This window comes from Silene latifolia, chromosome 6 (assembly GCF_048544455.1).
Source record: "Silene latifolia isolate original U9 population chromosome 6, ASM4854445v1, whole genome shotgun sequence".
Classification (NCBI taxonomy): Eukaryota; Viridiplantae; Streptophyta; class Magnoliopsida; order Caryophyllales; family Caryophyllaceae; genus Silene; species Silene latifolia.
This window is the reverse complement of record NC_133531.1, coordinates 121,585,962-121,658,050: the sequence shown is the minus strand read 5'-3', so window position 1 is coordinate 121,658,050 and position 72,089 is coordinate 121,585,962. Positions and strand designations below refer to the sequence as shown.

The 72,089-nt window shown below is 39.7% G+C and overlaps 3 protein-coding genes and 1 non-coding gene across 6 annotated transcripts; 3 read left to right on the top strand and 1 right to left on the bottom strand.

Moving 5' to 3' along the window:
* The first annotated feature begins 40,850 nt into the window (after positions 1–40,850).
* Positions 40,851–40,957, top strand: LOC141589380 (small nucleolar RNA R71). Its single transcript, XR_012520321.1, has one exon. It is a non-coding gene; the product is annotated as a small nucleolar RNA R71 (small nucleolar RNA).
* A 9,458-nt stretch (positions 40,958–50,415) lies between these two features.
* On the top strand, positions 50,416–55,473 carry LOC141587190 (uncharacterized). The gene is made up of 3 exons (XM_074408636.1): positions 50,416–50,685; positions 52,603–53,159; positions 55,024–55,473. Exons 1-3 carry the CDS (start codon positions 50,505–50,507, stop codon positions 55,285–55,287), a joined length of 1,002 nt encoding a protein of 333 aa, XP_074264737.1. The 5' UTR covers positions 50,416–50,504; the 3' UTR covers positions 55,288–55,473.
* A 4,206-nt stretch (positions 55,474–59,679) lies between these two features.
* LOC141587189 (casein kinase II subunit beta-2-like) lies at positions 59,680–65,507 on the top strand. Of its 2 annotated transcripts, XM_074408634.1 has the most exons (6): positions 59,680–60,012; positions 61,358–61,555; positions 63,641–63,856; positions 64,409–64,518; positions 64,601–64,766; positions 65,063–65,507. In XM_074408634.1, the coding sequence occupies exons 1-6, from the start codon at positions 59,814–59,816 to the stop codon at positions 65,191–65,193; spliced, it is 1,020 nt and encodes a 339-aa protein (XP_074264735.1). In that variant the 5' UTR covers positions 59,680–59,813; the 3' UTR covers positions 65,194–65,507. The 2 variants fall into 2 exon arrangements, with proteins under 2 accessions (XP_074264735.1, XP_074264736.1); XM_074408635.1 differs by lacking the exon at positions 61,358–61,555 and having other exon boundaries at positions 59,708–60,012.
* A 436-nt stretch (positions 65,508–65,943) lies between these two features.
* LOC141587188 (SNF2 domain-containing protein CLASSY 4-like) lies at positions 65,944–70,907 on the bottom strand. Of its 2 annotated transcripts, none has more exons than XM_074408632.1 (4): positions 70,724–70,907; positions 68,687–70,420; positions 68,270–68,428; positions 65,944–68,102 (listed from the first exon to the last, which is right to left on the bottom strand). In XM_074408632.1, the coding sequence occupies exons 2-4, from the start codon at positions 70,388–70,390 to the stop codon at positions 66,288–66,290; spliced, it is 3,678 nt and encodes a 1,225-aa protein (XP_074264733.1). In that variant the 5' UTR covers positions 70,391–70,420; positions 70,724–70,907; the 3' UTR covers positions 65,944–66,287. The 2 variants fall into 2 exon arrangements, with proteins under 2 accessions (XP_074264733.1, XP_074264734.1); XM_074408633.1 differs by having other exon boundaries at positions 68,687–70,412; positions 70,724–70,894.
* Between the last annotated feature and the right edge of the window lie 1,182 nt (positions 70,908–72,089).

Sequence of the window (72,089 nt, the reverse complement as noted above, 5' to 3'; positions counted from 1 at the left end):
ATTTTGAACTTGATGAAGTTCAAGAGCCACAAACCGAGGTAGAGACGCAAGAAGATGTTCCTTCGTCGTCTAGCACAGTTATCCCTCCTCCTCTTAGAAGAACGGGCCGAGTTATTCGCTATCCCGATCGATATGTGGGACTTATCGAAGAATATGGAACACTTGATGTGTTGCTTATAGATAGTGACGAGCCCGCCACCTACAAGGCCGCAATCTCTAGTCCAAATTCCTCCTTATGGCTTGAAGCCATGAAGTCCGAAATGGATTTTTAAAATCAAGAATGGCATAGAAGGACATGATGATGTCTACAAAACTAGGCTAGTGGCAAAAGGATTTACCCAAGTCCAAGGTCTCCATTATGATGAGACCTTCGCCCCCGTAGCCATGCTAAGATCCATACGGATTTTGTTAGCGATTGCCGCATTTCATGATTATGAAATATGGCAAATGGATGTCAAAACCGCTTTTCTAAATGGGCATTTACAAGAGGAGGTGTACATGATACAACCCGAAGGTTTTGTTGATTCTGAAAATCCTAACAAAGTGTGCAAGCTTAAGAGATCCATTTATGGTCTTAAGCAAGCATCTAAAAGTTGGAATCATCAATTTGATCATGTGATAAAAGAGAATGGTTTCGCTCGAAGTGTTGAGGAACCATGTTTATACATGAAATTCAGTGGGAGCAATGTTGTGTTCCTAATCTTGTATGTCGATGACATACTACTCATTGGAAATGATATTCCAATGTTGTCTTCTGTTAAGAAGTGGTTAGGTAACCACTTCCAAATGAAGGATTTAGGAGAAGCACAATGCATATTAGGTATCCGGATCCATAGAGATAGATCCAAGAGGATATTGGCACTAAGTCAAGAGTCTTATGTTGATGAGATTCTTCGACGGTTCAGAATGGACAAATCAAAAAGGGGTTTGGTACCTATGGTAACTGGGACTATATTGAGCAAGACTCAATCTCCCTCCGAACCCCATGATGTTGAACGCAAGAAGATGATCCCTTATGCTTCCACTGTTGGATCAATCATGTACGCCATGATATGCACACGTCCTGATGTCTCGTATGCCTTGAGCATGACGAGTAGATATCAAGGAAATCCAGGTGAGAGTCACTGGATAGCCGTCAAGAACATCCTTAAGTACTTGAGAAGAACTAAGGATTCTATCTTAGTGTTTGGAGGAGACACCGAGCTACGTGTTACTGGATACACGGACTCGAGTTTTCAAACTGATAGAGATGACATGAAATCACAAGCTGGTTTTATTTTCATGCTCAATGGTGGTGCCGTTAGATGGAGAAGCTTCAAGGAAGCTGTGACTGCGGATTCAACTACGGAGGCTGAGTACATTGCAGCATCAGAAGCTGCCAAGGAAGATGTGTGGATCAGGCAATTCACGAAAGGTCTAAGAGTAGTACCTACCGCCAATGATCCCATCACTCTCTATTGTGATAATAGTGGGACGATCTTCCAAGCTAAGGAGCCAAAGTCTAGTAATAGATTTAGACATGTACTTAGAAAATATCATGTAATAAGAGATTTCATTGAAAGAAAGGAAATTGCGATATGTAAGGTTGGGACGGATAACAACTTAGCCGATCCGCTCACCAAGCCTTTATCGCATGCTAAGCATGATGGACATGTTGCGTCCATGGGACTTAAACGTGTACCAAGTTTTTGTTAGATTTTGAAATGAAATAAAAGTGTTGTTTTTGTTCATGTTCATAATCACATTTGTCTTTTATTTTATTTTTATACATTGTTACATCCAAACGAGTTGTGGAGACAATTGAACCCCGTTAAAGTGAACACGGATTAACATAGTATTTGCCCATAGTCACTTGTATGAGGTGACGTCTCGAAGTGACTAGAGTGTGATGCGATTGATGGCAAGTTCAAGTGCCATAGAGTCATATGAGAATGACTAGTCGATCACATAGGCAGACTGTTAGGAACATTTTGTCGGGCCTTATGACCGCTTATAGAGTTCTGGCAAATTTATATAGCCTGGTCGTGGCGAGAGCTACTATAGTATTCTAATGAGTCGATTCTTTTGACTAAAGACTATTCACCTAAGATGGCTCAGTTTCAGATTAACTTTGATTTGTGTTACTACGACCTTCGTAAATGGGGTCAAATGGGCATATTTTGGGTTATGATGGTTGTGGCTGGTCGAAGGGAATGAGTGGTATAGGAATTGTCCACCCCTAATCAGGGTTATAACAATATCTCAGGGCCACTCGAGGAGTAATAAACTGAAAATGCGTGGCCACGCTCGGAAGATATCTATGATAGATAAATCCGGTCAATCAGTTATTCTCCAGATCGAGGAAACCACTCTCGATATGATCACTTACAAGTACGACCTGAAAGACACCTTGCATTGAGTGGGAGATAATAATAGGACAAGAGAATTGGTGACGCACACTTGTCGAGGACAAGTGGGAGATTGTTGGAATATGTGTCCTCCGACAATAATGCGATCACAACTGTTGATCATGATGATCACATGTTTAAGTCTCATTTTAAAGAATACAATTGGGAAGTAATTTTTACTGTCAACTGGTCCACACATATCGGTAATGATTGGCTGACTAGAGTTTGACATTACTGTCGTGCGACGGTGGTGACCAGTTGATCCCCTTAGGTCATACCTATAGGGTAACACTCTTAATTGATCATTTAATTGATCGTATGACGATACGGGTCAATTAAATTACTTAAAATTGACGGACGATTTTGGAAGTAATATTTACGTGTCTTATTGAAATTTGATTAAATAAGATACGGTCTAAGTAATCGAATTGTTTTATTACTTAGATGAAATTATTGTTTAAGGAAACAATTGCATTTGAATGAATAAATTATTATAAATACAAGATGTTGTGATTTATAATTGGTAAATTATTTTGGTACAAGTAATTATGAATTACTAAGTCAATTTTGTATATGACGTATTTTTATTAATGCGTTGATTTTTAATATGTTAAAAATACATAACAAATTTATGTGACATGTGACAAATTGACAAATTGATAAAAATAAAATGGAGTCCATTTTATCTATTTGGACCGAAATAATGGGGTAGTATTAGCAATATATTATGTTAATTGAGTTAGTGGAAAACATGATCATATTAGCCTAATACTAGCCATGCATACCTACTTGTTCTTGTGAAGACAACCTTGTGCATGCATTGGCCCCCTTTCCTTCCCCTTTCCACTCGGTTTTAAGAGGAGAAAAACCATGGGTTTTCCTCATCTTTTTACCATATACACTACTAATAGTTAGTGTATCTATTATTCATTCTAACTTACATCTAAAATAAGAATTTTAGAGAGATAAAAAGCTTTCCTTCTCCTCCTTCTCTCAACCGAATTAGAGAGCACAAAATAAATATTTTTGGTCAATTTTATACTAAATTAATATTGTTCTAGTAATAATAATATTAATTTGATTAAGTTGTTACTTTGGGTATAAAACCTTGGGAGGGATTCTACACTTGAATCCTTGTTCATCCAATTAAGGAAAGCTCAAGAACAAGAGAGTAGGAGAACTCTCTTGTGCCCTTTGATCCGAAATATCAATGTAAGAATGAAGATTTCTTTCTTATTTTACTTATAGTTTGCATGCATAAGACCATCTTTTAATTTTATGACTAAATTAAAATCATAACATATATGAATATATTGAGTAAAGAGATATAGATTTCCAACATAAGCTACACTCGATAAAGTACCCAAAGACATAGAAAACCGTAGTATTACAGTCTTCCTTCCTTAAAAGAAACTTCGTCCCCGAATTTCAACCCATACCTAAAAACAAACATACTAACTCGATCAAGACACAACAACGATACTAAGAACTCTTAACACCAACTCCACCAACTATTCCTACCTCCACCACATGGCTCACGATATCGTATCAACTATATTATAGTCTCTCTCGACACTAACTCAATACACTACCAACTACCATCCACGAACGCTGCTAGCTCCGTTTCACTAACATATTATCCACTAGCAAATCCAATATCAAGACACCCATAAACATCAAACGGAATGTTACATTTTGCAAATATGATTTTTGAACGAGCAAATTAGTCGTCTGATCCGTCCTATATCCGGGTTAGCCGGAGTCAGGATCGTCCTAGACCAACGCTGGAAGGGGAACAGGCCCTGCATCAGGCAGCCAGAATAGGCGCGAGCCTATTGGCGATGTAAGAGGGTCTCCCCTGGTTTTGAAAATAGGAAAAGAAGTGGCTTGTTTAGGCGCGCGTCAGTCAACTGTATATGACATGTTCTGACCATTGAAAAACGTTTATCAAACGTGTTGAAAGATGGGTATTTGAACCCGTTTTGGTTTGAAAGGACCGTTTAGGCCGTATTTGTGTTGATTTGAAGAACGAGACTTGAGTAATCGTAATTATTTTGACGACACTCGATGTCGGGTTCGACTTTGCAAGCTTGACATGAATAGTTTTAAAATGAATATGAACTAATTGTTTTAAGTTCATTTGAATATAATTAGTCGATACTCATCATCGTACTCGGGTTAAAATCCGACATGGTATGTAGAACCAAGGATGACTTTGTGTTGGTGACTAATACATTTATTTTGAAAATGTAAAGAAATGATGAAAGGCTTTAAAATACCTTCCAAAATGTAAAGAAATGAAATAAAAGGCTTTAAAATACCTTTTAAATGTAATTAACCAAATATTATCACCGAAACACGGATTAAACCGTCATGGTATTAAGGACCAAGGGTGAAAAATATTTTATAGTTAAAAACTTGTAGAAATAAAATAACGGGTTTGAAAATATTTGAAATGGTAAAAACCGATTACAAATATGGAAATGAAAATAGAGGAAAAGAAGAGACCAAAAGGCTGGGCAGGGTGCTTTAGGCGCGAGCCTATGTGATACGTAAGTAGCCTCTACCTCAACCAAAAAGTCCGGTTTTGGCTCATTCTTCCCATGTTTTGGACCATGTTATGCATGATTTAGAATGTTATAGTCATGAAACAAATAAAGACATGATAAAGAAGGATTTTTACACCCTCATACTTACATGCTTGGCTTATGGCGAGAAACCGACGTAAGTGTATCAACTCGTTTGGTCGGAAAAGACTCGGTTTAAAACCGTTTTAGTAAGTAAAAAGAGTGTTTTGTTAAGTTTAGTGATGGTGTAATGGTCGAAGTGGTCGGTCAAGTGATTTAATGCACGATGACGGTACTAAACAATGTGTAAGGCTTGTGTTTACGATTGGTAGGTCGTAAACACATGTCGGATTGTGACTTAGGAAGTCGAGTCTAGAATTTTAAGGGAGAAAAGAGGGGGCGGACACTCGCGTAAGTCTCAAATGGTTGAATTTGAGGGGTATTTATAGGAGAATGAGTGGTTGTGTGAGTATGGAGCGATGTGGCCACCTGGGCTGCTCAAAGAGGCGTGAGCCACGTCGCACGTCTTCGAGGTGTCTTGTCGCTTTCACACAAATTCAATCATGATTTATTCTATCCTAGGATTTGTATGCACATGTTTGGTACTTGACCATTCATGATCCCGGGAAATCTTAACATGGAAGCATTTGAATGGTTTTTTTGTGTTTGACTCGTTGTTGGAGTCGGGATTTGAATTTTGAGTCGGTTTTTGGTCCGGTGTCGGTTTTGATTCTAGTTAGTGTCATTGTGACCCCGTCATCATGTATTAAACACTCCAGGTACTTTTGAAAAGTTTTTAAATGTCTTATTTTTGAAATCGTTTTAAGTTTTCCGACGTAAAGTTGTACACAAACTGTCAATCAAACGCTGCGATTCCAAAGCATGCTGTAGTCCGATAATCATCAGGTGTTTGTTGGAGTCTCAGCAGATACTGGGTATCTACAGAGCCCCCACTTTGATTGAGGCTTGGACAGGACGAAAGTCAAAGTAGAGCCCCCAGGTCAATCGAAGATTACAACCTCGAGACCCAAGCGACGTTGAGGCGGCTCGAAAGGATTCGGGCAAAGGACCTGCCGTTGGGAAGGGCGACTCGAGGGTACGAGTCAAGGACCTGTCGTCGGGAACAGTTTAGAGTCTGTCGACTGTCCGTGCGGGTCATTTAAAGTCCGTTAAACTACGTACAAAGGCTCGCCAGCCATAAGAAGGAGTCATACCTGAGGCATCTTCGGATATGTCTTCGCGTGTTTGCGGACAAAGGCTCGCCAGCTTGATAAGGAGTCGCACTCGAGGCATCTTCGGGATACGTCCGTGGGTTGTATCTTGCTTGCGGACAAAGGTTGGCCAGCCGTGTTGGGGATATGAAGGGGCTCGCCTGTCGCGGTGCATTGTAAGGCTCGCCAGCCATGGCGCCTAGTAAGGCTCGCCAGCCATGGTGCATATATGAGGAGGGCTTGCCAGCCGCGGTGCGTATATGAGGAGGGCTCGCCAGCCGCGGTGTGTAGTAAGGCTCGCCAGCCATGGTGGGGTCGGTTGATCGACCGTGAGAATAGCCGCGTTGGATGGGCTTGTTTTGAAATAAGCGGGCTCTTGATGCCGCCGTGGAAATAGTGAATTTTTATTTTCACTATTATTTTTTTTTAAAGTGACGGTTTATGTTGTCGCCGTTGACATATGAAGAAATAGTGAATTTGAATTTCAGTATTTGTTTTTGATATTGAAGTGGCAGTTTTAATCGCCGTTTGTTTGAATATTGAAGGAATAGTGAATTTTGAATTTTCACTATTATTTTTGAAATGACGGTTTTAATTGCCGTCATTGAATTTTGAAGGAATAGCGAATTTTGAATTTTCACTATTATTTTTGAAATGACGGTTTTAATTGCCGTCGTTTGAATTTTGAAGAAATAGTGAATTTTGAATTTTCACTATTATTTTTGAAATGATGGTTTTAATTGCCGTCATCGAAGATTTAAGGTTTGTTATGGAAAATTGGGCCAAAGCCCAAAATTTCGCTGAATGAAGTAGCGAGCACCCTATTAAGGCGCGAGCTACTTGGCGAGGTAAAGGGGCTTCCCTATTTTTCTGTAAAAGACGCGAGAATGGCTTGCTCGTCATTCTCACTTCGTCTTCTTCATCCTCTCGACAAAACCAAACAAATCGCCATTGTTGGTCTCTTAACATGCCTGAGTCCGTGCCATCATCAACATGTCATCTCAAGGTATGTATTTCCTCTTGAATCCATTTGAATTTGTTGGTCTTTTTGATAGATTGAATTAGGGCGAAATATTCCCCCCTCCAAATCAATTTGGGTGTTTTTGATTGAGCCTATTTCGAGTGAAATTGATGATTGCATTAGGTTAGAAACCTGTTTAGGAGTATAGGGGTGCTTTTAGTTTGCATTTTGGTCCCCGTTTACGTCCTCTATGCACGAAAAACGTGAGTGAGGCGAAGAAACCGTCTCATTTCACAATGCCAAGTTTATTTGCTTGGGTAATGGGTCCCACTAGGTTGTATTGTAGTCGGGAAAGACCGTGTTTGCCATTGTGGACCTTTGTTGAGTATTGTGGGCAAAATTGGAATTTCTGCCTTTTGTGACGGTCTTATGTCTGACAAAATAAGCGTCTGTTTGGGCTTGAATTGAGTCAGTTTGCCTTGAAATGGACCTTATTGGTAGTTTAGGTCGCTTTGAGACGTGATAAAATCACGTTGCCTCGTTGTGGTCGTATCTTGAAATTTTGACCGGTTTGCGCTCAAATTGGCGTAGAAATTGCCTTTTCGAGCTGTAGAAAAATACCCTATTGCATCGGGAATGTATTTTGGTTTGTTGGCGGACCTTGTGTGGGTCTTGAGGTGCCATTTTTGTTTGTTGTTGTTGTTGTTGATTTGACTCGTCTTTTGCTTGAAAAGAAAGGCGAGTCGTTTTTTTGTGCGTTTTTTGTAGATTGTTTTGTTTGGTTGGGTTTGGGCGAGATTGCCCTTGTTCTGCTTTGCAAGTTTTTTTTAGGATTTGTCCATTTCACGTCTTCGTAATGCCGAAATTTCGGCGGACGTTCTTTGACTGTAGGAGAGTGTTCGGGACCTACTGGGTCCCTTGCTGCGGCTTTAGAGGACCTGTTTGGGACAGGACCGGTTAGTACTCCCGCCAGTGCGCCTGGGGTGGTAGTGGAGGACGCTTATGAGGAGGAGGGGCCCTCCGAGGAGGCCGTTATGGCTGAGTGAGCCGCTGAGGCTGGTACCTCTGGGAGGAGGGTTACCAGGAGGAGGAGGGCTCCTCGACCGACCGACCGGACGGACGTTACAGAACGTCGTTAGGGTCGTTGAGATGCCTCATATCTATCACGTTGAGTCTCGTGGTCAAAAGAGACGGAGGGCGGAGACGGTTGAGGACGACGTTCACGTCGCGGGTTGGGAGGCCAGACGGGTTACAGCTCCGCGGGCGGCACCTGCTTGGGTCGAAGGTTTTGATGGTAGCCAGTTGCTGCTACGACTGGACAGACACATCTCCTACCGCGCACATGAGGGCCTGGTAAGTTGTGTCACTTGATTGAACTTTCGTCGCTTTTGAAGTGTTAGACCTGAATAGGTGTTCTGACGTTGTTATTTTTTTTTTTAGGAGATCGGCACCATGAGGACTTTCTCAGATTTCACTACCTGTCTGGGCTTCTACGACGTTCTCCGAGCCGGTACGAGGGCGTTGGTAGAGAGGTCGACTTTTGGGCCGTTGGTGGCCGCTTAGCGGGACATTCACAGGTCTTCGATTAGGTCGAACCTGTGTCTGATTCGTTCCATATTGGATCGGTACTGGGATACGACGTCGTCGTTCCACATGGAGTTCGGGGTGGTCGGTGTGACCTTGGAGGATTTCGCCATGATATCCGGCCTCCCCTATGGCGAGACGTCGGTTGAGTTCACAGAGACATCGGAGAGGGTGTCTTCTTCTGCGGTTACTCGTCTGATCGGGGCTGTTTTGCCCGAGCCTTCTGACGTTACCTCGTACCTGATCGCGAGCTCGTATGTGAGAGACCACTTCAGAGGGAGAGCGGTGGGCTACGCTCCGACGCCGTTGGCGAGTCCGGAGGCTGAGGCTAGAGCTGACGCGCAGGAGGCGTGGTTGTGGTTGTGGTACTTCTTGGGTGCCACGTACTTTGGTGACAAGGGTGAGCGCTTGTTGACCAAGGTACTTCCTCTACTCGCTGACCTTGACACTTTGGGTCAGTTTGACTGGGTTACGCCGGCCTTGGCGAGTTTTACCCGGTACATGCACGCAGTGGTGCGTCCGGAGACAGTGGGGGATGCTAGTGCCCCTGCTTTGGTTGGTCCCGGCCTCATCTTGGAGGTACGAGCGTCTTTTTGTAGTTTTGATTTTGATTTTGATTTTGATTTTGATTTTGGCAATTTTTGAAAGATTGGCTGGTTTGTGTTTGCTGTGTTTGGTTACAGGCTTGGTTGTATGCTTACTTCGTCCCTCTACATCCGGGAACCACGGGTGATATCCCTTCGACTTACCCTGCCGTGAGGGCTTGGACGATGGATCGGAAGAAGTCGATTAAGTCGACTTACGAGGACTGCAGGCGTCGTGTGAACGCCTTTCGAGTTGCTGACGTAAGGTGATGTTTCTTACTCCTTCTTTGTAGAAATAGATAGAGATAGGACAACTAGGTAGCTTAAGAAGCCCCCAGTTGGTTGATTAGCTTTGCCTTGAGTGCAGTTTGTCAGGTGGCCTTGGGAGCACTACATAGAGGTGTCGGCCGTTGTCAGGGAGCGTTTGCGGCCTCGCAGCTCCCAGCGTTTGTACCTTGAGATGGCGATCGAGCCGGTTTGGTACCTGGGCGAGCGTTTAGCTCGTCAGTGCTTTAGTGGTACCGGTCGATCCGCCTAGGGTGTTGTTCCAGGAGTCGACCCCCGACGATGTTGAGGAGCACCTTCACGGTCAGGGAGGTGAGGAGTTGTTGCTGCGGGAGGTCGACTACGACACCTTCTGGTTGTCGAGACTTGCCTGGTACCCGGTCGAGATATGTTTTCCTCTGTTCTTTAATTTCATTGTCTCCTTTCATGGAAGGGTTTATTACCTTCGTTGTGGATCCAAATTGCAGGGGGTCGATGCGTTGATGAGGACTCGGCCCCCATTTTTTCCGGCGGAGACCACCTTTCAGGGGCCGGGTGGTGAGAAGCTACAGCTGCGCCTGCCAGAGCCTGCGGTCGCTGAGGTGACCGATGTTGGCATAGAGTGGAGGTTGAGTGTTCTGAGGGTGAGTTCCTGACCCGAACATTTTTTTTTCATTTATGTTTTGCCTTGCATTGTATTGAAGGACCTTATTGGCTGTAGGTGACGACCGCTAGTCATCAGGCTTTGTGGCGGATGGCTAACCGGTGGAGGGCACTTGCTGGTGACCTGGCTGCGAGGGAGGCTCGGCTTACTCAGGTACTTTTTTGTATGTTGTTTTTGTGTATTTTGTGTTGCACTTCACGTTTTTAGATCTTAATGATCTGTATTGTGTTTTGCAGGGTACTGCGGATCCAGCGGAGCTTGCTCGGGTCTGTGCTGAGCTGGACACAGCTAGGTCGACGATTAAGGCCCAGGGGTTGGGATCACCAGTCGAGACCAGGAGTTGAGGCGTCGTGAGGACGCGGTGCGGAGCCGAGATGCGGAGATTGCCTCTCTCAGGGCTCCGCTGGCTACGGCGGAGGAGCTTCGCGTCATGATGGAGCACGAGATGCTGGAGAGTTCTCCGGAGAGGGAGTCTGAGAAGATGGTGGTATCTGCCTTGGCTGCGACTCCTCGTGAGACCGAGACTGGTCCGACGGGAGGTGCTGAGTAGTTGTAGTGGCTTGTCCGTGTCTTGGACCCTTGTTTGTAAATATTTACATTTTGCGTTAGGCGGTTTGTATATATGTGTTTTTGGATTGTGGTTTATTTTGTGATTTTGGCTTTTTTGTGTTGTGTTTTGGAGAAGCATTGTCGGCTGTCAGTTCCCCTTTTGCTTCGCACCAGTTCCTGCATCGTTAGTGCAGAAAACAGGCAATAGGTAGCACATACGCATAAACGTGAACACGTAAAAAGCATTTGAAAATAAAATTAACCACGATAACTCGAAGTTAAAATTGAAATTTGAAATTTGGTATGATATTTTCAAAATTCCGCGACAAGTCGTCACGTTTGGACTTCTTAAGGAATTGATTTGAAAATTTGAGCAATTAACTCGTGTCTTGAATTAAATTGCGTCGAAATTGTTGAAATTGATTTGTGACTCGAAAAAATTCAAACTCAAACCGGCAGGGGTGAATTTAGAGTAGATTTTTGCGAGTGTAATTGATTTTATTTTTGTGAGATCAAGACTCGGATTTGTGAGTGCTTGAATTTTTGAGGAAAACTGATGTCGTGCTATCAATTTTCTATTTTTACTTTTGCTAGGAAAAGAGCGAAAAAGCGAAAAAAAAAATTCGGAATTTCGACTGACATGGAAACGATCCGTCGCGGATCGGGGCGAATAGTCCTCCCCCCTTAAAAAAAGAAAGAAAAATTCGTATGTTTAAAGCTGCGTCATGGAAACCGTGTCGGATTTCGTAAAACGCGAAAACAAGGAAATGTGAGTGTGAGAAAACACAAAATGTGCTGGACCGTCCCGAAGAGGCGCGAGCATTCCAGCGGGAGGTTTGAGGTGTCAGGAGAAAACACAACTTGAAAGGGACAATTCAAGGTGGGAATCCTGAGAACAGGCCCAAAGAGGCGCGAGCTACTTGGCGATAGGAAGCAGCTCCCCCTTTTTTCTGAAAAACGCGCTGATTGTTTTGTATAAATAGTGATGTTTGTGCTTCATTGTTTCATCATCCGAAACACGAAAAACATCACTACAAAACTTATTCTTCTTCCACAAAAATATTTCATGGATGCCTTTGAGAATGCGTTGCGACAATGGTGCCGGGATTTGTCACCTCCCGAGAAGTATCAACTCGTTTGCATGGGATTTGGTCAATTGTTGGTGCTCCGTCAAGTCAAGGTGCAATCCTCATTTCTCGAAGCATGTTCTCGGTTTTGGGATTCGAAACATCACATTTTCGTTTTCCCGAAGGGCGAAATTTGTCCTCTTGCCGAAGAAGTTGGAGCTATTGGTGGGTGGTCGGGTTGTGTTCCGATGCTTCCTCCGACTCGGTTGTGTTATAAGGAGAAATTCCATTCCATGTTGGGCTTGTCAACAAGCCAAGTCAATTTCCTCCTTGCTCCTCATGGTTTGGATATGTTGGCTCTTATCAACATCTTCTCAAACCGATTGGATGCCAATGTTTCGGAGGTGGCTAGGAGAAGGGCTCTTGCCTTTTGCCTTGTCCATGTATACTTCTTTGTTGATGCTTTGAAGAAGGAAGGGCCAAAATGCTATGGTAGCATGACCCTTGTGCATGTGGTTGAGCAAATGGAGCATGGTAGGGATCCATCATGGTTGGTACTTGGCGAAATCATCCAAGCCTTGGACAAGAAGGGCTCTTGTGGAGAAGCTCCCTCGTTTGGATCTCCAAGGATCATCTAAGTGTGGCTATTGGAGAGGCTAAGGTATGTAGAGCCTCCGGTTGATTCTTCTTCTTATTCCTTTCATCACCTTACTATAAGGAAGAAGTTGTACTCGGATAGTTTTGCTTCCACCAAGGCCTATTGGGCCACAATATTGGCGGAGGAGGGTGGTCCTCATATCCGTTGGGTGGTGCCATGGTGGCACTTAAGGTCCTTCACGGGGTTTCCCACTTCGGGTGCTAGTCCTCGTTCTTTGATGGCGGTGGGTTTGAAGGTTGCTTCCTTCATCTATCCTGAAAGGCTCATGAGGCAAATGGGGCGTCAAAAAAAGATGCCCGCTCAAGATACCCTTGTCCAAGAGAATGTTTTCCGAAACTCCGAGTTTGTGGAGGTCTTCGAAAGATGGTGGGCCACTCGGCCGCTTTGGGAGGTACCAAACCCCGTTGCCACGACATGGGTGACTCCCGCTTATGTCAAGTGGTCAAGAGCTTCATCCTTGGAGGAGAGGTCTAAATACCGTAAGGACGAGGTTGTCGACTTGAAGCATCGAGAGGTTGGCAGGGCCAACCGTGCCTACTTTGAGGATTATGTTGATGGAGTTAGCCCGGATGTGATGAGGCCACCAAAGAGGAGAAGACCGGGGGCCGTCGCCGTTGTAGATCCGTTGAGGATCTGTTCCGAAGAGGAAGTTCATGCTAGGCGGGCCAACAATAAGAACAAGGGGAAGATGTACCCCGAGGGAAAAGGCAAGGGTAGAATGGAAGAGTGAAAGACCTCCATTACCCACTTTATTATTATGTCGTATTAGTATTGTGAGTTTTTATTATGTTGTACTAGCTATGTATTGTGTGTTTTGTGCTAGTTTTATTATGTGAGGTGTTTTAGTCGACACCTTAGCTTTGACAAGTTGTAGACTCGTCGAGCTTTATTTGTTGTTGAATTTGTAATCCCTTCCATTATTAATTAAATAAGAGGATTGCTTGTGTCAAAATTGTGAACGCTTGTTTCTTCCATCCATTTTGTAAAGGCAATTCGGTTTGAATCGTCCTAAACATTTGCACTTGGGAAAATGGGATTTTTGTAGGAAGGGAGAAAGGCTTATTTTTTGTATTTTTGTGGGAAAGGGAATGTTCTTTCCTCTTTTTTCTTTTTTTGATGGGGATTTTTGTATATGGTTAAACACGAGGAAATTTGTGTGTTTTTTTTATGGGGGGGGGGGGGTTTATTATGGGGATGGTTGTATCCTTCTTGTGTAAGAAAGGACTGCCTACGTATCCACCTGAAGAGGTGAAATCAAACCATGATCGTAGTTTGAAAGTGTTTTGTAAATTTTGATTGGGTTTTATGGTTGTATCCCTCATGCATAAGAGGGACTGCCTACGTATCCACCTGAAGAGGTGAAATCAAACCGTGCTCATAGTTCAGGGGTTTTGTGACTTTATTTGGGTTTTGTGGTTGTATCCCTCGTGTATAAGAGGGACTGCCTACGTATCCACCTGAAGAGGTGAAATCAAACCATGCTCGTAGTTTAGGGGTTTTGTGAATTTATTTGGGTTTTGTGGTTGTATCCCTCATGTATAAGAGGGACTGCCTACGTATCCACCTGAAGAGGTGAAATCAAACCATGCTCGTAGTTCAGGGGTTTTTTGTTTTAGTGCAAATGGATGTTACCTTTGACAGATCAAAGGGCATTAGAAACGGGCAAGGTGCCGCAACTTAGACTCAATAAAACATGCAATTTCAAATCAGAACGCGTTGAGGAGCTTGACTTGAAAAGGGTTAAGGTGGTTGCTAGTTGTAAAACTAGGGCGAGGTCGTTGGTTACTACGGTTCAAGGGTAGTATTTCTTGAGTTGGTCTAGGTTGGTCGGGTTTGTAAAATCCTCCCCGTCTAGGTCACTCAGTCTCACTACGCCCCCCAAAAGTATTTTCTTGACCAGGTATGGTCCGGCCCAGTTGGGTTTGAATTTTCCCCTCGGATCGACGGGTAGTGGTGCTCGAACCAACTTGAGGACCAAGTCGCCCTCCTGGATGTTCCTGGGTTTAACCTTCTTGTTGAATGCCCGTTGTATACGTCGTTGGTATAGCTGGATGTTGTGCAAGGCGTTGAGCCGACGCTCGTCTAAAAGAGTGACTTGTTCGTACCTTCGATGGGTCCATTCCGCCTCAGGGACTTGACTCTCCAAAAGGATACGTAGAGAAGGGACCTCTAACTCTACCGGTTGAACTGCCTCCATACCGTATGCTAGGTAGAAGGGTGTGGCGCCTGTCGGTGTTCAGATGGATGTTCGATATCCCCATAGTGCGAATGGGAGTTTGCTCGGCCAATCGCGGTAGTTGTCTTGCATTTTCTTGATAATGATGATGAGAGTTTTGTTAGCTGCCTCCACCGCTCCGTTGGTTTGGGGACGGTAGGGAGATGATCGATAACGTTTGATCTTGTATTTCTCCAGCAAGGTCTGTGTCTCCACCCGGAAGTGAGAGCCTTGATCGCTGATGATTTCATGGGGTACCCCATATCGGCAGATGATGTTGTTCTGGATGAACTTGGCCACTTGTTTGGCGGTCAAGACTGCATATGACTGTACTTCCACCCATTTGGTGAAGTATTCGATGGCGACGAGGACGAAGCAATGCCCCTTGGTGCCAATCGGGTTAACTTTCCCGATGATGTCGATGCCCGAGGTTGAGAAAGGCCAGGGTGATGTCATGGTGTATAAAAGGGATGGTGGTATGTGTTGTATGTTGGCGAAGATTTGGCAATTGTGGCAATGTTTGACGTAGTTACGGCAATCGGCTTCCATGGTGGTCCAGTAGTAGCCTAACCGCATGATCTTTCGGGTTAGCATCATTGCGCTCATGTGAGGGCCACATTCTCCGTCGTGGACCTCTCCCATGACTTTTTTGGCTTTGTGATGGTCGATGCAAAGGAGGAGAATCCCTTGGGGTGTTCTTTTGTATAGTTGATCTTGGTATATCACAAATTATGATGCAAGTAAACGGATGGCTCTTTGTCCTCTTTGATCAGAGTTGGGAGGGAATTCGTTTTTGGTTTTGTAGTTGAGGATAGCTTGGTACCAGAGTTCGACATGGTTTTCCTCGTCATTGTAAATGGCGTAAATGTGAGCTGGATCGCTCCTTCTCTCGACACATAGGGGCATTGATGTCATGTCGCCAGGTATATTGACGAGCGCGGCAAGTTTTGCCAGAGCATCAGCAAATTGATTTTCCTCTCGCGGCAGATGGAAGTAGTCGACTTGGTCGAAGAACTCTACCTCTTGATTGATCTTTGCTCGGTAGGGAGCTAAGCTGTCAGATCGGATTTTCCATGATCCGGACACCTGATTGATGATGAGCGAGGAATCGCCGTGGACCCTCAACCTCTTGATGCCAAGTGTGATGGCTGCTTGTAAGCCGATGAGACATGCTTCATATTCAGTGGCATTGTTGGTGACGGCGAATTCTAGTTTGATCGAGATCGGAACATGTTCTCCCTCTGGTGATATTAGAAGGATTCCTACCCTGAAGCCTCTCAGATTAGATGCACCGTCGAAGTATAGGTCCCATGCGTCGGTGTCGGCACAAAGGATGTCCTTGTCAGGAAGTGACCATGTGTCGGTCGTCGGATCCTCGTTGACGGGATTCTCTGCTAGGAAATCGGCGACTGTCCTTCCCTTGATAACCTTGAGGGGTACAAACTTGAGATCAAACTCGGATAGCATGAGTGTCCACCTAGACAGACTTATGTTTAGTACGGGTTTTTCGAAGATGTACTTGACCGGGTCCATCTTGGAATAGATGTGGACCGTGTAGCTGAGCATGTAATGCCGCAGCGTTTTTGTTGACCATACTAGGGCAAGGCATGTCTTTTCCAGTTGGGTGTACCTTGTCTCGTACTCAATGAACTTTTTGCTGATGTAGTAGATGGCTCGTTCTTCACCGTCGATTGTTTGTGCTAGCATTGCTCCCATAGCTGTGTCGGTGACAGTCAGGTATAGGGATAAAGGAATCCCTTGTTGAGGTGGCATGAGGACAGGAGGTTTGGATAGGATTTCCTTTATTCTGTTGAAGGCTTTTTTACAGTCATCGTCCCAATCGGTGTGATCGAAGGCGCGAAGTTTCTTGAATATTGGTTTATAAATAATGGTGAGCTTGGCTATGAAGCGGCTGATGTATTGAACCTGACCGAGAAATCCCCGAATCTCCTTCTCGTTCTTAGGCCGAGGCATTTGCTGAACGGCTTTGATTTTGGTTGGATCAATCTCAATGCCTCTTTTACTGACGACATGTCCCAAGAGTTTTCAGGAGGTGACTCCGAATGCACATTTATGAGGATTTAATCTCATGTTATACTTCCGCAGACGAGCGAAGAATTTCCGAAGGGCGCTGATGTGGCCGTCTCGTTCTCTTGACTTGACAATCATATCATCGACATATTGTTGGGAAATGTGTCCTCAACAATAGTGCGATCACATGATTTAAATATCATTATTAAATCTCATTTTAAAGAATACAATTGGGAAGTAATTTTGTTACTGTCAACTGGTCAACATATATCGGTAATGATTGGCTGACTAGAGTTTGACATTACTGTCGTGTGACGGTGGTGATCAGTTGACCCCCTAGGTCATACCTAAAGGGCAATACACTTAATTGATTATTTAATTAATCGTATAACGTTACGAGTTGATTAAATTACTTGAAAATTGACGGACGATTTTGGAAGTAAAATTTACGTATCATATTGAAATGTGATTAAATAAGATACGGTCTGAGTAATTGAATTGTATCATTACTCGGATGAAATAATTGTTTAATGTAACAATTAAATTGAATGAATTGTTATAAATACAATCAGTTGTGATTTATAAATGGTAAAATATTTTGGCACTAGTAATTATGGAATTACTAAGTCGATTTTTGTGTGTGACGTATTTTTATTAATACGTTGATTTTTAATATGTTAAAAATACATAACAAATTTATGTCACACATGACATGTGACATATTGACAATTGACAAAATAATATGGAATCCATATTATGTAAAAGTGCCGAAATAATGGAGGAGCATTAGGCTAAAATTGTGTTTATTTTTAAATAGAAAACATAATGATTAAATAGCTTAAGTAGCCATGCAACCCTACTCACTTTGTAAAGACAAATATGGGCATGCATTGGCTCCCCAAAAGGGCTCCTACCCACCGGTTTTTCCAAGGGGATTTTAGAGAGTTTTCTCTTCTAAAATTATTCATTCATTCAATTATCATTTTCCTAGTGTAAGAAAGATAATTTCCTCTCTACATTTTAGAGATAATTAGAGAGATAATATACTCCAAAATTACCTTCTCCTACCCGGTTTTAGGAGTGAAAACAAAACAATTTTTGGGTCAATTTTCTACTAAGATTAATATTATACTAGTACTTATAATATTAATTAGATTAAGTGTTAAGCCTTGGGTATAAAGCTTGGGGAGAGATCTTACACTTAGATCTTGTTCATCCATAAAGGAAAAGCTCAAGAACAAGAGAGAAAGGTGATCTCTCTTGTGCCCAATATAGCCGAAATATTGAATGTAAGAAAATGATTTCTTCTCTTTTATCATATTGTTTGCATGCATAAAATCCGTATTTAATTTTATGACAAATTAGTTTAGCATATATGAGTATGTTATTTATGTATATGAATCTACATTTCCTTCAATCGGTATCATGAGCCACGGTTGTTTGCATGCAAATTGGTTAAAAGTTTTTCCGAGTTATATGAATAACAAATAAAACTTGTAAAAATTTGTGTTATTATGATATATCGCGAAATTATTACATGCATGTTAATATTTCTGGTCCTAAAATGTTTTAGGATATTTTGGTTAATTTTTCGGATTTTTATTGTTCATATTTTACAATAATGGCATTTAAATGTGATTTTATGAGTAAAAATGTCATTTTTGATCGAAAATTAGCTATACTTCGAATTTTAAGTTGATCTTTGGATATGTTATCACATATATTATTTTGAGATAACCTGTAAATTTTCATAATTTTTGCACTTGTTATGCTCGAAAAATGAATTTTTCATTATTAAATTCGGATTTAAGAGAAAAATAGGTTAATATGAGTTAAATTTCGAATCTGGTTATAGAAAATTAATATGTTGTCACATGCAATTTTATAAGATGTGTGTAAAATAATTGGCTATAAAGAAGTCTTTTTGCATGATTTATGAATTTTTGAAGAAAAATGGCATAAATAGTGACATTATTAGTGAAAATTAATAAAAACATAATCTATGACTTAAGAAAAACGTCTAATGTTGCATTTTATTATATTTTTTTTTTCAGATCTAAAATTGAAAAGTTAGTGAAAATAATTTTTCCATGTTTTTATGATTATTTTATTATAAATCGATAAACCGCAACATTGTTTTTCCGGAAAAATTTCGAAATTTTTAACCTAAGATTTTGAACATTATGAGTGTTATGGAAATTTTCCAGAATGTTCATGAATTTAAATTTCAAATTTTGAATTTATTTGGAATTTTTGGATTTATTTGAAGTTTAATAGCTTATTTTTGTAATTTTTGGTCTATTTATGAACAATTTTATAAATAAGGGTTAATTATGGTCAAATTATTAGTGAAGACTATATTTTGAGTCCTAAGAGGTTAGGGTAATTAACTTATGCATAAATATGAGTTTATGCATTTTTGTGATTATAAAATGTTGAAATCACGCAAATCCGTAAAAACCGAGTAATATACGATATTGGCTAATTAAAAGGCGATTTAGCATAAAATTGAGCATGTTCATACATATTATAATGCTGCATTTTCTTTATGATTGTCATAATTTTTAATTTATGTAATTTTGAATTATGTAATTTTACTTAGTATGGCCTTAGATTTTAATTGGTATTTCCCGAAATGTATGGGAGTATCGATTCGGTTGTAATTTTTTATTGTGATCTCGTATCACCGTTTTGTAATTTAATAGATTTATTTTATTTTAGTTACAAATGTATAATAGGAAATTATGTAATTTATTATGTAATTTTATTCATTCCGGAGTTCCAAAAGACGGATTTCTTCAAGAATGGCGATACATAAAGACGGTGTTACCTCGAGATGCGTGCACAACCGAAGTTCAAGGGACCAATGGAGTTGGTTTCCGATTATGTAATAGATTAATAGTTTTTCTATTTTTAGGAAGGCCATACTAGGATTTATTTATCTTTATGCTTGCATTTTATTTTATGTCACATGCATCGCTAAATCGCCATAACTAAACATGCATTGTCTTCCTTTATCGAGTTTATCGACCGTGTCAATTAAAATTATCGTAGTTCACCGCTTTAGTTCACTTAAAACGTGATAGATAATAAATTGACATGACCTCTCGCTAAAACAATCAATTGAGACATAGCCTTACCAAATAGTAGAAACCATGAAAACCTATTTCGCGAGGGAGTGCGCTCGGCCCCACCGGGTACAAACCTTGTTACGTAGGGGAAGTGGGTGATGAATGTTAATCCACCGAATTCATGTTGATGAGGGATGTATCGGCCACACCGTGCCCAAGTTAATGTGGGTTTGGATCATGGACACATTTATTCGAAATTTGGATTGAACTCAACAAAAGTATTTGATAAGGGATGTATCGGCCCCACCGTGCCCTTGTCGATGTGTTTTGGGCTATAGATAATTGTTAATGTAATGTTATCGACCAAGAGTTCTAAAAGTAGAATCGATTAAACGTTAATCCACCGAGTTATATTGATAAAGGATGTATCGGCCCCACCGTGCCTAAGTCAATATGAATTTGGGTCTTGGAATCATTTATCATAGTTGGGTAGAGGTCACTATGTAAATGCTATACTTGTTATTTACAAGTATTAATAAAACGATAAATGTTTTGTTTTCCATTATTCCGTTATCATATTGTTCTATTTCTTTACCACAATTCATATACGATATCATTTCGTTTTTGATTCAAATCTCCATTAAAACATCGTAACTAAAGACAAATATGAATTTGCTTCTAAAACCTCATACGAACCATTGCTAAGGATCTCTTGTAAAGAGTATAGATTAAAGTTATTCATTATCAAACAGGTTTTTGATTCTTGACTAACATTTCTACTTACAATGGATTATGTTTCATATACTTAATTGAATTAAGTGCCTTGAAGCGATAAATTGTTTTGGTGATTAGATTTTCAGAATTCGTAATTGACCAAAATAACGCAACCACTTCAATGAAAGTTTTAAGACTAAAACGAACAAATGAAGAGTAATCTTCATGAGTTCAATTTTGCTTCTCAAAGCAAAAACACATTGAAATGAGTGGGAGCATTCTCTTAAACCGTTAAGATGAGGACGAGGTTCAAGAAGTAAAGATATAATGGAATTGATACAAGGTAATGTTAAAGGTAAAGTTGTTGAGAATGACGATACTAAACCTATCAATCCCGACCGATAAAGTTTCCATTGTCTTAAATGTTGGACACAAGAAAGGAAACTGCCCCAAATTATTGAAGAATCAACGAGTTAGTTGTGGGACATCTAATGGGACCTTCTTCTTTAAATGTTTATTTGATTAAACATAAATTTTGCTAGTACTACTTCGTCAATATTAGAAACCGGTGGTGGTTTACATCGTTGTACTTGATACATAGAATGATTAGAATATGACGACTAGCATCAATAATGACGAGAGATAGAGTAATTGTGTACTCAATCTAGGTTTTGGATTTAAAGTTGTACTTAATTATGACTATTAAGTGCATTAACTCTAAATAAGAATATAAACTTGTTAAGATACAAAAGAGGTTTCACTTTTGTGACCCTATACACCACGATTTGATGTATGGCTGGCCCATTATCAAGGTGAATATATTCTAAACCAAACTAGAATGATATATCATGTAGATGATGTAAGACTCAAATTGGTAACCCAAGATTAAACCTTAATTTCTGGAATGATGAACGCAAAGAGTTATCGAGTACTCTTGAAACCATTAGATTGTTAATGGTATATGCGTATCTTGTATTCAAAGCAAGATGTCTCGTGCCTTTTGGTTGAAAAGGAGATCGAGGTTATAAATCATTGATCCATAATAGGTTGATCATTATCTTTTACCAACGATTTAAGTTGACACTAGTGTGTTCACTTAATAAGGTAAGTAGAGAAATCTTTGAAGAAGTTCAAGAGTTCAAGGAATCACGATTTAGTCGCGATGGGATTATCAAAGTAAAGACTTTGATATAAGCCAAAGGACATGTGATATAGTATCACAAGTTAATCTCTCTTAGCACGCATTATGAAATAATGTGTGGATGGATAAGAATTCAAACGCTATTCAATATGATTTGGACTTCAATCAAGTTACTTTGAGTTACTTGATCCTTTTGGGGATTTTATCATTTTGTCTAAATTATTTTTCCACTAAATCGAATCATATGTGATATGAAATGGTAAGGGTACCATGTTTGTAAGTTTTCACAAGAAACAAATGCTCATTTTTCCCTCTTCAATTATCACGAGTACGACGGGTTTTGCGGCTCGTGAAGCTGTCTTTCTAAAATACAAGTTTATTTTTAGAAGACAGAGTGGGAGAAATTATTCAAGAGCCACAAAGAATGCCACAGAGAATGTTATGTCGCAAGAAACTGGTCCTTCTTGGCTACATGAGACGTTTTGCGTAAGACATTGTTTCTTTAAAACCTAGGAGGTTAAATTCGTCACTTGTCAAAAATGATGAATTCATGCTACTTTTAAGAAAGTAAAGAGCTTATAACTTACAAAGAAATTGTTTGATTCAAGTTGATTACTTCTCGAAAGTAATGAACATATGACTTACATAAGAGTGTTTAAGTCACAACTCAATACAAGGCTTAGAGCCATGAAAATCCGAAACATAAGGGCTTGATTAGTGACAAAGGCTTTTGCACTAATAAAGAGATATTTCAATGCAAGATTGGTTGCAAAGGGTTTTGCACTAATTGAAATGCTTAAGTCTATTTGGATCTTCTTAAGGATTGTGTTTCATTATGAGGTTATGAAATACGTAGCAAGTAAATCTAAAACCCGCTTCTTCAAAAGAAGGAATGTATTCAATACATGTCATGAGTTTTGTAGATTCTTGCAATCCTAAGATAATGTGAAACTTAAGAGAGGGTCTTAAGTAGGACATCAATGAGTTGGAATCAACATTTTGATCATGTGATAAAACATTTCTCGATAAGTCGAGAAGTTGTGTTTATACATGGAGTTTAGTGGGAGTTACGGAATTTTAATTAGTCCGATGTGTGGATGACATATTGATCATTGAGAATGATTTAAGACTTTTGGAGTATTATAATACATCTTGAATATCCGGATTTATGAAGATAAATCCACATGATATTAGCGTCAGTAAGAAGTCTTATGTTGATAAGATTCATGACTAGTTCAATTAAATTGAACATATTTGATTGATTCCATTTGCTTCCGCTGCGGATCAATTAAATGAGTAATGATGTATAACACTTCATATACTTTGAGTATGATGAATTGTTTTCAAAATCGAATTTAAGTGATCTTTACCTAGTATATAAAGATTACCCTTAAGTGCTTGCAGAAGCATTAAGGAAGTAAAGCAAAGTGTTTATGATGCAATTTTGTGTAAGGGTGTTACACAAGTGACAATTGACAATTGAGGTTGCGCATGGTTTCCGACAAAACCATAATCAAAACACATTAGGATGGTTAAGATACCATTGTGGCTATGATAATTAAGAAGTAGATTTTCTAGAATTGTTCTAGGCAATAAAGAACAATGAGAGATATATATATAACGGAAATTGAGTACACTTGCAATCATGAGATGTGCAAGAGGATGAGTCCCGCACACTGTGAAAACAGTGGGAGCTATTCTTAGGCTAAGAGGGCCTATGTCTTGATTGGATCTCGACACGTACTCAGAAAGTTTTGTAATGCAAATGTATACATTACAAAGGAAAACGAGTATGTAGTAAGGTTGAGTAAGGTACAAGAAATTGATAAAACCTACTAACCAAAGCCTTCTCAAAGGCTAAACATGATGAGTCATGTCATTTCAATTGAATTGAAATGAACAACTACGTACAAGATCAAATTAGATTATAGAACATGAAATAGTAATCGAGCATTGACTATTCATGTGTGATAATCGCATTTGTCGTTCGAGTTTTATTTTAAAACTCTTTTATTATACTTTGTTACATCCAAACGGGTTGTGGAGACAATTGAACCCCGTTAAAGTGAACACGGATTAGCATTGTATTCGCCCATAGTCACTTGTATGAGGTGACGTCTCGAAGTGACTAGAGTGTGATGCGATTGATGGCAAGTTCAAGTGCCATACAGTCATGAGAGATGACTAGTCGATCACATAGGCAGATGTTAAGAACACCTTGTCGGGCCTTATGACCGCTTATAGAGTTCTGGCAAATTTATATAGCCTGGTCGTGGCGAGAGCTGCTATAGTATTCAAATGAGTCGATTCTTTTGACTAAAGACTATTCACCTAAGATGGCTCAGTTTCAGATTAACTTTGATTTGTGTTACTACGACCTTCGTAAATGGGGTCAAATGGGCATATTTTGGGTTATGATGGTGTGGCTAGTCAAAGGGAATGAGTGCGATAGAATTGTCCACCCCCTTGTCAGGGTTAAAACAATATCTCTGGGCCACTCGAGGAGTAATGAATTGGAAATGCGTGGCCACGCTCGGAAGGTATCCCGAGTGGATAAATCCGGTCAATCAGTTATTCTCCAGATCGAGGAAACCACTCTCGATATGATCACTTGCAAGTACGACCCAAAGACACCTTGCATTGAGTGGGAGATAGTAATAGGACAAGAGAATTGGTGACGCACACTTGTCGAGGACAAGTGGGAGATTGTTGGGAAATGTGTCCTCAACAATAGTGCGATCACATGATTTAAATATCATTATTAAATCTCATTTTAAAGAATACAATTGGGAAGTAATTTTGTTACTGTCAACTGGTCAACATATATCGGTAATGATTGGCTGACTAGAGTTTGACATTACTGTCGTGTGACGGTGGTGATCAGTTGACCCCCTAGGTCATACCTAAAGGGCAATACACTTAATTGATTATTTAATTAATCGTATAACGTTACGAGTTGATTAAATTACTTGAAAATTGACGGACGATTTTGGAAGTAAAATTTACGTATCATATTGAAATGTGATTAAATAAGATACGGTCTGAGTAATTGAATTGTATCATTACTCGGATGAAATAATTGTTTAATGTAACAATTAAATTGAATGAATTGTTATAAATACAATCAGTTGTGATTTATAAATGGTAAAATATTTTGGCACTAGTAATTATGGAATTACTAAGTCGATTTTTGTGTGTGACGTATTTTTATTAATACGTTGATTTTTAATATGTTAAAAATACATAACAAATTTATGTCACACATGACATGTGACATATTGACAATTGACAAAATAATATGGAATCCATATTATGTAAAAGTGCCGAAATAATGGAGGAGCATTAGGCTAAAATTGTGTTTATTTTTAAATAGAAAACATAATGATTAAATAGCTTAAGTAGCCATGCAACCCTACTCACCTTGTAAAGACAAATATGGGCATGCATTGGCTCCCCAAAAGGGCTCCTACCCACCGGTTTTTCCAAGGGGATTTTAGAGAGTTTTCTCTTCTAAAATTATTCATTCATTCAATTATCATTTTCCTAGTGTAAGAAAGATAATTTCCTCTCTACATTTTAGAGATAATTAGAGAGATAATATACTCCAAAATTACCTTCTCCTACCCGGTTTTAGGAGTGAAAACAAAACAATTTTTGGGTCAATTTTCTACTAAGATTAATATTATACTAGTACTTATAATATTAATTAGATTAAGTGTTAAGCCTTGGGTATAAAGCTTGGGGAGAGATCTTACACTTAGATCTTGTTCATCCATAAAGGAAAAGCTCAAGAACAAGAGAGAAAGGTGATCTCTCTTGTGCCCAATATAGCCGAAATATTGAATGTAAGAAAATGATTTCTTCTCTTTTATCATATTGTTTGCATGCATAAAATCCGTATTTAATTTTATGACAAATTAGTTTAGCATATATGAGTATGTTATTTATGTATATGAATCTACATTTCCTTCACATATACCTCTACCTCCTTGTGCATCATATTATGTAGGAGAGTGGTAGCGGTTCTTTGATAGGTTGCTCCAGCATTGATGAGGCCGAAGGGCATGACCGTGTAGCAGTTACCCCACCGTGTAGTGAATGCAGTCTTGTGCATGTCTTCCTCAGCCATTTTGATATGGTTGTACCCAGCATACCCGTCCATGAATGATAGGAGGGCATGTTCTGCGGTGTTGTCCACCAGAATGTCAACATGTGGCAAAGGGAAGTCGTCCTTTGGACTCGCCTTATTCAGGTCCCTGAAGTCGATGCAAACCCGAATTCTCCCGTCTTTCTTCGGTACAGGCACAATTTGGCCACCCAGTCAGGGTACTCAGACACTTTGATGAAACCGGCCTTGAACTGTTTATCCACTTCTTCTTTGATTTTCAGGGCCTATTTAGGACGCATCCGGCGCAGCTTTTGCTTCAAGGGTTTAGCTCCGGTCTTAATGGGTATCCGGTGCTCAGCAATTTCCCTGTCAATCCCAGGCATGTCTCTGTAGGACCAGGCGAATACGTCCTTGTATTCGTGTAGGAGGTCAACAAACTGTTGTCTTTCCGAGGGGTCAAGGGTTGTCCCTATCCTAAGTTCTTGAAGTGTATTGTTGGTTCCTACGTTAATAGGTTCGGTCTCCTCAATGATGGGGGCCCTAGTTTTCCGTTTGTCAAGTTCTTTGGCTAAGTGAGGTGGGTAGTCACTCAAGTCAAATTCCTCATAGTCATTCAGAATTGCATTGCAGTTAAATTGAGACGAGTCATAAGCAAACTTAGCGTTCATTAAGTTGACACGAGTGAAAAGCTCGGACAGGACAGACATCTCATGGTCAGTCAGAGGCGACACAGCTGAGAAGGTGGTCCCTGGAACAGGCTTCAGGTTGTCACCTTCCATGGGGGTAGGGATGACCCTAGTAGACTAAGCCTCTGAAGCAGCCACAAGCTTGTGATAAAACAGTGGGAAGGGGACCTTGACTGGGACATCAGGAGTGTTAGGAGCTAAGACAGACTCTGACTCCGACTCAGACTCAGATTCTTCTTCACTTCCCTCTTTGAACATAAGGCCTTCTCCAGTTGTGATCTTGAGAATGCGGCCTTGGCGATCGGTCCACTTGACGGTTTTCCTCAAGCCATGTGTAGCTTTCTCCAGGTCAGTGTCGGAGATCAAGGCGGTGGGGTCAAATTGGTTGTCCCTTAGAGCAATATTGATGATGTCCTCATAGTCGAGGTTCTTGATGTTATCCTCCCTAAAGAGGAGGGTGACAGCTTGTCCGTCGAGGCATGAGGACGGCTTAGACTCAGTTGATGCAGCTTCGGTGTTGTTGGGGATGAAGTAGCAGTCCTGGAAGACTTCCACACCCGGGTGTCTGACCTTGGCCACAGAGTCATAGATCGGCTCAGGGAAACCATGGTAGAGCTTGGACTCTCCCTCGGGGATAAAGTATCCATCGAGGGTCAGATGATGGGGACGGAGGATAACTCCGTGCTTCTTGCGCTTCCGAACTAGGAGGTTCATCTCCTGGATATCTTCATCGGTAGGTTCATAGCCCATCCCGAAGGGGATGTTGGGGACCTTAGCCTGTTTCAAGGGAGGTAAAGTGCTCTTCAACGGATTGAGGGGTAAACCCGGGAAGTAACCCTGGCGCATCAGAATGTGGTTGACTGTGAGGTTGGCAAATGGGTCACAATCAAAGGGTGTTGATTTGTCAGTTATGGTATTCACAGCTTGGAATCCCCACATTTCATTGTCATCTTCCTCAATGGCTTGGGAGGTCATTCCCTTTTTCATGACGACTTTGATCGGGGAAGCAGGGATCGTGATTGTTTTCCCGTTGAAGGGGACCCTGATTTTCTGATGGAGGGTTGAGGTAACTGCCTTGACGGCGTGGATCCAGAGACGTCCCAGAAGCATGTTAAAGGAGGTGTCGATGTCGACTACCAGAAAATTGGTTTGCCTTTCCAGTGGTCCGGTTGCGACGGTTAGAGTGATAAGCCCTGCGACCTTACGACGAGTGCCGTCATAAGCGCGTACTCCTTGATTGGTTGGGACCAAATCAGCTTCTTTGATACCCAGTTTGTGAGCCGTTTTGAGGAGAATGACATTCACCGCGGATCCGTCATCCACAAGGACCATAGGCACATTCTTTTTGAGGAATTGTACGGTGATATACAGGGCCAGGTTGTGGTTGGCTCCGAAGGGAGGGATATTTTCGTCAGAGAAGATGACCGGGTTGCTCAAATCAGGGACATCCCTTGTTATGTGTGCCATAACTTCTTCCGGGGATGAGGTAGAGGGCACAGTCAGTATTCCCAAGGCTTGTAGTAGAGCTTGTCGATGCTCGAAGGACGTGGCAATCAGTTGCCAAATTGAAATTTCGGCTTTTGCTTTCTGCAGTTGTTTAAGGATTGAATTCTCGGGAGCCTTGGGCTGAGTGTCCATGTCCGGGACAATTTGGTCATTTGTTGTTGGAGCGACCGTTGAATTGTTCGGGTTTTGGTAGGGGCGTCCAGACCGGGTAAGATGACCAAACTCTTTCGCCTGCTTCACTTTCCCTGGGACAATATAGACATCTTCAACATCATCTCTCCAGATGCCATTGATTTCGGGATCTCGATGGTACCTTGGAGGGGTATTCCTCGGTGGGTAGTTTTTGTGAGGGAAATTTTTGTGAGGGTAGTTTTTGTGACGGTGATTGTTGTGGGGGTGATTATTATGAGGGTGATTATCGTGAGGTGCATGCCAGAATGGTCACGGGAGCAATCCTTCTTGGTGAGGGTAGTTTTGGGTGTTTGGAGGAACCTTCCTCGGGCGTGGTGCTGGAGGATTGAAAATCAATCGGCGGTAAGCGTCGTTAAGTCGGGTAATCCTCTCGGAGAGACTAGCTATAGCTTCCTCAACTTGTTGGAACATGGCAAGCATAGTCGCGGCACTGAACACAAATACCCCGTCCGAGGCATCCTTCTCCAGGGCATTCACCTCGTCATCAATTGGTAAGATGAGGTGTGAGTAGTCCAAGGTCGCTCATCATCGGAGATAGCAGAGATTCCCAAAGGGTTCGTTTTGTTGTTTGGTTTAGTTGGTGGAGGCAAAGGTAGTTCCTCTTTCTCGATCATGTCTTGGATGATGTGTTTGAGCTTGAAGCGGGTTTCCGTGTCATGCCCTTTCCCCTGATGGTATTGACAGTAGGCATTAGGGTCCAGAAGCGGGATTTCTTAGCATCAGACGGATCCGGGGTGGGTTCGATCGGTTGTAATTTCCCTTGGTCCATAAGCCTTTTTAGGGCGCTTGCATAAGTTGACCCTATATTAGTGAACACTCTCTGGGGGCGTTCAGTTCTCTTGGCGGTTGGTTCAAGGAGGTTGACCTCATCAATTTTGTTCGTCTAACCATAAGGGCGAGATCCGGTTGAGGTGGATCCCTGGTAGCCTCTACCGGTGGTTTTCGCTAGGACACCCTTTCGGAGGTCGTCTTCAATGCGTGTCCAAAGGATTTGTAGATCCTGGAAGGTCTTAATGTTTTGGTACCTCTGTAAGTTGGCATACACCGGGCGGAGATTGTTGACAAACTTTTCCACCAAAGTTGACTCACTCGGCTTGCTGACAACCTGAGTGCTTACCCTCCTCCAACGGGTTAGGAACTCGGTGAATCCCTCCTTGTCATTCTGGGTTAGGACCTCAAGAGTACGGGTATTGGCTTGGATTTCGACATTGTCGGCATATTTCTTAGCAAATTCAACTACGACCTCATCCCAGGTAGTGAGGTTCTTCGGGTCAAGGGAGTAGTACCATTGGCGAGGGATTGGTTCCAAGGATGACGGAAAGATCCGGGTGAAAAGTTCCTGTTTAACCCCTTTTATGGCCATGTAGTCTTTGAAGGCTCGAATATGATTGAGTGGGTCCTCCACTCCCTTGAATTTGGGCACATCAGTCAGGGTAAAGTTGTCAGGTAGTTGATCCCCAACAGGTTCAAACCTTCGGTTGTTCTCAAGATGGATGTTGTTACCCCGGGCTAGGAGTTGTTCTTCCAAGAGCTTGAGCCTTTTCTCAGTTTCAGTCAAAGGCGGAGTGTTGTGCTCTCCAGTTTCCTTGTTTTCCAGGGTGTCGATATGGGTCTCGACACGGTCCAGAGTGACCTTAAGAGCAGTGAGTAGGCTGGCTAGCTGAGCAGTTGTGACATCTCTGTTGTTATCATTGTTGTTGATGGACGAAGTTGAAGACGGGGCCATGGTTCTGAGGCAGAGAAAACGGCTCACATTACAACTCATTCCGACATGGTTCAAAGACTGAACGCAGACAACATAGAGGACGGGACAAAGATCAGACTCAACCAGACGAGGATGACCGTGTGTGGTACCTCGGTGCTGACTCGATTTATGACGTGACGGTGTTGACCGAACTTTTGGCTCGCATCCAATGTAGCGGCGTGACGCCGTTGAACGAGTCTTGTGGTGAGACGACTCATAAGTAAAGACCCATAAGTACGTTTGCTTCGACTCGATAGACACGAGGCGGAATTGGAGTGGTGGACTGAAGTTTTCGAAAATAGAAATTTTCAAAAAGATTCACTTGTCGCTTTATGGATGGTTTCCGAAGATAGGGATCTCCGCAAGTCGGTCAGTTGAAAGGGTTGTCTTAAGTTTGTTTGCAAAAGACGGTTTTGAGTTTGAGTCGGCTCGGAAAACAATGTACTGTTTCCCAAGACGGTTTTTGAAATTCAAAATTGTATGTTTTGAAAATCGAGGTTTGAAATATTTGAAGAGGTCTCGGGGACGGTGTATGGTCCTCGGGATCTCGAAAGTGTCTTGAGAAAAGGGTGTGTGCTTTTCTCGGGTTTTGAAAGAGCCATTGTCGGCGCGAAACGGGTTAAGATCCGTGTCTAGACGCGGCGATGATAACGGCTTAAAAAGGTGTTTTGAAATGGTTGTAGAAAACCAAGTTTGAAAATCGTCATTACGACGGCCTAGAAAGGCGCGTTGAAATGGTTATAAAAACCGGGTTTAAAAATCGTCATTACGAAGGCCTAGAAAGGCATGTTGAAATGGTTATAAAAACCAGGTTTGAAAATCGTCATTACGACGGCTTAGAAAGGCGTGTTGAAATGTTTATAAAAACCGGTTTGAAAATCGTCATTACGACGGCCTAGAAAGGCGTGTTGAAATGCAACGGTCGGCGAAAGACCGAGGTTTAAAATGGCCATTATAACGGCGCAAAAAGGTGTTTTTGAAAGTTTGAAAATGACACAGAAGCACTTATGATCATATAGCACACAAGCACTCATAATTTTATTATATTATGCATTATGCTGACTAGTCGGGTTCTATTTTTCGGTTACTTGTCGTTAGGAGTTACCTAGACCAAAACAATATTTATATCTTCACAAACTACTCTACTATTAGTAAAGAGGTAAGTAAAGGTCGGATCCCAAGGGACGGGTATTGATGTAGGATTTTCGATTGCAAATGGGCGTGTCTAAGGGTGTCACAATTTGGGTTGAGATAGGAGATCAACTAAGCTAAAAAGCAATGTAAATAAAAACAAGCAAGATGATTAAAATGGGGTGTAATAAAATTATTAAAAGCACTAGGGTGTCATGGGTTCATAGGGGATTCATGGGATTTGATCATACAAACATGTTTTCTACTAGATGCAAGTAATTATATTTGTGATGGGATCGAGTTAGTGTATATCTTACAATCCCTAGGAAGGTTTGGGTCCCAGAGCCGAATCGATTAGATTATACAACACCTATAAGTCGACTTAATCCTCCCTATCCAACTATATGCATGGTCTAATGAGACTCGAGTTGGTTTATGTCTTACAATTCTCATTGAAAAGATAAGTGATGGGTAAAAAATGCAAGGATTCATAGGCTCGCATTTCATCAAACATAACATGTGCATAAGTTTAAATCTCAACAAGCAAGCAAATTAATTATGAAAGCATATTAGATTAAGCATGAATCAATCCCCATGTTGGTTTCCCCTAATTCCCCATTAACCCTAGTTAAGGTAACTACTCACTCATTATCAAGTTTAAGATGCTAACAAGGTTGTCAATCATACTAGCAAGACAAAACATGATGAATAAATGAAGATGATTAACAATAATTAAAAGGGGATTAAGAGAGAATTGATGCGTGTGTTTTATATAAGGTTTTTACCTCATTTTTACACGCATTTTTGTACTATTTTACGTGGCGTTTAGCTACAAATACCCCCAAATAGTCTACTTTGGTTCGTCTTGTGTAAATTGCAGGAATAGACCGGAGAGAAGATAAATCGAGCCTAAACTCGCCCCTTTTACATACATTTATGGAAAACAAGGAGCCGGAGCTTGGAATCTATCACTTTGAAGACGCGTGAGCTGATTTCGGAAGGTGTCATAGTGCCTAACGTGCCAAAATAGCTCGATCGACCACTTATCTAGTCGATCGAATGATTTATACCATGAAGATCACTCGATCGAGTTGTTTATTTACTTGATCGAGCAGGCCACAATAAGGAGTTACTCGATCGAGTAGTATTTCTACTCGATCGAAGGGAATTTTGCTTAGTTTACTCGATCGAGCGGTTTTATTCCACTCGATCGAGTGGTTTGCTTAGTATTTGTATTTTTCCGCTTATTTTCGTATGGGCCTTTGTAATTAGGCTTTGGATTAGGTTTAAGGGGGAGATTTTCGTATGCTACTAATAGAAGTAGACTGCGTAACTCTTCCAGACTGACGGCTCCTTGATCTTACTCACTACTTCTCTCCTCTTTACTCTTGGCTACTCAGATTCGAATTTTGTAATCGGTATTATTTTTCCTTTTTAATTTCGTAATCATAATTGCTATTCGAATTCTTCTTTTCTCTTATTGCTTTCATTATTGTTTTATTCAGTCCCTCTGCTTTCATTATTATCATGTTTAATTCTCATTATCTATATATTATTGTTGTTGATTCGATAGTAATGTGTAGCTAATTCCCTTTTGCTAAGGCTAGGGAATCCATGATTATGAAGGGAGAGTAATTGATTTATTAGGATAATGCTTGTGTAGTCCTTGTTGTTAATCGCTGCTGTTAATTATTTCTGTCTAATTGAGTCGACGCAATTAAGCATTTAATCGTGGTAAACCTTGACCTGGACCGGAAGGTTGGAAAGGGTGAGACTCGTAGCGAACATTAGGGCATCATAGTGAGGGCGGAAGCTAAGCTATTTGTGCTTTAGGGCGAATTGAGACCGGAAGGAGATATTCACTGCCCCTTTGACCATACTTGCATTGACCTGAGACCTAGATTTCTTGACTGAATGATCATGGTGAACCGACTGTCTTAGCTGCTTTTCCTTTATCTGTTTAATCTTTATTCTCTGCCTTTTTCTCTTTCTCATTCTCATTAGTTTAGAACAACCAAATTAAAACCCCCCAAATTGAATATCGTGATGAACTTAGACAAAGTCAGCATTTTCCCATCTCCCTGTGGAGATTGACCCGACTTCCCTAGCTTTATTAGTAGAGCCAGTTGGTTATTTTTGATAGGTATACGACTGCCATGTCAAGAATTATACCTAAAGATGATTCCAAATAATAAAGCAAAGAATAATAGAAATACTTGATGATTGATGGAAGGTTTTCAATCCTCCAAATAAACCCCAAATAATCTTCAATTACCCAAAATAAATGATGAACAATAAAGAAATTAAGTAAAGATTAAGAAATGAGATTTGTATTAATGTTAAATTAAGAGTTGATTACAAGATTAAGATAAGATTAAGAATGCATAAGAAGAACATGATAATCTAATTAGTACAATAGGGTATTTATACTAAGGATTAGGTACAAGAATTAGGGTTACTAAGGGCTTAAATGAGGATTAAGACCCTTAAGAAAAGTTGAGGAAGTGCTCCTCTCGAAGGAGATGCTCATCTCCGTTTTCATAGTCTTCAAGAAATACACTCGTCCCGAGCGGCTTGGTTGAGGGACGATTTGCACTGGAGAGGAATCCGAGTGGATTGGGAAAGGCGATGCTCGGCTCATTAGGCACCAAGACGAGCGTCTTGGCATTGGGACGCTCGGATTGTGGCAAGGCTGGACGCTCGTCCTGGACACTGCGATGCTCGGATTACTGGGTAGTCACTTCTCTTCTTTTCTTTCTTCAACAATCCTCAAGGATCTTGTTGGAGATGCAAGGATCCTTTCATCATTACCCAATCTACTTCATTATCTACATAGGCCTTCTAACATTGTCTTCCCTTTGATACTTGGTCATTGAATTCGATCAATTTAGCTCCATTTTGCCATGAAAATGCAAGGTTCTTACTCCTTTCCTACCAAGGGATCAAAACCTCAAAGAATATGCAAAACGAAAGACTAAAGATAATAAATGACCCAATTATGCACTAAAAAGCATAGGGACGAGGCTAATTCGGGGACTAAATATGCTCAAATATGAGTCACATCAAATATCCCCAAACCGAACCTTTGCTCGTCCCGAGTAAAGAGGTGACAAAAACTAGGACCCTTATTCAAACTAACCTACTAATATAGCCGATGTGAGACAATTAGCGGGTCTCACTCCGCCCCTTCAACTCACAACAAGACAACCATGAGGTAGGATACCTTCTTGCAAGGCAAGGTGGGGCTTGCCAAAATGGCAACACATCCAAGCATTTAAGCACACAAAACAAGTAATGGATGCATCTACAAAAATGAATAGCCACTTTCCTCATCTAAGTGGCGGAAATTATCTAAAGGGGAAGCAATTCAAGGGTACACATTCCATCATACATACGGTTTCTTCAAACTACTAAGCCTAGAAGGATATCAATAAATCACCTCCAAGTTGTGTCAAGCTAGGGTACCTTTGTCCTCAATCGTTAAATGTTTTTGTCAAGAATAGACTCCCTATGGTGTTAGAAACACTGGAGGATCACGGAATTGCCCTTCTTGCCTAGACAAGAAGAAGGGTCGTCCCCTCTCTACCATGCACAAAAGTGGATTCGATGGAAAAGAGATCAATATTATTTGAGTTTCATTTGGGAGTTTGCTTTTTTGTTGTTTTTCCCCCCAATTTCTTGTGGCATTTGACATTTAAGAACATTTTCTTTTTGCCATTTCTTTGATGTTTGGCATTTTCAATACTTGACAATTTCAACTTTTCTTTGCATTTCTTTTTGAACATTTTCAAAGTCACCCCATTTGTAGTGAGGGTGCTTATATTTGAAGCATAGGAGTTTTCATTTTTGTTACTCCTCTTTTCATTTGATGCAATTGCAAACTTTTTCAACTTTTCATTTCAATTCTTGAACTCAAAATTTTGAACAATTTTTGTGCCCATTCCCTTTGATGACAAAATGTGGTAGAACATGGATGATGGATGCATGGTTTCAAGGGTCACCTTGGAATAAATGGTAGCCAAGGAGTTATCACACCACAAGGTACTCTTGACTAGGCCTTAATCTATGGGTCAAAGGATACTAGCATGACACATGCTAGGGTGTTTTACAAGTATTCTAACAAGCAAAGTCTTAAAAAGAAAAAGCATCTACAAGGGATTTATATACACTTGTCAAGCTTTCCAAATAGACGGTTTCACAAAATTTTCCTAAATGCAACTATATGCCATGATGCAACTAACATATATACAACCTAATGCATATGCTTCTACCAACTAGTATGCGAAATAATCTAAATGCAATCCTAAATTCACATTGTTTATACCGCATCAATCAAAATAAAGCCACATAGTCATTAACATAAAGAGGAAAAAGGAGATTAGAAAGATCATACCATGTGTTCTTCTATATCCTCATGTCTCGGATGTGGCGTAGTCGATCAATGTGAAAAAGGATGAACAAACACAATATATACAAGACTACACTACAAAGGAAATGAACATGTTTTTGGATTTTTCAAAAAAAAAAATTTGTATTTTTCGATATTTTTCAATTTTTATCATTTTTGTTTTAAAAAGTCAAGTTAGAATTTCCCATCCCCACACTAGTATGGGCATTGTCCTCAATGGCCAATACGATAGGAAATTATGCAATCTATATGAAAATGCATGATTTCTAAGCTAAATGCAAATTATACTATACTATACTACATGATGCATGGGTTTTTGTTATGGTGGAGAGCATAATTTAGATTAGCTCCCAATGCATATGCATAAACTTCCCCAAACCAAAATAGACACTATTTCTAATGTTAAAAATTTTGGGGGAGTTCATGCATAAAAATGCTATGCATGCAACTAAAATTTGTCATTTTGGATTTTGAAATGAGGGAACAATAAGATAAACACCTCAATGGGACCGAGGTGTGAGTCCTCTAAATGATGCTAGGACTCCAAACTATGATCAAGATGCAAATTACATGATAAACAAGAGAAATAGACAAACTTTAAGGGAGGCGTAGGAAACTCACAAAGTAATGTGGAATCCTCCAAAAGCTTGCTAGTCCTCAATCTTCGCCCATGGCATCATCATTATCATCATCATCATCAACCTCCTCACTTGAGTCATCATCAACCTCCATGGATGCGGAGTCATCACCACTTTCACTTGCACTTCCCTCTTCTTCATTCTCTTCTTCTTCTTCACCTTCTTGCTCACCACTCTCAACAACAACCATCTCCTCTTCACCCAATCTACCACCTCTAGAAGTATTAGGAAAGAAGGACTTCCTTATCCGCCCAACTAGGCAAAGGACAAGATGGATCGAGAAGTCCTTGCCTAGCAAGATGTAGGAGGGGCGGATATTATGCTTTGTAAGCATCGACTCTATCTTCATAAGCTTGTTTGTGCATTTCTTTCATCAAGAGAGTCAAGTAGTCATCTCCCGCCTTAGCATTTTCGGGTTGAAATTCGTGGTAGAGAAATGGGTAAGGTGGGTGATAATGGAGGAGGAGGGCTTGGCAACTTCTTCCCCTTGGTATTGTATAATATATTCGGCTTCCTCGGAGAGTGGGAGAAGGTAGTTTGGCCTATGAACATTTAATCGGCAAATCTTGCTTGGCAATGTGAAGGATTAGGCATTTTTTGTCAACCACCCAAACTTGTTATCAAGAGTATCATTCTTGACCCATTTAAAATTTTTAACCATGGTGTTCAAATCAATGATATGGCCTCCATGTACCGGTTTATAGGTGTCATCCTTGTTGAAGTTCCGGTTAAAGTGCTTAGCCAAATAAGTCACTAATCATCCATTAACAATAAAGGTCGTGCCTTCTTTGCCATTATCAACATTGAGCCACCTCTCAATCAAAAGTCAGAGAACATTATACCTTTTGGTGAACTCTCTTCCAATGTTCAATGTTGACTCTAGAAGAATAAAGTCAAGTTCGGTGAAATGGTTTGTACCTTTTCTAACAATCAAAGTATGCCCAATAACCTTGTGCCATACTCTTATGCCCGGATGATGGACTAAGAGAGCACGACAATCATGGTAAGATGTAAATTCTTTTCCGGTAATGGCCTTCCATAAGGGAGCGGGATCATACTTAGTAGGCTTCTTTGTGTAAGTCGGGTCATCACTAAGGCCAAATATTGTACCAAATTCTTGAAAAGACAAATTCCTATCAACATTCTCGAGACGGAATTCAATATTTGTTCGTGTCTCCACCTTGGTAACTTTCAAAGAGCTCAAAAACTCTAAGGTGAGGGAAGAGTAAGTCAACTATTGCATATCAAACAATGTACTCAATCCCATGGACTCGAAAAAGGTCTTGGTTTGTTCTAGGACACCCAATTTTGACAAAGTCTCTTGGTATATGAATTTGGTGGGCAAGATAGTTTTCTTAGCAAAGGAAACAAATTTCTTCCTATGAGAGTCGGAAGTGAAAATTACCTCCGGATAATCATCTAGTTGTTCAATAACCGGAGTAGTAGAAGTAGCAGCTTCCATGGGAGGATTGGATTCTTGAATTTCCAACCTTGCATTTTGAACCACCAATGCCTTTGATGCTTGAATAGCTTGAAGAGCTTGTTGGCTTTTAGAAAGGTTCTTCTTTTGGGGTGCCTTACTTCCACCTTTTGTTCTTGCCATGCTCCTTTATGTAGTAACACCAAAGATAAGCTTAATTTCTTCAAATTTCAATAAGACCCAAATCAATTTAGGATAGTTGAATGTTGCCTTGTATCCTAAAAATCGACTCAAACTTTGAAGATTTTGGTGTTTTAATCACTTGTTATTGGTAAAGGAGAGATTTAATTGAGTTTTGAGGAAGTTTGGATTTAATTTGGGTGATTTTGGTTGAGAAATTTGATGTTGGTTGATGGAGAGAATGAGGGTTTTGAGGGTTTGGAGTTGTGTTTATGTTGTGAATGAGGAAATGAATTGGGAAAGAGGGGTTTTTAATCCCGTTATATTTGAAAATCAGAGGGGGAGATGAGTGGACTGGCGTCGGGACGAGCGGATTCTGCTGTTTTTGGCTTCAGGAAAAAGACGCACTGAGACGAGCGTCTTCTGAGGAAGACGAGCGTCTTTTTGGAGCAGGACGAGCGGACTGGTTTGGAGACGCTCGGATTTCTTGTCAGGGAGAAATCCCAAATTTTGCTAGTTATAAGACGAGCGGATTCCCAGTAGGACGAGCAACCTAACTGAGACGAGCAGATTCCCTATGGGGACGCTCGGATTCTCAGTCAGAGCAAAATTTTCTTTTTCCAGCTTCTTCAGGACGAGCATATCCTGCCCAGGACGCTCGGATTCTTCTCAGGACGAGCGGATCCTCGTCGGGTCGCTCGGATTGTCCCTCTGCCACACGGATTCAAATCCATCCGTGGGCATTTCGTAACCCGTGTCATTTACTCTTCATTTCTTGTGGTCTTCATTGTAGAGGCACTACGAAGCTTGGATAGCCTGGGCAATTGCTATCCCCACACTAAGGAAAAACACTACACATCAATAAACGATTGAGTCCCTCCCTCACTTCTCTCAAAATGATGAAAATCTTGATCAAGGCATAACAATGTAAATCCAAAATTGACAAAAATGCAATACAACAATTAAAATGCAAGTTAGGGAGTTAGAATATTTACAAGTGGTGGTTTAGGGAGGACTCCACCCAACTCTCATCCATTAATGAGATGTCAAGGGGGCATGTTCAAGGTATTGTTGATGTTGCTCAACACCTTGAAGAAGTAGTCGAAAGCGTGTTCATTGTCATGATAAAGATCTTCAATAGACCTTTGCACTTGTTGTTCTTCATGGTGGTCTTGGGTCATAGCAATGCCAATATAGGGATTGAATATCTCTTCAAACTCATCATCCCAAAGACCGCACACTTCGTCTACTTGTGCCCTAAAAATATCATGAGTTGATGAAGACAACTCTCCTTCCTTCTTGTCTTGGCCAATGAGGCCTTCTTCTTTACTTGTCATGGGTGAGCTTTTCAAGCTCTCTTTGTTGAAACTTCCTTGCTCTTTGGATGGAGCATCATCCACTTTCTTCTTCCATTGAAATGCCAACTTCTTCCTATCATCTTGCCGTCTATAGTGATCAACCATAAAACATGGCTCATGTAATCGGGGAGCTCTCATCGTCTTGTCAAGATTGAAAGTGATTGTTTCATCTCCCACTTCAAGGGTGAGCTCTCCATGTTTCACATCGATCACCGCTCCTGCGGTGTGCAAGAAGAGTCTTCCTAAGATAATAGGAATGTTGGAGTCTTCCTCCATATCAACAATAACAAAATCCACCGGGATGAAGAATTTGCCAATTCTTACGGGCACATCTTCCCATACCCCTAAAGGTGTCTTTGTTGATCGATCCGCCATTTGAAGCGTGATATTAGTGCACTTGAGCTCTCCAATTCCTAGCCTCTTGCTTACCGAGTATGGCATGACACTTACACTTGCCCCAAGGTCACATAAAGCTTTGTTGATTGTAGTGTCACCAATAGTGCATGGAATGGAGAAACTTCCCGGATCCTTGAGTTTTGGAGGTTAACTTCCTTGAAGAATAGCACTACTCACTTTAGTGAAAGCAATAGTCTCAAGCTTCCGGATGGATTTCTTCTTTGTAAGAATGTCTTTCATGTACTTTGCATAGGCCGGAACATGATTGATCAATTCCGTGAATGGAATCGAGACTTCTAAGTTCTTCACAATCTCCATGAATTTTCAAAGTTGATCATCAAACTTAGGCTTAGCTTGACGACTCAGAAATGGAAGTCTAATCACAATAGGCTCCTTCTTTTTGGCCTTTTTCTTCGTTCTTCTTTGAAGTTTCTTGAGTGGTGGGTTCTTCTTCCCTAGAGTTTTGCACAACTCTTTCCTTATCACTAGTCTCCACAATGTCATCCTCAACTTACTTCTTTGGCCCTTCATAGCTTGTACCACTCTTCAAGTGGATGGCACTCACAGATTCATGTCTTAGGGGATTACTTTAAGGTGGTAATTGCCCCTTTTGTCTTTGAGAGTTAGAAGATGCTAATTGAGTCATTTGGGTTTCTAACATTTTGGTGTGGGCTAGGATGTTATTGATGGTGATGTCTTTTGCTTGACTATCTTTTTACATTTGAGTGAAAAATTCTTGTTGATTCTTTTGCATTTTGAGGACCGCTTTTTGAACATCAAAACCTTGGTCATTGGATTGATTGTATGGAGTTTAATTTTGGTAACCTTGGTTTTGGTTGTAAAAGGGTCTTTGAGCTTGGTTTCTCATTGGAGGTGGGGTGTATGTTGTTTGAGGATTTTGAACATTTTAGCTTTTGTATGAGAGGTTTGGATGGAATTTGGTGTTTTCATTGTAATAGTTGGAATAAGGGGTACCACTCTTGTATGCTTGGAAAGCATTCACTTGTTCACTTGTTCCCCTACATTCACTTTGGTCATGTCCCAAAGTTCCACAACTCTCACATACTCCACTTGGAATTGATAAAGATGCCATCATGGCATTAACATGTTGCTTGGGTGATTTGGAGGCTTCTTCAAGCTTAGCCACAGCCTTCTCAAACTTCAAGTTAATGGTATCAATATGAGCACTAAGTTGAGCACCCAAGTGAGTAATAGAGTCCACTTCATGCTTTCCTCCTCTAGTAGCCTTCCAAGGTTTACTATATTGTGAGTTATGGACCGCCATTTCCTCAATTTTGTTTCATGTTTGATTATCGTCAACTTCGGTGAACATACCATTTGATCCCATGTTGAGAATGTTTCGGGAGTCTTCATAAAGACCATTCCAAAATTGTTGTATCAAGAACCACTCGCTAAGTCCGTGATGAGGACATGAGCGGCAAGTTCCTTTGAATCTCTCCCAAGCTTCATACAAAGATTCTTCGTCCCTTTGTTTGAACCCGGTGATTTGGGCTCTTAGCATGTTAGTCTTTTCCAGAGGATAGAACTTTTTGTAGAAAGCAAGTGTCAATTTTTTCCAATAGTCAATACCAAGATTAGCCTTATCAAGGCTCTTTAACCATTGTTTCGCGGTACCAATCAAAGAAAAAGGAAATAAGACCCATCGAATTTAGTCTTGAGTAACTCCGGTTTGAGAAATCGCATCACAATAGTCACAAAAAGTCTCCATGTGAGAATGAGGGTCTTTACTAGGCATCCCCCCAAATTGGCTTCTTTCGACTAATTGGATAAATGCGGATTTTGCAATGAAATTACCGGTCAAATGTTGTGGTGTGGGAGTACCATTTGGTAGGTTCTCCTCGGTTGGTACGGAATGTGATGAAAATTTAGGCATTGTGGGTTGATTTTGTGGTTTATTTTGTGTTGGGTTATCCTCTCCTTCTCTTGCAAAAGGGTTGATGAACTCAATAACATTTGGTTGAATATCCACAATCTCACCAATACCTCTCAAAGTATTTCTAACAAGTCTTCTATTGTTGGTCAAAGTTCTTTCAATTTCGGGATCAATGGGTAACAAGTTACCTTGTGATCTCCTAGACATGCAAAATATCAAACAACTCGAAAACAATTAGAACAAACCTTGAGGAGTTTTACTTCCCCAAGGTAAAGAAAGACACAACTAAAAACAATCAAAGAAAATCAAAGCAAGTTAACACCGTCCCCGGCAACGGCGCCATTTTTTGGTCGGGTTCTATTTTTCGGTTACTTGTCGTTAGGAGTTACCTAGACCAAAACAATATTTATAACTTCACAAACTACTCTACTATTAGTAAAGAGGTAAGTAAAGGTCGGATCCCAAGGAACGGGTATTGATGTAGGATTTTCGATTGCAAATGGTCGTGTCTAAGGGTGTCACAATTTGGGTTGAGATAGGAGATCAACTAAGCTAAAAAGCAATGTAAATAAAACAAGCAAGATGATTAAAATGGGGTGTAAGCAAATGATTAAAAGCACTAGGGTGTCATGGGTTCATAGGGGATTCATGGGATTTGATCATACAAACATGTTTTCTACTAGATGCAAGCAATTATTGTTGTGATGGGACCGAGTTAGTGTATATCTTAGAATCCCTAGGAAGGTTTGGGTCCCGGAGCCGAATTGATTAGATTGTACAACACCTACAAGTCGACTTAATCCTCCCTATCCAACTATATGCATGGTCTATTGAGACTCGAGTTGGTTTATGTCTTACAAGTCTCATTGAAAAGATAAGTGATGGGTAAAAAATGCAAGGATTCATAGGCTCGCATTTCATCAAACATAACATGTGCATAAGTTGAAATCACAACAAGCAAAAAAATTAATTATGAAAGCATATTAGATTAAGCATGAATCAATCCCCATGTTGGTTTCCCCTAATTCCCCATAAACCCTAGTTAAGGTAACTACTTACTCATTATCAAGTTTAACATGCTAACAAGGTTGTCAATCATACTAACAAGACAAAACATGATGAATAAATGAAGATTATTAACAATAATTAAAAAGGGATTAAGAGAGAATTATACCTAAAGATGATTCCAAATAATAAAGCAAAGAATAATAGAAGTACTTGATGATTGATGGAAGGTTGTCAATCCTCCAAATAAACCCCAAATAATCTTCAATTACCCAAAATAAATGATGAACAATAAAGAAATTAAGTAAAGATTAAGAAATGAGATTTGTATTAATGCTAAATTAAGAGTTGATTACAAGATTAAGATGAGATTAAGAATGCATAACAAGAACATGATAATCTAATTAGTACAATGGGGTATTTATACTAAGGATTAGGTGTACAAGAATTAGGGTTACTAAGGGCTTAAATGACGATTAAGACCCTTAAGAAAAGTTGAGGAAGTGCTCCTCTCGAAGGAGATGCTCATCGCCGTTTTCATAGTCTTCAAGAAATACGCTCGTCCCGAGCAGCTTGGCTGAGGGACGGTTTGCACTGGAGAGGAATCCGAGCGGATTGGGAAAGGCGACGCTCGGCTCATCAGGCACCAAGACGAGCGTCTTGGCATCGGGACGCTCGGATTGTGGCAAGGCTGGACGCTCGTCCTGGGCACTACGACGCTCGGATTGCTGGGCTGTCACTTCTCTTCTTTTCTTTCTTCAACAATCCTCAAGGATCTTGTTGGAGATGCAGGGATCCTTTCATCATTGTCCAATATACTTCATTATCTACATAGGCCTTCTAGCATTGTCCTCCCTTTGATGCTTCGTCATTGAATTCGATCAATTTAGCTCCATTTTGCCATGAAAATGCAAGGTTCTTACCCCTTTCCTACCAAGGGATCAAAACCTCAAAGAATATGCAAAACGAAAGACTAAAGATAGTAAATGACCCAATTATGTACTAAAAAGCATAGGAACGAGGCTAATTCGGGGACTAAATATGCTCAAATATGAGTCACATCACTGACACAGGTTTTGGCTTAAAAGGGTGGGTTACACACCAAGCAATCAAACCCCAATTTGCGAGAGGGATACCAATCCAAACAAAATGTGTAAGGAGGGTGCCCTAGCCTCGTGCTCGAAGGTGATGAAAGCTCTTTGATGAAACAGAAATGTGTAACGTCAACGGTATGCTTGACTCAATCGGGATTCAAAACGCGGGGATAATAAAACTCACGCCGACGAGACGAGCCAATTGGTCGAAAAGGGTTAGGTTATGGGCCCGGACAAGGAACCCGACCGTGACCGTAATATCAATTAATGCATTCCAACCAAGGCCTCGTTCGAGTCTCACCATCTAGGTATCACAAAGACATAAGTGCCCTAGTTCTCCCCAGCGGAGTCGCCAATCTGTGGACATGGGGCCCACCTACACGCCCAGCTCAATCTGTTGGACGTATAGCGGTCTTTTGAAAGCCTCACGCTCGGCGGCGTAAAAATGCTTTCGACTGGATCATTTTAGATCGATCGATTTCGTCTCGGCAAGGGTCTCTAAATGATTAGAGATGTTAGGAGTCGCCACCAAGCATTTGTGGGATGCTTGGAACCCATTCGAATCCACTTTATACCTCGGTCAAACGAAGCACAAAGCAGTGGAATCGTCCCTCTTTAGCATCCTATCTCTAAATGACTCTCGTACACCCTGGATAAGGTCGTCCACTATCCAAAGTTTCTGAGTAAGAGGTGAAGGTATGTATTGGGAAGCCCTTTAATCAGACACCCAATCCCGCCCGCGGTAGCGGCCTCTACTGATCGATCTTGGTTGGTTGAATGCAAAAGTTGATAAAACGGTTTAAATGCATGAAAGCGCATCTAATAGTTTAAACCTAACATGTGAGAGCTTTCTAAGTCGGTTGATTTAATCCAAGTATCAAGTATAAGATGTCGGGTTGGTTTTATGGTTGATTTGCATGCAAGACGGAAATTAAACATCCATTTACCAAATTAGGTTTATGGTGCATAACGTGATCCATTTGTCTTAGTAAGGCATTTTGCAAATACGATTTTTGAACGAGCAAATTAGTCGTCTGATTCATCCTATATCCGGGTTAGCCGGAGTCGGGATCGTCCTAGACCAACGCTGGAAGGGGAACAGACCCTGCATCAGACAGCCAGAATAAATGCGAGCCTATTGGCGATGTAAGGGGGTCTCCCCTGGTTTTGAAAATAGGAAAAGAAGTGGCATGTTTAGGCACGGGTCAGTCAACAGTATATGACGTGTTCTGACCATTGAAAAACGTTTATAAAACGTGTTGAAAGATGGGTATTTGAACCCGTTTTGGTTTGAAAGGACCGTTTAGGCCGTATTTGTGTTGATTTGAAGAACGAGAATTGAATAATCGTCATTGTTTTGACGACACTCGATGTCGGGCCCGACTTTGCAAGCTTGACATGAATAGTTTTGAAAACGAATATGAACTAATTATTTTAAGTTCATTTGAATATAATTAGTCGATACTCATCATCGTACTCGGGTTAAAATCCGACATGGTATGTAGAACCAAGGATGATTTTGTGTTGGTGACTAATACATTTATTTTGAAAATGTAAAGAAGTGATGAAAGGCTTTAAAATACCTTCCGAAATGTAAAGAAATAAAATAAAAGGCTTTAAAATACCTTTTAAATGAAATTAACCAAATATTATCACCGAAACACGGATTAAGCCGTCATGGTATTAAGGACCAAAGGTGAAAAATGTTTTATGGTTAAAAACTTGTAGAAATAAAAGAAGGGGTTTGAAAATATTTGAAATGGTAAAAACCGATTAAAAATATGGAAATGAAAATAGAGGAAAAGGAGAGACCAAACACGGATTGGACTTAAGGCTGGGCTGGCTGCTGTAGGCGCGAGCCTATGTGCTACGTAAGTAGCCTCTGCCTCAACCAAAAAGTCCGATTTTGGCTCATTCTTCCCGTGTTTTGGACCATGTTATGCATGATTTAGCATGTTATAGTCATAAAACAAATAAAGACATGATAAAGAAGGATTTTTACACCCTCATACTTACATGCTTGGCTTATGGCGAGAAACCGACGTAAGTGTATTAACTCGTTTGGTCGGAAAAGACTCGGTTTAAAACCGTTTTAGTAAGTAAAAAGAGTGTTTTGTTAAGTTTAGTGATGGTGTAGTGGTCGAAGTGGTCGGTCAAGTGATTTAATGCACGATGACAATACCAAACAATGTGTAAGGCTTGTGTTTACGATCGGTAGGTCGTAAACACGTGTCGGATTGTGACTTAGGAAGTCGAGTCTAGAATTTTAAGGGAGAAAAGAGGGGGCGGACACTCGCGTAAGTCTCAAATGGTTGCATTTGAGGGGTATTTATAGGAGAATGAGTGGTTGTGTGAGTTTTGAGCGACGTGGCCACTTGGGCTGCTCAAAGAGGCGCTAGCCACGTCGCACGTCTTCGAGGTGTCTTGTCGCTTTCACACAAATGCAATCATGATTTGTTCTATCCTAGGATTTGTATGCACATGTTTGGTACTTGACCATTCATGATCCCGGAAAATCTTAACATGGAAGCATTTGAATGGTTTGTTTTTTGCGTTTGACTCGTTGTTGGAGTCGAGATTTGAATTTTGAGTCGGTTTTTGGTCCGGTGTCGGTTTTGACTCTAGTTAGTGTCATTGTGACCTCGTCGTCATGCATTAAACACTCCAGATACTTTTGAAAAGTTTTGAAATATTTTATTTTCGAAATCGTTTTAAGTTTTCCGACGTAAAGTTGTACACAAACTGTCGATCAAACGATGCGATTCCAAAGCATGTTGTAGTCCGATAATCATCGGGTGTTTGTTGGAGTCTCAGCAGATACTGGGTATCTACACTTGTACCCTCATAGGTAGTAGGGTTAAAGCGGGAAATGGTGGTGCTCAATCGGGATGTATCCACCGCTGTTTACTTCCCTTTCCCCACATTCTTAAGAGCCTCAGTGAGCGCCTCTTGCTGCTCGATCATCCTAGATCTCACCGAGGCTCATCTCAGAAGCTTGAATATAAGTGTCAGATCTCTTTGGCGGCATTTTTAAGCTTCAATAATGAAGACAAACGTAGCACATAGCCTACGGCTCAAAACAAATATCACATCCTCCAAAGAGGTGCTCGGTCGAGTACCTGGAAGTACTCGGTCGAGTACGAGCTACTCTATTGAGTATACTAACTACTTGGCCGAGTACTCTGACTCCAGTAGTTGTTCTAAAATGCACATAAAGCATACTCGGTCGAGTACCTCATGTACTCGGTTGAGTACATCCCACTCGGTCGAATACTGCCTCTGCTCGGCCGAGTGTTCTTATTCCAGTAGCTACTGCCAAATGCACAAATACCCTCACTCGGTCGAGTGCCAGGTTACTCGGTCGAGTACCTGCCACACTCGGCCGAATCATGCTAAAAACTATCCCCCAAACACACACCAACAAGTATAAGTACATAAATACGAACCAACATCCTATTCACATGTTTCTATAACCATGTACGACAAAAGGTAAACAACCAATCATACATCATGTGTTTCTATATCACCTCAATTACTCCACAACACATGCATCCAATTCATGACATACCATCTCGAACCATAACATGCGCATCCACTCTATCCATACACAGATATAAACACAAACATACATCGATCCCCGAACACGCCCCGTAGTGACCGGCTCGAATTTGTGTGGGCAACATTGCGGTTTCGAGACATCTCCCAAACCTTTGCGGTAGCTCCAAACAATTCCTACCCGGGTTCATTTTAATTAGACGCCCTATGTTCATTGTGTTCATTGATTTTAGGTTCCAAAATCGTCGCTCAAATACCACTTTGTAACACCCCCATCTACCAAAGTGCCTTACCAAGGCCTACCTTAGCAAATAGAAGCGCTACCATCTCAGTTGCGCGAGGTAAAGTATATCAAATTGACCATAAAAGAACATTTATTAAAGGTACAATAATGTTTAGTCAAATACAATACCAAAATCCAAACCAAAACCGAAATACAACTTCAAAATTAAATGAAACGAATAGCTAATGTTTAATGCGATAGCAGAAGCTAGCTAAAGAAAGTGTGATGACTCTGCCCCGTCCATATCCCGCATGCTACATCAACATCCAATACCTGCTAAGCCAACTGCTCACCATCCCCGAATGGATCACCACAATTTTGAAACCAATAAACGGGGTCAGTTAACTGCACAACCAAAATAAGAACTCACAATAACACAAACCAATCAAACTGCAACCAATCAATCCTCCAAACTCCAACAGTCGCCAGTAATCGACTATACACCAAAATGTGTAGCCCTGCCAGGTTCCCATCGCAACGGAAAACCCACAGCGCTAGTAGGGACCGCAACCTTACCATCTAAGCCCCGCTCATCGCAATGAGTGAACCCGGATCATTAATGTGCACATCCCTCTTATGACGGGAGCCACAAATGGGGAACATGGGGTTGGAACCATCTCCCAAAAATGGTCCCACAACAACAACCGATCACAATACAATCTCAATCACGATGATACCAATACCAAACAATCAACCACAATCACATCTTATAATCAATTATACAACCGACTGAGTCGGGAAACCCTACCATATCAAGATCCAAGCAAAAGCACAACAAATCAAGCTAGAACGCCTCCTCTACGAAGTCCTCACCTATTATGATATTATACAATCAGTCAACTACGCATCGTACGATTATTCACCCCAAAATCCCCAAATCACCTAATTAGGGTTTGTATATCTATAACCAAAATATCAATAAAAAAATGGTAAAGATACTTACTAATTGAATCGGCGCGGAGATGAAATGGAAACCCCCAAATCTATGAACCTTAGCTTTGAAAATGATTAAGATAGTTGGAGAGAAGTGTTACGTAGTTTAGAGTTTGTGAGTTTGCTTAAGAAATGATTATGAAGTGATTAAAACCGATAACACGACTTATATATACTTCTCCAATTATCTTAATCAAACCGCGAAAAAATAACCCGTCAGACCGGGTACTCAGTCGAGTACTTTTGAAATTCTCGGTCGAGTACGCCCTACTCGACCGAGTTCCTCACTACTCGGCCGAGTGCACCCAAAACAGTAGCCTGTCTAAAAGCACTCGACAACTTACTCGGCCGAGTACCGCCTACTCGATCGAGTGCACAATGACCAAAATACCATGATATTACATTAACACTAATTAGCTTGAAATTTGAATTTTGATGTAGGGAAACCAAAATACATAAGTAAATTACAATAATACCCCGTTTGTCGCTCAATTTGAGTAACACCCGGTGTCGTCATCTCATTTTCCATTATAAATTCATAATTATTGATTACGAGTTCAAAAACGGTGAGGTTTTATAAGCTAAGGAGCTTGTAAAGGCGATGATATTGAAAACAATAAATAAAAATCACTTTTTTATGAACTTATCGCAGAAAGTTATGGTAGTTAATATTCGGCAAAAACTTTGACTTACCAACTTTTGTTTCAAATAAAAAATCTCATAAAAACGATCAATTTCAGTAAAACCGGTATCATTTCACCGTATGGCGACATAAATATGACCATTTTATAATAAGTATTGATCTTTTTTTGATAATAGTGACCACTTTTTATTACTTCTTCCGTCCCAATGAATAGTTTATGTTTGCTTTATTTTCCCCTCACAAAATAAAGTAAACGTAAACTATTCACTAGCACAAGGGAAAGTACTATAAAATGACCACCTTTTAAAAGTGTTTACTTTATAACATAAAATGGTCACTATCCATTATTAAATGATCATTTTTTTTAGATCAGAATACATGGTACAACCCTCGTACCCTAAATTACTGTAGTGGGTTGATTTAGCATGTGTATATTGAGTTAGTATAAGTAATGGGTTAACATGGCTAGATCGTATACCTATAACAAAAATATCTGAAGCAAGACATTAAAAATGCAGATAGTGGAGTCAAAGTCGAACCACAAGGAAAAGTGACAAACTGCTAGTTGCCTATGAATAAATTAAAGGTTATTGAATCACAAATTGATTGGGTTGATTGTAATTAAGACGAATCAATAATATAAAACAAGTCTAGGGATTGCGGTCACCATGAATACCAATTAGGGGATTATGGTCAATTAACTAAACATAGACTGACTATCTATGAGCATATGTCTGATGGGTACTATATATCCTTTAGATTAGTGCTTAACATGCGGTTGTTATAATAAGTCTGTCTACTTATTATTGTAAGTCTCTCTTAAGGGCTTGCTTGGAATGGGAGTAATAGAGCTAAAATGAACTAAAAAATGGAGGGAAGGAATGGGGTTTGGAGATACAAATGGATAGAAATGAGGAAATATAGTGTAATAGTCCCTCCATTAAGGGAGTAATTGTTCCCTACCTCCCCCTCCAAGTAATAATTACCTCCATATAGAGATAATAATTCCTCCATCACCTCCTCTTTCCACCCTCTACAACCACCACAAAGCACCAATCTCCTCCTATTTCTTCTCATTTTAGCTCACATTACTCCCGTAATAATTACACCTATTCTAAGCAAGCCCTAAGGGTTAATTCGGTAGGCAATAACACTAATTCTCGATAATAATCAATTAATCGTGGCTAGTAACTAACTAATCATATTTATAACAAATAATCAAGCTATAATATTTCTAGCAATTAACAGATTATCACCCTTAATTCATATTCATCCATTCCCTTCACCTCAAATGGGAAATTAGCTACTCATAACAATAATAATAACAATGAACATAATAAAGAGATACTCCATAATTAATACTCCGTAACAAAGAAGGATTCATTTTCATGCTAGTCGGGTGTTGATTCCCCTTTTCTTTTTTTGGTAATTTTTGTGTGGTTCTAATTTAATTTCATGTGAGATATGATATTTTATGTAATCCAAATTTATTTTTTAATTTTGCCCAAAGAAAAGGAACCAACCCTCAAATTAGGATGGACCAAATATTTTTCTAAAAAATTCTTATTAGACCGACCTTCAAATCATGGATAGAGTGATGAAAAAAGAGAAGACAAATAAATAAACACACAAACGAACAACATAAGAAACAGAAAAGAAGACATGGACATGGAAGAAGAAAAAAGAAGAGTGAGCAACGAAGCTATGGAGCAAATAAGTGAAAGATTATCAACTTTTGATAACCTTTACTTCCCACGCGCTCTTTTACAAAACGCTTCTTCTCCCCAACTTCGCAAGTCTCTTCTTCTTGATCTTCTCTCTCGCGACGTCGCCGTTTTTCTAGGTTTCCTTCTTCTTCTTTTTATTTGTTCTTATGCTATTTAATTACGTTTTTTTCATGTGGGTATTTTTGAATTTGACATATTTAAGTGTTGTTTCTAGTATATGTTGATGAAATTTAGGGAAGTTTTGTATTAGTGATGCAAAAATTTGAATGGTTGATCAATAAATCCCTCCGTTCCAATCATTTGTTTACTTTTGATTGATATACCCCTCATAATTGAAACAAAAAGGTAAACAAATGACTGGTACGGAAATAATACTTGCAATCTATTGGATGATTAGGGTATGTGTAGGGAATTTTTTGATGGGTTCATGGTAATTTATATTCAAAGGTTGCTAGTGGAATTTATGAATGCTTCTAGTTTATGTTGGTTGAATTTATGGAGGTTCTGTAGTAGTGATGGAATATTTTGAGTGAATGATCATGAAAGGTACAATCTTTAGGATGGGAATTGGTAAATACGGTATGTTTACGAAATTACAACGGATTATTTTCCTGCAATGACCGCCAATTGCGCTATGTCTTGTGATTTTGTTAATTTAGTGATTGATTCTTGTGGAATATAGTTAGGGATGGGTATGTGATCGGAATTGACCATAGAATATGCTCGCTCTATTTCAGTCGATAAGAACCATCTACGTTTTCTTTTCTTTTACATGAGGGTGATTTTGTGGATAATTGGGCTTATTGATCTGATTGTGAGCACGGAGAAGATTTGGTTTCGTCTTTTGTTATGCACTTGGGTTTAATTCTTTTTAGGCATAGACTTAAAATTGCCTTTTTGTTTGCCATGTGGGTATATTTGAATTTAACAATTTTGTGTTTTTTTTTTATTTGGTGGGTTCATCATAATATTTGTTCATGTTATATTCGAATTTTTCTTTGTAAGGTTTTTTTTCCCTTATACTTCTAGTTTATGTTGGTGGAATAATGGAGGCTTTGTAGTAGTGATGCGAAATTTTGGATGATTGATCCATGAAACCTGCAATCTTGAGAATTGTTATTGCATAATTAGGTTATGTGTAAGAAATTTATTGATGGGTTCATGGTAATGTATATTCAAATGTTATAATCTGAATGCTTCTTGTAAGAGTTTGGTTCTATCTATGCTTCTAGTATGTGTTGGTGGAATTTATCAAGGTTTCTTAGTAGCGATGCAAAATTTTGAGTGAGTGATAGACGAAAGATACAATCTTTAAGATAGGAGTTGGGTAATTACGAGAAAGTATATAGGGAATATTTCCCTGCAACAGATTGCACTATGTATGTCTTGGTGATTTTGTTAAGTTAGTGATTGATTCAGGTTGAATATAGTTAGGGATGGGTGCTTTAAGTTAGTGATTGACTCTTGTTAATATAGTTAAGGATGGGTGCATGATCGGAATTGGCCACGGAATATACCTACTCGTTCTGTTTCAGTCGAGAGAAGTCCCATATATTTTATTTTATTTTATTTTATTTTATTGCGTCAGGGTGATTTTGTGAATGATGGGGCTTTTTGACGGGAATAGATGGAATATGTTGAGGGGAAGTTGCTGGTTGAGAACATGGAGAAGGTTTGGTTTTGGAACTTGGTTGTGAACATGGGTTTATTCTTTTAGGCATGGACCTTTAAAAAGGAGTAAAAAAGAGAGATTAATCCCTTTGCTGGATTGATAATATTTTCCTTTCTCTTCTCTATCCGTGGATATTTATTTCCTTGAATTAAGAGTTTAAGACTAAATTGTCTCTTGCCCTTAATTAGTTGATTTGAAATCGCTTAGCAATGTTTTATGATGTAGTTTCTCTTTCAATTGTCAGTTGATGCTTTTACTTGCTTCGTTTGGTTCATAGAATGCAAACAATAATATCTGCTTAGATCGTGATTTGCATTTTGCGTTTGAGTTGTTTTCATCTGTTGAACTTTATTCAATGCAGAACGATATGGTCCGCAATTGACATCTCAAGAACTTCAGGAGTTTGATGTGCTGAAGGATGATTACGAAATTAATTGGCACATAAAGCATCTAAGACGCTTACTTAGTCCTACCTCCGAACAACGGCGGCTTCAGTCTCTTACTGTAAAGAACAGGAGAAGAGCGTACATGGATAAGCTAGTAAGTGAAGGACATTACTTTTCTGAGGATTCTATGAGGGAGAGGGAGCCATACTTGCATCATGAATATTTGGGTAAGTTTCAAGATCCTTACGGAAGAAGCATGGCTAGACCAGGGGAGCGATGGTCCGACACATTAATGCGGCGGGCGGAGGAGGCGATTTTGCTTAGAAAGATCAGAAGTGAGCAGCAGAGATTAGGTGTCCCTGAGAGTGAATGGGTTGGTAACGAGGGACGTAAAGATGATGAAGAAGAGATGGAAGAAGAGGAGGAAGATGAAGAGGAAGAGGAAGAGGAAGAAGAAGAGGATGAGGACTCTGATGAAGAGGACAATGATACCGATGGTGTTGATGCTAGTAGGATATCAAGTTCTTCTCAGGTGAGTGAATGAATCATAATATTTCCTAACTGTTTGATGCTGTTATATTGAAACAAAATGTTTACATTTTAACGATTGTCAAAGCTTTATTTGTATATTGGCTATTTATTGTGTTTTCTTTTTCGGTTTTTTACTTTACCTGGTGTTCACCATTTCAAATGATGATTCATATTACCCAACTCCATATCAACTATCAAGTTGCTATATGCTGCATATTTATTACTGTATTTTTCTTGATAGTGTTTTAAGCCATCCCATTGACTTTTCAGTCTTGCCTTTATTATTATTGTTTTCATCGTTTAAAACATAGTCCCTCCGTCCTGGTCATTTGTTTACCTATTCCATATATGGGTGTCTTAGTCAAAAAGTTTACCTTTCTATATTGGGAATATTGCCCACTTGTCACTCAACAACACCCCCAAATGGTCCCCTCCCCTCTTCTTGGTCTTCGTGCCAAAACCAAAGGTAAACAAATGACCGGGACGAAGGTAGTACATATTATGTGATTGTATTGTGCATGCCTATGTAGATTTGATTCTGATTGTGCTTAATCCCAGGGTACCGATTGTGCTTACTTGCTCAGCTGCTCTGTAAGATATAGAGGAAAGATTTTATTTTTTTTAAGGGGAAATAGTGGACACTAGTATCTTCTGCAGGCTGAAGAGTACGATAACCATGTGCTCCATTTTAGATGCTGCCATATACAAGTTTCATTAGGAAGCTCGGGATATATGACCTTAACAATTGTTGTAGTGGTCATGCAGGCCTCATGAGTAACAAAGCCGGCACACAAGTTAATCTCTGTAGGAGTCATCATGGCTTTCTTACTCTTGACGTTATTCTTATGGAACCCGGTACTATGTCTCGGTACCATCTTTGGCAGCCTAGCGCCTTATATACTCTCCTCCCTCCATCTCTCTTATAGTGTCCCCTTTGACTAGAGGCTATATTTATATTGTACTAGATAGAGAAAGAGGCAACTTATTTTGCGATGAACCAAAAGGGAAATGGGAACAATATATATGGGATGGAGAGAGTAACTAATAAACTTATAGAGAGAGATATTGTATGTTAGTGGTGTACTTGGATGAGTTGGATCTTTGTTTGGAGATTCATTTCCCGAAATACCATTCCCTCTCAAAGTTCAACCTCGCTTACCACCGGAAAATGAAGGGAGCAATTCTAATTTTATAAGAAATAGGTGTGGATTTGTGATCAAACTTGCCTATTATTTAAATTAAATGCAAGTGTCAAGTTGCTACATACCCACACGACAGCAGAATGTCTGAGGATCGATTTGGACATGAATAGTTGAGGTAAAATTGAGTGTCTGAGAAGTATAGGTTATCAATTTATCATTGACACTAGATGTTTTGGGAGATTGGCTACCATTCTACCAATTACACAGTTTTAGATGAATTTTGCTTCATGTTATGTAGTCGATTAGACCTCAATTGAAGTCATGCTCATTCAAGTTCAATAAGTATATGATTCATCTATTGGAGGAATAGCTGTTGGAGGGAAGTTTCTGCTGGCTCGAAAAGACATTCCTTACGAGTATCATAAACAGTTTTGAGCTTTGACATGTCATTCACTATCAAGTTGAATGACTTGAATCTGGCTTAATCGTGTATTTGGACCTTTGGAAGGAACTAATGAATTGTCTGGAAACAGAGATGTGCTGCCCTCTAAATTGCAGATTGTTGGCTGTATTAGTGCTATTTCGTCAGGAATTTAACATCCTAGTGTTTGTGTGTTACCCTTCTGTTTGTGTTCATATGTTATTTCGTCAGGAATTTTACTAATGAATGCTATTAAGTTACTAACCGATGTACGACTATCTTTGTTCCTGACATTGTCACAGGTAGAAGCAGTAAACGGCCAAAATGAAGCAAACGATGGCGTTCCTTCAACCAGTTTAGGGAATGTAGAGAGACCAACATTATCTCCAACAGAGATGCAGGAGCAGCTGGATCAATTCACGTACATAATGCAGCAAAAGTTTTTATCAGGTCAAGATCGGGAGCATTTCAATTACTCGAATATAGACGAAGATCAGACCTTGGATGATCACTGGCTAAAAGAAGCCAACCACGATGCCGAGGAAAAGTACTTTGCTGAAGATTGATATACAATTGGTCTCCTGTTTGTAATACTATCTCTGAAAACCGACAGTTTCTGCTTATGTAAGAAAACGCTGTCAAGCCTGTAACTTATTGGCACGGTTTTATAGGGACTTGAGCTTGTGTTTTTCCTGCAAAGTTAATTGTAATCAGCGATGTTTTAAAGTGGTCGGTTCCCCCGTTCTGATTTTGAGCCTGGTGCATTGGTTCTATTGGTGATACCAATTGGTCTGAGTTAGGGTTTAACGGTTTGGGGTTTGTTTAGACAACTCTAAAACAAAATTGTTTTCGTTGGATCAAAGTCCAGTAGCGGGTTAGGTTAATGATGTGCATTATATCAGATTTTAGTACTCGAGTATCCAACGTCATTTTTCAAACCAAATCAAACATCAAAATGTGCAGTTATCTTATGCAGCACTGTTTCATACCCCACTCTCTTCAATCTCTTGTAATGTTTTCTACATAGGGCAAGTGGGCCTTTCGTAAGGCTGTATCATTACAGATTTGGGTCCTTTCGAATCGAGTTAATTGGTTAAATGTTAAGTCAATTGGTTAGTTTCAAGTTATTCCTATTAAGATTAATAAGATTTTTTTTTTTGGGTGAAACGTAAGTACTTTTCATAAGTTCAAAATGTGTTACAAGGATAATTTAAACAGAAAAACACGATCAACAAAAGCATAAGACTAAACAATTGAGTTGATCCAATCCCTATCTCTCAGAGAGAGTCTCCACTTTCAGTAGCCTAATTCTGCATCTGATAGTAGCCTGAACCTTCATGCTCAGAATTTCAGGCCTGCAAACCATCCCTTCCAATCTTGCTGCATTCCTTTGATGCCACATCTCATAATAGACAGCCATGAAAGCTGCCAAACAGCAACTTTTCTGTAGAGCAGTCTAATTTCTTCTCCCTACCCAGACAATGTCATTACCTTCGGGATATGAGATATGCAACCAGTAGCAGATATCAGTCAGCACCAATTTTGTGTATTTGCACTGCTGAAACAGGTAAACAACAGTCTCAGGTTCTGCACAGCAAATGCAACACCAAGGATCAGTAGTTACACCATGCCTAAACAACTTATCTTTGACATTGAGGGCTTGCCTAAGGATAAGCCAATTCATGAAGCTGTGCTTGGCTAGAGACCACCTATTCCAAACCAGCTTAACCCAACCCACCTTCTACTCTTTGTGTCGAAGCCATTAATACCCAGATTTGACACTATAGCCCTTCTGATCAGCAAGCCAAATGTCATTAGCATAACCCTCCTGAAGAGTATCCCTCACCTTACAGATGGTCTTCCAATTTCCACTCATATGAGACTTTGGAATATGGTCAGACCAACTGCCACCTTTCATACAAATTTGATGTAGCCATTTGACCCAAAGACTATCAGACTTGCTGTAAATCCACCATACCAGTTTACCAACAGTGGCCATATGTCAGGTGAAGCTGTGTTTGATGCCTAGGCCACCCTCACTCTTTGGGGTACAAACCTGCTCCCAGCTCACAAGAGGAGTTCTAATATAGTTGTTAGTACCATTCCATAGATAATTTCGACAAATAATGTCAATTTTGCTTAACACACCTTTAGGGATTAGAAAAATATTGGCCCAGTAAGAAAAAAGGGAGGTGAACACAGACTGGATCATGATCAATCTGCCAGTATATGAAATTTTCCTAGCTCCAAAAGATCTAATCCTGTAAATGATCTTCTGATGTGACTCTTAATTGCGCACATTTAGTCCCCTAATTGAACCTATTTTGCATACTAATATAGCATTTCATGGCCATTTTATCCGTCAATTCCTTCCTATTTTGCTTTCCTAGTGCATTTTATATGTCTTATAGGAAAGGAGATAATGAGGCGGAATTCCCGTCTCCCGTGCATATTTAGAAGCTTGATGACAATCTTAGATGGACTAGTATGAAGAGGAGGCAAGAACAATGAGGAATGAAGTAGGAATAAAGAGTATGCGTAGATTATAGGCTTCTAAAGCAAGACGGTGGAAAACTGCATCAAGATCCGTGCGTCTTAAGCACAAGACGGGCGGATTGCCCTGTCCAGATCCGAGCGGCCCGAGCATGAGACGAACGGATCCAGGACCTTTGATCCAAGCGTCTCCCTAGCAAGACGAGTGGATCCCTTGGCAGAACCAACCGTGCTTCAAGCTGATCCGAGCGGATCGTGTTAGAAGTAGTTGTCCAAAATGTGCATCTCCCTCGGGACTTGCAATTCTCTATTTAAAACTTAGCATTGTTATTTACTAATCCACCCTTACTTAACCTAATGATGTACTACTATATATACTCCATTTGTAATAATCAAGAGAGAGGTTCCCGAGAATAAAAAATCCTCTTAGAATAGATTAGGAGTAGATTAGAATAGATAAATCTCAACCATTCGATATTAATCTTCCCTTAATTATTGATCAAGTTTATTATTATTGGGTAGTTGAAGATTATTGGGTTATTATTGGAGAATTGACAACTCTTCATCAATGAAGTTCTCTTCTATTATTCTTTCCTTTCCATTTATTCATCTTAAGTTTGGTATAATTTCTTTACTCCTTACTCTTTTTTGTTTATTTCCTCATTTTCTTATCATGTTTATACTTGTTGTGATGATTGACACCATTAATGACATGTTTTCCATGATAATGAGCGAGTAGTTCTTTAGCTAGGATTAATGGAGAATTACGGGAAACCAACATGAGAATTGATCTATGCTTAATCTAATATGTCTTCATAATTAATTTGCTTGGTTGTTGTGATTTCAACTTATGCACATGTTATGTTTGATGAAATGCTAGCCTATGAATCCTTGCATTTTCTACCCATCACCTATCTTTTCAATGGGGCTTGTAAGCTTATATACCAACTCGAGCCTCATTAGACCATGCATATAGTTGAATAGGAAGGACTAAGTCGACTTGTAAGTGTTGTACAATCTAATCGATTCGGCTCCGGGACCCAACCCTTCTTAGGGATTGTAAGCTTATACACCAACTCGATCCCATCATAACAATAAGCGCTTGCATCTAATTGAGAACATGTTTGTATGATCAACTCCCATGACATCCTAGTATCCTTTATTATTTGTCTACACCTTTACTTACTTGTTTTACTTTGTTGCTTGCATTAGTTTAGAAACACGACTACAAACCCAAATCAAAATTGTGACACTAGCATAAATTGAGATAGATAGACTTAGAACCCAAAGCACACCGTCCCGTGAATCGACCTCGACTTAACCACTAACTAGTTGTTTGTTGAGAAATATAAATGTGTTTGATTGAGAGCCCCAACGACACTCTCATCATCTTCTCAATCAAAATTTGACAATCAGCTTTCCCCAACTTACCAGCAGCAATAGGTACTCCAAGATATTTAAAGGGAAGTTGTCCCTCACTGCAGCCTAACATGTGAATGATATGATCCTTAACTGCTCTCTGAACTCCATTAAAGTAAATGTTTGATTTTTGAGAATTCATTTGAAGACCATAAGAAGCAGAGAAAGTAGCAAAAGATCTAAGCAAGACCAAAACAGATTGCTTATCACCTCTAGAGATCAAATCAACAAGTCATCACCAAACATCATATGATGCAAGCACAATCTCCCACATAAAGAATGAAATTTAAAGTCCAGAGTTTCAGTTGTGAATTGTAAGATTCTTGTAAGATACTCCATTGCAATAGTTAACAAGAGTGGGGGAAGAGGGTCACCCTGCCTCACTCTTTTTTTTTCCTTGGAACAAGATTAAGATTTTTGTTTCAAGTAAAACTAACTAAAAGATGTTTTTTTTTGGGTTGGAAAATACTTCTATAAGGTAATTTTAGACAGATATTGTAAAACGTAAATTTTAGTAACCACTTTTACCAACTAAATAAGGGGTGTGTTTGGATCCATTTGACCATGTTACAATTATATTATGGTGTGTTTGGGAACAAAGATTATATTTCTAAATTCAAATTTTGACCTATTTATATGTTTGACAAACCTATTAGATTTGAATTTGCTACCAAATCCAAATAATACTAAAATAAGCTCATTTGAAATCGACTCTCTAACCCCTCTCATTTCCAAATTTTTATTTCACTTTACTAAATTGAAAATGAGACATTTTAAATTAAATTCTTGTTGCCCAACACTCTCTTAATCTAAAATTGTCTTATATAAGACTAACTCAAAGTGTCTCCCTTAAGACGGTTTTAATTATACGACGAGAAAATGTCAATATTTTATAATTAAAAAAATAATTATAGTAAAATATTATAACTAAAAATGTCGCTTTTAACATTTAATCAAGAATATTAACATTTTCTCGTAAAATATTTATATTTTATCTATTTTAATTTCAAACAAACAAATATACCTAAATTTGAATGTTCCTAGTCCTATTCCTATAAATTAGGCATTGTAACTTCCAATAGCCCAGAAAAAATCAGCTAAAAATCCCAGCAAGTGCTACTCGTATTCATGAAAAAAGCATGCCGAAATGAAGAAGTTGTAAAGTGAGGATATAATAGAAATGTACAAGGAAAGAGTAGTATTGAAGGTGTCGGATATGGTGGATGATCCCAAACCAATTACCCAAACAATTGAAATACTCCCTGATGAACTCTTGTCGCTTGTCTCCACCACTAGCGGCAGCGGCAGCGGAAGCGGAGGCGAAAAACCGCATTCTAATCACCGCTCACTCCCTCCTTCCAATATTCACCGCGCCGCTGGTCAGTTAACTTCACCTAATTGTGTTTCTGCCGACTTATTGTTTGATTTCAGTTCAATCTTTGTATTATATACACCGTAGCTTAATTGTTTTGTTAGTTTCATATTTTCATTTGTTGTGGAATTAAATAGTTGCATGCACTGGCGCGGCACAACTATGATGATATCAGGAGGCTCGCCCACGGCTTTGGTTCTTTTTTCTAGTTTAGCCCCCATCAAAATATTCGCCTCTTAACTGTAAATCCTGGTTGCATGCTGTTCCTAGTCATGCTCATGCTTTGACGCTTAGTTCTGGCGGTTTCAGTGTCGTTAAGTGTATAATTATGTCATCAGTTGGAAACTCTTTTTTGTCTTTAATTGTTGGAATGGTGATTTGAGTACTCTGGAGGTTACCAATATATACTTATCACAATGGATTTTAACCAAATGTCATAATATGTCGTAAGACGAATATGAAATACGAGCGAATAAGTCCATGACAATTCCAAGTTTTAAGTCCCAAAATACAACTTTGCACAAGGTTCTTGGTACAATGTATAAGAGCTATGGGGTTGGTTTGTGTTGATAAACAATTAATGACGAAGCATGAAAGTAGAGTGTAACCTCAAGTGTTAAACGATGTGACATCCAATTTTGAGTGAGCGATCTTGGATGTAAAGCTATGTTAGCTAATCCAGTTGAGCAAAAGTTGATTTTATGTCTTGTTTAGGAGATTTGGTGAGAGCCCATAGTTTGAGAGAAGAAAATAGTATGTTCAACATTCTATAAAAGAGAATAAAGACGGGTACAAACTGAGAGAGAGTGGTAGTTGTGTACTGTAAGAGAGTTTGTAGTTTTTACTAGTGGATTAAATCACCAAGAAGGTCTGCAATTTCACTCTTACAGGAAGCTTCCCAACTCGAATCATTTCGCTTTTGGCAGGGGTTTGAGTGAATCTGGTTACCTAAACCAAAGTGTGTTATAACAAGTGCATATTCTAGTATGTGATAGTTTGAATAGTTTGGCATCCTTTTTCAAGTTTCTACCACTTGAATGCGAACCTTTTCAAATATCCTAATGATGCTCCTTTTGGGAGAAATCACTTTATTAAAATTGGAGGACTACATGGCACATGCATCTGGAGTGCCCTTAGTATTTTGACTTGTACACCGTGGTCTCGTTCCTTGCACCTCATATATGTCTAGCGGATCCGCCCTCTTGTTTTTTTAATAAATGTTGATTTGAATCTTCACTTTTAGGAGCATACCTTGTCTGACATGACATGATTGCATGATACTTAGGGGGTTAGGGGTATGAGTATGAAATTTGTAATCAAATCTTACCAATCCCACACTCCCTCTATCTCAGGAATAATTAAAGGGAAAATCTACAAGGAAAATGTGTCGGATACGGTGGATGATCCCAAACCAATTAACCAAACACTTGAAATACTCCCTGATGAACCCTTGTCGCTTGTCTCCACCACTAGCGGCAGCGATAGCGGAGACGGAAAACCTCATTCTAATCAGCGCTCACTTCCTCGTTCCAATATTCGCCGCGCCGGTGGTCAGTATTTTTACTTGCTACACTTTAATTACTTACTTCAATTCACTTAATTGTGCTTCCGCCGACTGATTGTTTGATTTCAGTTCAATCTTTGTGTATATAGACTGTAGTGGTATTGTTTTGTTGTTTCATACTTTCATTTGTTGTGGAATTAAATAGTTGCATCCAGTGGCCCGACTATGGGGATAGTAGGATGGTTGCCTACGACTATGATTGTTTTTCTAGTTTAGCTGATTAGTTCTCTCCCCTCAAAATGTTTGCCCCTAACTATTAATCCTTGTTGCATGCTGTTCCTAGTCATGCTCATGCTCTAATGCTTTGTTCTGGCCGTTTCAATGTCGTTATGTGTATAATTATGTAATCAGTTAGAAACTTTGTTGTCTTTAATTGTTGGAATGGAGATTTGAGTACTCTGGAGGGTGCGTAACACACAAACTCATGAAGGTTGCCTACTTTGTAGAATGGAATGGATTTTAACCAAATGTCATAATACGGAGTATGTCGTAAGACGAATACGAAATACGTGCGAGTAAATCCAACATAAGTACAGCACAAGGGTCCTGGGATAATGTATTAGAGCTATGGGGTTTGTTTGTGCTCACAAACAATTAATGACTAAGCATGAAATTAGAGTGTAACCTCAAATGTTAAAAAATGTGACATCCAATTTTGAGTGAGCAATCTTGGATGTAAAGCTATGCTAGCAAATCCAGTTGAGCAAAAGTTCATGTCATGTCTTGTTTAGGAGATTTGACGAGAGCACATATTTTGAGAGAAGAAAAGAGTGTGTACAACATTATATAAAAGAGAATAGACGGTTACAAAGTGAGAGAGAGAGAGAGAGAGAGAGAGAGAGAGAGAGAGAGAGTGGTAATTGTACTTTAAGAGAGTTAGTATTTTTTATTAGTGGATTAATTCGCCAAAAAGGTCCGCAATTTCATTCTTACAGGAAGTTTGAATAGTTTGGCATCCTCTTTCAAGTTTCTACCCCTTGAATGCAAACCTTTTCAAATATTCTAGTGATGCTTCTTTTGGGAGAAATCACTTTGTTAAAATTGGACTACATGCATTTTGACTGCCCTTAGCATTTCACTTTTACACTGTGGTCTCGTTCCTTGCACCTCATTGACTTCGTGCCTTTTTCCACTAAAAAATATATGTCTAGCGGATCCACCCTGTCTCTTGTTTTCTCATAAATGTTGATTCGGATCTTCACTTTTAGGAGCATGCCTTGTTTGACATGACATGATTGCATGACACTTAGGGGTATGAGTATGGAATTTGTAATCAAATTTTATCAATCCGACACTTCTCCCGCAAATTTGTGAAGGAAGGCTCGCTTGACCAAACTAGGGGGAAACTTTTAGATGAAGCATTAAGCATACAATATGATTTTTGATGATCATAAGCCTTACGTTTTTAATCTCTCATTACTCACTTTAAAAGTTATAAAAAAATTCGCATATGGTTGTAATTTTGCTTTGAAAATGTCCGCGTACCTGTGTCCTCATGACATAGTTTCCTTCTCTCAAAATTTAGGTCATACTGGTATGACCTAAAAGGCATAAGAGGTAAAGAGTAGTATATAGACTAGAAACATGTTATGAGGAAATGTATTTTCTGGCTGCATTAGCTGCAATCTGTTACTTACATCTACGGAATCCTGATATCTATATTTTGTGACCGTTACTGAATCCGTGACCGCTACAGAGACTACATTTTCCTACCATGCAGTGCACACATGTTGCCACACTTGATTATTAGGTCCGTCCATAGCTTTGAAACTTAGAAGGCCTGCATCTGATGGAATGAATTTTGGTTTGGAAGTATTTAGTACTTCATCTAACCCCTCCTTATGACCTCCATACCTGACAATGATGGTGTGACTGTGTAGTACTACATTAGATGTTCATACAACAACAACATCAGAGCCTTAATCCCAAAATGATTTGGGGCTATAAAGTCATATTTTGGTGGGACTATAATACACCTCAAATGCTCATGCAGGAATTGCTTATTTTCCTCCTTGCTTTAAGGAAATCTGGATTCTATTGACTTCTTAACATTTGATCTCTGGATTTGCAGAGGAATCAGAAACAGATAGTGAAGAGTCTGATGTTGGATCCAAAGATGAGGACACTTCGTGGATTTCATGGTTTTGCAACTTGCGGGGAAATGAGTTTTTCTGTGAAGTAGATGAGGATTATATCGTAGATGATTTCAACCTCTATGGTTTAAATAGGCATTTTCCTTTCTACGATAATGCAATGGAATTGATATTGGATGTAAAATTCTCACAGGGTTTGTTGCTTCTCTGTCAACAAAATTTGTCTTGTTAACTTGCTCAATGGTTATGGGTTGGACACATCGTTATTTTAGTACTATTACAGCATGCATGATTAGCATCCTGTGACTGACTAGAGGTACTGCTGTGTCACCTGTGTGCATGAGTTAGTCATTTTAAAACTGGCCATTTTCAAAATAATAGTGTTTTCTTTTCATTGTCCGTAGTCCTGAGTTTGCTATGGGCGTGTTTTTGTTTTGGGTTGCAGTATAGGAGTTTGTACTTTGTACTAGGTGATGAGGTGTGTTCCACCTTGAGTAAGGGGTAATAAGATTTTGTTGGTTGAAAAACTAATAGTTTCTCGAGCAAATTTGTTTTTAACTTCTTCACTGGTCGGGAACATTGTCATGCTGTTGAGTCTTCATATCACAGTTGAGTTTTCTATGTTCTTTTTTTTTTTTTTGCCTTTTAATTCACCATGGCCAACAGCCTTTTAAGGCACTACAGCAGTAGGGTAATGTTGGTGTCCTTGTTGCTTTTGACAAGGAATTTATATTAATGCTGAACAGGTGATGTGTATACCGAAGAACAGAATGAACTGGTTAAATCTACAGCAGTAATGTTGTATGGTTTAATTCATGCTCGATACATACTAACCAGCAGAGGCATGGCCGCAATGGTGAGGATTGCCCTTTTATGAGTTGCCATATGGTATATCAAATATCTTGAGCTGCTAACATGTGTTTTGTTGGCATATACAGCTTGAGAAATATGAAAATGTCGAGTTTGGGAGATGTCCCAGGAGTTATTGCTCTGTTCAACCTTGTCTTCCAGTGGGGCAATCTGACCTTCCTCGATCAAGAACAGTGAAGATTTACTGCCCTAAATGTGAAGATATTTACTTCCCGCGATCCAAATATCAAGGCAGTATCCTTTATATGTTAACTGCTTGTGCCTGACTTTTGTTTCTTAGAGCTTGCCTTTCGGCTCTCATAGAAAGCGAGTACCTATGGGGCCCTGCTCCCTATATATTACTCCCTATTCAAATTCTCATATGAATAATCCATCTGACGTTAATTATGGCGTTTTATCTCCTTGAGCTACTGGGTTAATATTGGTAAGATTTATACTTCAATATGTTGATCTCACGTTATACTAACGTGAGACGGTCTTTCAAGAAATTGATTTTCCGTGTGCTTCATGTCCCCTTTGACGGTTAATAGATGTTGATGGCGCATACTTTGGGACGGCATTTCCTCACCTTTTTTTGATGACATACCCGCTCCTAAAGCCTCAAAAGCCGAGTCAAAGCTACACTCCAAGGGTGTTTGGTTTTAAGCTCCACAATCCATGATTCCAAAGCAAGATGTGCACTACGCTACTGCCGGAGCGACTTGGCGGCTCAATCTGTATAACTTGAAGGCTTAGTGACTTCCCATCTTTCGTGAAGATGCAAAATCAGTTAAGGTGAATGTAATTTTGGCCATGCCATGCATGTCAAGCCAATACCAGCTGTGTACTTTGTTTTTTTACTAAGTAGGTTTCCTGTAAAACAATTTTACCCGAAATTTTGAATCATATTCCTTCCATGAATCATGGTAGTAAATTGATGTCCTTAGGAAGGGATATCTTATGGAAATGATAGATTGATATACTCTCTTCATTCCAGTCATCTCTATACATTTGTGTAATACGTGTGAGTTATATAATTATCTGTATAGTTCATTTGAGTCTTCATTTAAACGAAGAAAAAGGTCTTGAATAAAACTGTCTCGCTAAGGTCAATATGAAACCACAATTTTCGTTCTCCATCTGATATTAACCATCAGTTTCAGGAATTAGCTTTTTTTATTTAGATGATTTTACACTATCATGTAAAACTGGTTTTTAAGGAGACTTAAAATGAACATGTTTCTATATTTCTGTTTTAAGTTTAGTGGCTTGACGCAAAGTGTCCGTCTTTTGGTTTCCCCGGAAAAAGATTGTGGCTGTGGCCGGCGAGATCTACTATGGTGGTAGTGTTGTCAAGAGTTATGCCACAGGGAAGATCAGGTGGCTGTACAGTGGAGGAACAAGTCATTAAAGGTACGGAGTAAAAGGTAAATTTAACGAAAATAACCCGACGTTTACCTATTCTTCCAATAATAACCCAACTATTCTGTTTTAAGTTATATGGGAAACATTCAGAGTACTGACAATTAATAATAAAATGCTTACAATTTGTTTGCATTAACCTTCCTATCTCTTACCAGGAAAAGTTCATGTCTAAATGATACCAATGACTCCTAAAATCCGACTGATAGGCTTCCTAAAACAACAAGCAAATAACACTTAGCTACTTAATTAATTAGGCCACTGAACACCACGTATAGATGCTCAGGGGAATGGAGATTCGCCAACTACGTGAAAAGACGATTTTACTCTTAAGCAGAATGCACCTGTCGAACTCTACAGGTTCAGAGGACCAAAGCTCTCAATGAGATTATCAGCTTTAGGCTGATACACAATCTTCTTGAACATCTTCTTCAACTTGTCATGATCAAGCATGGCTTCTAAAACCGGATCCTTGAAAAAGTGAGACCCTGAACTTGCTTTCTTAACACACCCTCCCTCTGAGGTAGAAAAAACAAGCTCTGACAATCTTTCCTTGTTTGCCTGACGCTGGTACTTTCGTTCTTCCAGTGTCCCAGACGTGATCAGATGGTACACAAACACGTCTTTTTTCTGGCCGAGCCTATAAGCCCGGCTTATAGCTTGCCTTTCAACTGAAGGGTTCCAAACCACATCCAGTAAGACCACCCTTGACGCACCCACAAGGTGGATTCCTTCACAACATGCTTTGGTCGAAGCCAAAAGAACCCTGGCATCAGTTTTCATGTCATTGAAGTACTTGATAGTATTTTGCCTCTCCTTAGTGTCTTGGTGTCCATCCATGTACAGCAATTCCCTCCCCATTTCCCAGTTGAGGAGGGATTTTAGTAATCCCGCGAGGAAGTTCAAGGGGGGTAGGAATTGTCCAAACACCAAAACCCGCTCACCTGGACATAGCTTTATTAGCTCAAATAGGAACCTTGTTTTTACCCCAGCGTCAAGATCGTTCTTGTGCTGCTCTAGTAAAGCATTCAATTCTTTGTCAACAAAGTCCGGTTTCAGCTCACAAAAGATAGAAGGGTGCACAGAAGCAACCGAGACTTGATTATCTAGGGCGAAATTAGTCTGCCCAGCAACAGCGTCGAAACACTGAAGTTGTAGCTTTGAAGGGTGTAGTACAATCAAGGAAGCATATAATCCTTGAAGTGTCTGCTTCAAGATCTCCCCTTTATGAACATGGACAAAGGGTCTTATCTTATTGCTAAGTTCCTCGATGTTTCGCTCATTTTGAACATAACTCCCTGGCTTGATTGGAACCTGAAACTCCTCTCTTACTAATGACAGAGTATTACTAAGCTCTTCAAAGTTGTTCTGAAATGGAGTTCCTGAGAGAATTACCTTCCTTTTTGTTAGCACATCAGAAAGAGCCTTCCAGATGTTGCTTTTGTCGTTTCTCGGGGTGTGCCCTTCATCAAGGACCATTAAACCTGGTCTATGGAGAAGAAATTCCCTGACTTTCTTATCAGTGTTGTTAGTATTATTCCTCTCATTAGCCAGCTTTTCATACAATCCATAGCTAATCCCCAAAATGCCCTTCCCATTCACCCAACTAACCAATTTGGCTAACCTAATTGTCTTCCTGTCCCGGCACGCAGCTGCATTGTTCAGTAACTCAAAGTCCTCCTTTCCTGTCAGATCATCCTCATTTAGGTTGAAGAAGGTAACATCAACCTTCCATCTAACAAATTCCTCTTGCCATGTTCGAAGCATTGTTCGTGGGGCCACTATCACAGGCCTTGACATTGGGTATTGCTTCATGAAGGATTGGATGAACACGATTGCCAGTCGGGTCTTACCTGTTCCTGGTGCATGGCATATGATACACCCACCTACACCGTACTTGCTTGGTCGTTCCAGTTCTTCGATTTTAAATCCTCCGGCCACATTTTTCCAAATGAACTCAAAACCTTCTCTTTGATGAGGGTATAATGTCTTCCATGTCTCAGGGATTAGCTCCCACACCGTCCCCTGAGTGATTTTTGAAATGGCAGAATTTTCTCTGTCATTTTGGTTTTCAGACAATTTCTCCAAAATATCACCAGTTTTGTCATCAGACTGTAACTTGTTGTTGTCTCTTCTACCAGCCCTTCCAAATATTTCGCCATTGCTCGCCTACCAAAAATTGAAATTTCAATCAAATTTCATCAAGCAATTATTAACAAGGGACATTTTCTTGCAGGCTACAAAAAACCTCTACAGTTGACACCACTCGTGTCATGAAAAGATTTTTTTCCGAAACAAGTTAACTTGCAGCAATTCTTGGAAAAAAAAGTACTTACAAAATCAGGGAGGACATGTTTACTCTCAAGCCCCACATATGAGCAGAATCTGCAATAGATTCCGATCTCTTCATCATGAATGAGATGATGGTTTCCTCCGGCACACAGCCTATTTTCTGAAGCCACGCTAGAACCTCGATCGACATCCATCTTATCATTCTATGAAGTACAAAAGATGCAGTTAGAGACTTCAATTCTCATGAATTGATTGCATAATTAACACAAATTGAACGAACATTTGAGTATGACTCATTATACACAGTTTTCGTACAGCTGCTTTTCATGATAAGTAAAAACCTTTGAGGCACTATAGAATGCTAGTCTTTTGAGGATTGTATCTGTCATAAGCGATATGAAAAACTGTAGCATTCTATAGAAGCAGAAATAAGGATGGAAACCAAGAATAGTGAACATTACCTGAACAGAACTCTCAGAACCTACATGGCAAGCTTGAAGAGCAAACTCAAGCTCTTTAAATAAGTTGTCGAACTCCAGCTCCTCTTCCAATTTTTCAGGCTCGGCTTCTTTGGCAGGAAAATGGAACTTCAAAGGGAGATAAGTGTGCTCTCTTGGAGTAGGAGTAGGCAGAGTCTCCTCTACCACTTCTTCCGCTTCCTCCATGATTGTATCAAGGAGTGTGTTTTGCATCTCAAGCGCCTTTTCTTTCCTCTTTCGCTTACTCAATGACCGGGCTTTCTCCCTCACTGATGACCTTTCCTCTGCCTCTGCCTCTTTTCTTTCTTCATCCATTCTGTTTTTTCTCACCGTCTTCTTCTTAGGCTCTTCATCCTCATCACTAATCGACCCATCTTTCCGAACCACATCAACTGCAGGTTTCTTCTTAGCATTAGCATTTCTATTCGATTTATGAGTATGCATATTCCCATCCTCATTATTATCTTCATCATTACTTGAGGAGACAACTTTCCGAAACACTCCGTCACTTCCTTTTTTAATCCTCACCGGATGATTGGGATTCGAATTATTAACACTCATTTTCCCACCAACATCACCATCCTCATTTCTTTTTTTGAGCTTCACAGAATGATTTGAGTTTGAATCATTAGTTTTCGTTTTCCCACCCACATTGTCATCTTCATCGCGACTTGAAGCAGCCACGACTTTCCTAAACACCCCATCACTCCCTTTCTTGATCTTCACAGAAGATCTCGACTCCAAATTAGACTTCTTTTTCACATCACCCTCTTGAGCATCAGTTTCGGGGTTGATGGACAAAATTATATTCTCTAACGTCTCTTCTCTAGTCATCTTTTCCTTTTTCTTCTTCGATTTACTGTTGACATTACCATTAGCAACACCATCAGCACGAACATCGTCGCAAACCCTCTCTTTCCTCCTTATCCTCCTCGCCTTACTCCTCTCTCTAGCCCCCAATTGATCACCTCCCTCAGCTTGACTACGCTTCTTATGCTCCCTAACCCGTACTACTCCATAATCCTCATCATCAGAACTAGTTTCATCGCTCTCATCGGACGAAGTAGTCGAATAGTCTGAAGTTGTGTAATTACCAGCCCCATCCACCTTAAAATCCTTATCTTTGTCATTGTTATCATCCTCTGAAGATGTCAAGCCTACATCACTCGAAGTTTGGCCGACTTCTCCATCCTTACTAACACAAACTTCATCAGTAGACGGAACACATCCATCAATAAAAATATCATCTTCATCATCACTATCATCATCAATATCATCATAAACACCAAACATTAAAGGGTTATACTTGACCCCTAAAATCTGCAAAGAATCATCACTATCCTCATCATTCACATTACTACAACCCGGCCTACCATCGCCGTTATCAACATTATTAGCATTGTTAATCCCAAATTGATAAAACTGATCACCCATCACATTAACATCCACATTAGGCAGCACATCATTCGAACATTTAACATGATCATTGAATGGCATTTTGTCTAACTCTTCCTCACCTACAATTTGAACAGCCTCTCCATCTTCATCATCACTTATAACAAGGTCTATTTCTTTCCTATACTTCATTCTAGCCTCGAGTCGAGCCCGTCTACTTCTTTCTCTAAGCTCCCTCTCTTGTATAGCCCTTTGAAGCCTTGTTCGCTTCCCAATCGGCATTGGTTCCATCTCTTAACCCCAAATTATCAACCTACAGTACTTTTATAACAACATGTAATACTCAAAATTTACCCTAGTTTGTTCAAGGTTTAATCTTAACCTAAAAAACTACAGTGAAATTATGAGACATTTACTCATCACTAATGTATTTCAGAAACATGTAAAAAAAAACAGAGAAAACCGAGATGGGGTAAAACTTAAGCATAGGTTTACGTCTTAAGAGATAAAATTTGCAGCGGAAAATAAAATACGACTTAGTTTGTCGAATCTCGGCACCAACTGAACACAACAAAATAAAGCAGCAAAAATAAAAATAAAAACAAAAATCAAAAGGAAAATTACCTGAAAACAATGTTGTGAAGCTTTTGAGAGCACGGTAAAACAGTAAATGGAAGACAGAGAGATTTGAATATTTGATTATGGATTAAATTGTAGAATAAAAGCAAAAACTAAAAGAGAAATGTAAAGGGGTTGTGTTAAATGGTGTGTACTTCTGAGTTATAGCAGAAGAATGCAAAAAGTGTGTAAAAATTATAAAGTTCATGCAGGAAAAAATGTTATGTTTTAGGTAAAGAATATTGAGCTAGTTTTGTCCTAGAAGATTTTTTTAGCTAATTTTGTGAAACTTGTATAGTACTACGTCTCTTGTCATTTGTCTTTTCTACTACAAATAGTAGGAGTATTTGATTTTGAGTTTTGAGTTTTTGACCATTTTTCAGTCTTTGTGTGGTGGTCAATTAGTAGATTATACAACCAGTTGTATATGGTTGTATGGTGTAGAATTAAAATTTGTGTCTTAAAGTTTTGAGTTTTGTTAAAAAGAATCGAAATTTGTCTTTAAAGTTTTTGAACTCACACACCTCAACATAAAAAAATAAACTCTTACAAAACTCAATAAAATTGCACATAAGCTCGGATTAATGTACCTGGTTGTACAATACTTATTATACAACTGGTTGTATAGTAATATTTGTGTTGGGTCGAAGATAATTATGTTATTACTATGGATAGGGTTTTTTTTTTTTTTTTTTTTGAGGACTAAAATAAAAATATTAATTGGAGAATTACTTTTTCAAAAAAAAATAAAAAAAAAATATGATATTATTAAAATTACATACAAGTTAACTTTTGGACCAATAGCCAGAAGTTATCTAGAGGATTCGACAAAAGTATGAAGATATAGAAATTATTGTTTTAGACGGTTATTTTGGTCTTAAACAATAAGACGGGATTTTGTGACCAGTTTGTGTCAAATGTAAGTACAATGGTACAGACTATGTTATTACAGTTTATGGTAGGTTGTTTTCTAGAAATAGTCACATTTAGCTATCAAGGTGTGTTCGTATACAAGATGTGTTTGTATACGTAGTGCTAGATCAGCTTATGTAAGAAAAAACCAACTTAGACATGTACTTTGTAGTGCTACATCAGGCGTGTTCGTATACAAGGTGTTTGTATACGTAGTATTTCTGTATACAAATTCTTATTTGTGACGGAGGGTATCCGTCACAAACAAGAGACGGGTACCATATTGTCTCACAAAAAACCCATAAGGGGTGAGAGAAAGAGCACATGGGGTGGGTGCCCACCTTGTCCCCTCTACCCATTTCCACTCACAAATTACCTGTCGCAAGATCCGACCCGTCACAAGCAAGATTTATTGATTTCTGTAAGTGTATTATCCGTATCAACTTATTTTACAACGGTA

Coding starts and splice junctions, on each gene's coding strand:
- LOC141587189 (XM_074408634.1), top strand. CDS start 59,814: ATGTACAAGGAAAGAGTAGTATTGAAGGTGTCGGATATGGTGGATGAT. Junction 64,519..64,600: donor GCAGAGGCATGGCCGCAATG/GTGAGGATTGCC, acceptor TGGCATATACAG/CTTGAGAAATATGAAAATGT. Junction 64,767..65,062: donor GCGATCCAAATATCAAGGCA/GTATCCTTTATA, acceptor GACGGTTAATAG/ATGTTGATGGCGCATACTTT.
- LOC141587190 (XM_074408636.1), top strand. CDS start 50,505: ATGGACATGGAAGAAGAAAAAAGAAGAGTGAGCAACGAAGCTATGGAG. Junction 50,686..52,602: donor CGACGTCGCCGTTTTTCTAG/GTTTCCTTCTTC, acceptor TATTCAATGCAG/AACGATATGGTCCGCAATTG. Junction 53,160..55,023: donor GGATATCAAGTTCTTCTCAG/GTGAGTGAATGA, acceptor ACATTGTCACAG/GTAGAAGCAGTAAACGGCCA.
- LOC141587188 (XM_074408632.1), bottom strand. CDS start 70,390: ATGGAACCAATGCCGATTGGGAAGCGAACAAGGCTTCAAAGGGCTATA. Junction 68,429..68,686: donor GTTCTGAGAGTTCTGTTCAG/GTAATGTTCACT, acceptor TGTACTTCATAG/AATGATAAGATGGATGTCGA. Junction 68,103..68,269: donor AACATGTCCTCCCTGATTTT/GTAAGTACTTTT, acceptor AATTTTTGGTAG/GCGAGCAATGGCGAAATATT.